We start from the raw sequence: 72089 nt of genomic DNA on the forward strand, positions 1-72089 counted from the left end.
TATAGGCAGTCAGATAGGGCTGGGCCCTCGAGAGAGTCAGGACAAAGGTAAAACACATTACAACTGTGGCTGGAGACGCATCTGTTGGAGACCAGGCCTCAAGATAAAGATGAAATGACCAGGCCTGCGTACTTCCCCAAAGGACAAGGTAAGTTGTAACACTTGGCCTAATGAAGTCTAGATAGACATCATTCACCCCAGTGGGTGACCAAGACCTCCAGACCCATCATTTCCTAGAAGTCTCTGTTCTTTCCATGCTCAGTTATTATGTGACTTGGTCCCTAGTGGATCACTATTACCTAAGCGACCATACTTTGTAATCTTATCGGTGGATCATAGCTGTAATCCATGTTATACCCATGTGGTTTTTGCTCTATAAAAGTTCCCTGAAAACTGGGGTCCTCAGCTACCCATTCAGGACCCCTCCTGCCTCTCAGAAGCTATCCCCTCAATAAACATTTCCTACTCTTAACCTCCGTTGTCCCTGGAATTAATTCTTCAGTTCTAGAGAACACGACCTCAGCATATAAGACATCTACTGGGTTGGGAGTTGTAATATTTCCCTTATATCATTTGGAGGTCCTATTTCATCTCCTATATCATCCCCATATCGCCAGCACTCTAGGAGGCTGTGGCAAGTGCATCTCAAGTTCGAGCCCAGCCTGGGCAACTTAGCGATTTAGAGAGACCTTGTCTCAGAATAAAAAAAAAAATAGTCTGGGAATGTAGCTTAGTGGGAGGGCCCTGAGGGAGGTGTAATGGCTGGTAATGGGGAAAGGGAATGGTGAAAGACTAGTATAAGCACCGCCCCCCCAAAAACCCATCCATGGTACAAGCAGAAAACAATCTTGACAACCTGCTCTGCCAAGTATTTCTGCCTCTCAGTTTAAAAAAAATGCAAGCTTGAGGTATAGGGTGAGGACTAGGGAGATTTCCTGTTCTCATTTGTCTTCAACTAATAGGAAGCTTTCTCTGATCAGTCATTAGTGTCCGTCTCAGGGAAATAATCAAAATGTGAAGCTTTATCCACACGTAGTACAAGAAGAGCTCTTCCTGCTGAGAGGTGCCGTGGGCCTTGAGGCCTGCAGGCGGTGATGCTGTGGCAGCGTGCTCTCGCACCTGCTTGGCCTCCTGCGTTGGTGACCCAGGGGCCAGGAGGCACAAAGAAGGGCTGGGTTTTGGCTCAGTGGTAGAGTGATTGGCTAGCACGTGTGCAACCCTGGGATCCGTCCCTAGATTTGCAGCACAACCTGATGCTTTCGGTTGCCCCAGAATCCAACCCCCCAGGATAAGTGCTGCTGGTCAACACCAGAGGCCTTAGGGTAGCCACTCCAGAGCCCTGGGAAAAGACTGGGGCCTAAAGGGCAATCTCTCTTCCACTGCCATCACGCCTCACCTTTCTGCAGCCAGGAAGCAGCCTGTTTTGGCTTCACCTTCTCATTGTGTCCCTTCTCCTGTCACTCTCCTCTCCACCCCGCAGAGGACTCCCACAGAGTAGGTATCTTGTCTTATAGCCAAGGCAATTTAGAAAGGAACTACAACAATAAAAATCGCAGCAGTTCAGGCTGGTGATGTAGCTCAGTGGTAGAGTGTGGGGCCCTGGATTCTATCCCCAGAGTTTGAAAAATGAAAAAAAAATTGCAACAACTTCAGACTCCCAGCCCCCCTGGCCCCCCACTCACCACCTTCACCCTGCATCCTGACTTCCAGTCCTGCAGGTAAACAGTTGAAATAAAAATTTTTCACCAGCGGTCCCTCAGACAAAGGTCTACTATCTAGAATCTATAAAGAACTTTAAAAAATCAAACCTCTCAAATTTAAAGATCCAATCCAAAAATGGGCATCTGAAATGAACAGACATTTATTTCTCAGACAAAGAAGTAGAAATAGCAAATAAACATGTGAAAAAATGTTCAACATCACTGGTCATTCGAGAGATGCAGATGAAAACAACACTGAAATTACTTTAATAAACCTGGGCATTCAAGGACAGCAGCCCCAGGATGACCTCTGCCAGCACTGAGCTAATCAGTTTACCCCCAAATATGCAAACAAAAACACACTGTTCCAGACTTATAAATCCTGTTGTTGCTTTTGTTCTGACTCAGGCCACAGACTGTCTGCTTCCTTGTGAGCAGACCCATGACGTTCAGTCAGTCACTGGTCACCAGGGAAAGGACCATGACCAGGGACCAGTACTGCTCCTGCTAGAGAGAGTGGGGAATGGGAGAACCCAGTAAATGGAGTCATACAGGGCTCTGAAATACAATTACTCTTTTTAACCATAAAGAGGAATAATTCTTAGTGAATCTTCAGACATACAATTCTTATGGTTCTTTAAAATTTCTAAGCATTTAGGAAAATGAAATTGATTTTGTAGTTAAATCTAATTCATTTCATATAAGAATGTGAGTTCATTTCAAATATACTATGAGATCAATAATATATTCTCTGTTCTTTTCTTTTGTACCGGAAATCATGTTAAGCATGAATTTTAAAATTCCTTTTAAATATCATAATCAGTTACATAAAAATGGATCTGGTATAACAATGACTTGTTCTTGATTCAACATTTTTAGGATTTTGGTTCAAAAAGAGGAATAAAAGGATATTTAAAGCAGGGCATGAGTGTTCATTGTACACATTTTTTGCATTCAAAATTCTTCCCCTCTTTAAGTAAACCAGGTGGTGAACCGAGGTGATTAATGTACCAGTGAATGAGAACAACAGGGGCATTAGATTGAGCTTTTCTGGTCCTCATTGCCTGAGGGGATCTTTCTACAAATTTTTTTTACACTGGGTCATTAACAAGGGGAAGAAAAATATTACCATTGGCATTTTACAGTTTGTACCAGTTTGTATTCTTCAAAGTTCATCTTTCTCCGGAGACTTAACCATTCTTATTCTCAACAAGATTTCTCAAATGTGTTCTTGGTTAAATCCCAAAATAGAAACACATGTAAAAGTCCAAAAGGAAAGCAATAGAGACAAAAATTATTCTTCAGATCAGCTCATAGTTTGTTCAAGAGCAACTCTTTGAAATACATATGAACATAAAATGCTACCTCTAGTATATATATAGACCTTTTCCATAGCAATATAAAAGCTTTAGGATTTAATATATTTTTAAGAAGGCAACTCTAGCTGCTTCCTCATGCCTTGTTCATTTAAACCACATTTCATATTAGCACTGGTTTCTCAGACCTTTAGGATACATCGGATATGCGAATCACAAGTCTTTGTCCATCTTTCAGGGTTACGATGGCTTCTTCTTCCATGGGGACGCTTAGTCTCATGGCACTTTTGGTGACCTTGTCCTCCAACAATACTTGGACGAGCTAAGAGGGAGAAATATTTAAAAGAAAAAGATGAGAGAGGGCTAGGGATTTAGCTCAGTGGTTCTGTCACCTGCCTCTCAAGTGCAAGGTCCCGAAAAATAAAAAAGATGAGAGAAATCTCCAGGAAGTGCCATTTGAACTCATGTACTATGCCCTTGTCCCTGCCTGGGGACATAATACAATGTGTGTGCCTGTGTCCCTGCTAGGGTAGCACCTCCTTTCCTAGGGCAATACTCTATCTAGGTCTGGTGAGGATACCATGGCAGTACCAGCAAACTGAGAAGGGGCAAGAGAGGGAGGAAGAGAGAGGGTGGGCTCCTCCCAAGAAAAGGAACTGGAGCGGGCTGCTTGCTGACAGATGTGGAGAGCTCAGAGCAGCTGTGCACATCTGGGGAGTGCTATAGGGAGATGTCCATGGGTCTCGTGTGGCAGAGGCACCGATCACTGTGGCTGCCTCTCCACAAGGACACCAAGCCCTGCATCCTCCTCAGTCCCTGGAGCTGACATGGGGCTCTCAGGCTGCCACAGAGGCTCTCCCTCCAACCTCCATCAGAGGACACTAGGCATGAGAGGAAACTGATGCCTGCTGAAGGGATGCTCGCTTAGGCCGTAAAAGATTCAAGAAATTCACAGCTTCTGATTTTGCTTCCTGCTGCCTCTCACTTAACCTGCCTGAGGAACAGGGACAATCTGAGATCCTTCCCTAGCTCTGGGAGAACTGAGAAGACTTGCAAATCCTTGCACACAAGTACTTTAAAACCAACAGAAATGCATTATCTTGGTCTGATTTCATCAATAAATCCTCCACAAGCTGATGTATTTTGACAAAGATTTGCAAAACATAACACTGGCATCAAGATTCACCAAGGTACGTTTTTCTTTCTCCAGATTCAACAATAACATCACCATTCAATGAAAAGATATCTTTCTTCTTTTTCAGAAAATTGCTTTCACTTTTCCCCCAGGACTGGAGAGTTGTTTTCTCTGTCACTCTCTTTCTCTGTTTCCCTCTCCCTCTTAATATTTTGCTTTGATTTAATCCTGAGTACCTGACCTAATGTGAAAGCCATGTGGTTTGCTCTTTTAAAAGAATATTCCATACTTAACATCATTAATTTAGTCTGCATTATTCTTAAGCTCGCCTTGGCATCTTCCCATTTTGAATGTTGCTGGAGTGACAGATGGATGTGGCTGTAGAATGCTGACTTTGGTTGTTATCTAGGTGTGGGGCAGTGCTAATTGCTCAAAGGAGGAGCTGTCACAGATGTGCAGTGCATGGGGGCTTTAACTCAGCAGATGAGTGCAGATGGGACAGCCAGGGTGTGCTTTTTATTAATGATGAGTGCAAATGCCAAATAAGGAAGGCAATGAAAATGAGAGGAGCAGAACTTTTGGGTGGTAGCTTAAGTTGTTATAGCTAATTCAGCAGGCATGAAGGAACAGAGTGGGTTTAATTAATCTCTGATGCATATTACCTTGGATTATCTGTCATTCGTCTGCTTGTATTGTTTTATTATGTAGTTCAATTAAATATTTAATATTTTCTCTATTGTTCCCACCAATTAAATATAGGTCAAACCTCACTGTAATGAGCTTCAGAGGAGCTGGGAGGTGCATGGAGAGTAGTGAAGGAAGGCATCAGATGGGGAGAGTATTGGAGCAATAGTAACTATGATGAGTGGCTGTTGGATACTTACTATGTTCTAAGGAATTTTCTAAACATATTATAATGATTAGCTTATTTAAACTCACAATGGTCCTATGGAATTCCATATTATCCCTTTGAATTAAGCAACTTCCCATGGTTCTCAGCTAATACATGGAAGAGGTAGAATTTGACCCTAGGAATTATGTGTGAGAATTGCCCACTTATTCAACTTGAAGCCACTGATTTTGGAATTAAGCACATGGCAAAGTACTCTCTAGGAAGAGAGGATGCCAGGAAGGACAGCCATGCAAGGAGATCTGGGTGGTGGTGGGGGGCTGTGGATTCATGCTCTACCATATTAGTGAGGTGACCTTGGGAAAATTATTCAACTCCTCCATGAACCTCAGTTATTCCATCTGTGAAATGGGGTTGAGGATCACCCCTGCCCCACAGGGACGCAATGCTGCACAGGAAGACCTGGCCCAAGGGAACCTCTGAGTGGGCCCTCCATGCCCTCCATGCCTGACTGAGTAAAAGTCAACTCTGGGTCACCTTGCTGACTAAGGAGCAAGTAAAACTTGACCAAGACTCTGCTTGGTCAAGCACAGCAGGCTCCTCCACCTTCCCCTAGTCCCTCAGTGCCTTTCTTTAAAATCCAGTCTTAGCAATGAGCCCTGCTAAGCCAGTTTAGCAAGCGCCTCCCACCCTTGATATCTGATCCCAGTGATATCTGAGCAGGTTCCTCGTCCTCCGTCCTCCACATCCTCCACAGCCCGGGGTGACACTGGTCATCCTGCCTTGTCTTCCATGAGAACCCATGGTCAGCACAGCCAGACGCTTCCGACCCCTGATGTTTCCCCTCAGTGGTTTCCTACCTATTGGCCCCAGCTGGGTCCTTGGCTATCCATTCCCTTGCCCTGCTGTGCTTGGACTTGGGCCTAGTCTCTTCTATTCAAGAGTCAGTCACTGTGGTTCCTAACCTACCACACTGGTCCTGAATAAACTCCTCCTTCTGTGCTTTACAAGAGTCGCTGATTTATTTTTCTTTGAGAGATTATTATCCTATGCTTATCCTCTTGGCCCAGTGTGAACAGAGAAAACTTGCTACTGGGAGCTGACTGCTGTGGCCCAGCACTAATGCTGGCCCTGTTTAGCTCAAGAGAATGCTCCCGAGTTAACTCGGCTGTGTCACTGCCGGGCAGCACATGAGGGGCTCTGCTGCCAGGCCTGGGCACATCCTGCAGGGTGCAGGGAGCAGGGAGAGCCGTTCTCTCGGCACAGCACGGCCGACACTCCCCTCTCCAGACGGAACCGAGCCTCCTTCCATCGCCCTGAAACACCTGCTCCTGCAGTGGCGCCTAAATTGTCCCCAGCCCAGGAGGCCCAGCCCCCACCTGGACATCAAATTTCCGATTTGGCGCCAGGACTTCACTGTTTCATGACAACATCTGCTTTGCTCACTCACAGAGGAGGAGGACTGCATTTACAGACACACACTCTAAAGGGCCTCTCCTCAGGGGTCATCCTGGGCAGAGCCACTCCCTTTGCCCTTCCACATGGTTGCCCCCCCCCCCATTCCTTTACAGCCTCTCTCTTTTTCCTGGTATTCTACACTCCGTAGAGAAGCCCCACCTAAAGGATTAGGGTGTTAACTATTAAATAATCTTTCTTTAGATTTATACAACCCAGACTATCTGGTGACCTTTTAGTTCAGCCCATCAGCTAACACAAAGCATGTGAATTTCTGTGGGATTTAACTTGCATAAAAGTAATGGATCCAGGCTGGGGATTTAGCTCAGTGGCACTGCGCCTGCCTCGTAAGCACAAGGTCCTCAGTTCGATTCCCGCTACTGCAAAAAAAAAAAAGGAATGCATCCATCCCAGCTGAGTAGAGGAGCTAGCCCCAATCCAGTGCCATATTCTGAAAAGAAAAAAGGAGACCCATGCCCTAGGTGAGAAAGGCCTCACTCAGGGTACAGCCTTTGTACCTTTCTCCCCTTTTCCTGCCCTGTAAAAGACCTTCATACCACTCGGCTCAGAATGGAGCCTCCAAGATGCTGGCCTTGAATAAATCTGATTTATTCCCACCAACTCTCACCTCCTAAATACTGGCTTTTGAATGGCGAGCAGCCAGACTTATTCCAGTAACAATATCTGGGTCAAGTGGACAGAGGGTGCTGAATACAGCTGGATAAGTGAATTTACTGTCCCCAGGTAAACAAGCAAAGATCAAATGCATTCAGACAGAAGGGAATGCAAGCCTGACAGAGGCATTTCCTCAGCTCCTGTGCACAGTGTCTGTCTCACATGCTTTCTCATCTGAGCAGTGCTCAGTAACAGTTTGTATAGGATCTCCTGGGTCTGGGAAGCCCAGAAGGAAGGTTTGTTCAGCAAGGAAAGGACCCTGGAAGGATCTGAGCAGTGCTCAGTAACAGTTTGTATAGGATCTCCTGGCTCTGGGAAGACCAGAAGGAGGGTTTGTCAGCAAGGAAAGGACCCTGGAAGGATCTGATTACTTTGAAGACTGTAGGGTGTGAACAATTTTACACTGTGACTTATTGTCCTGGCCCTGGCTGCTGCTGATCCACATGAAGGGTGAAACACTTGCTTCTAATGGTCTCTAAGTAAGTGCAACTCATCTATTCAAGAGGGAACTTGTAGCCACAAAAGGAAGACTGCAAATAGTGGCTGAACACCAAATACATATAGATGTTTAAGAAATTAATACTAAGACAGTTTCTGGCATCTTTGTTGTTCTTCTTGTTGTTGTTTGAGACGAGGTCTCACTATGTAGTTCAGGCTGACCTTGAACTCATAGTGGTCCTCCTGCCTCAGCCTCCTAAGTGCTGGGATTACAGGTCTGCACCACCATGGCATTTTTTGCTTCCTGCATCAGACTGGCTCTTTTTGCTGACATTTGAGGATTTATCTTCGATCTCTCCAACCTGTTTTCTGCTCTTCTTGGGGCCTGGACTACTCTTCTGATCTGTTGTGCAATAAGTGGGCTTGCGAGCAGGTGGACCAGGGCTCTGACCTCTGTTTCCCTGTCTCCTGTGTTTCCTTGCAAACCCCTTTGCTTCTCTGAGCCCCAGTTTCCTCATCCACCCTTGGCAATGATAAGAACAGATATTCTATATGATTGTACAACTTCAAATGGATATGAAGGGTACAATGTGGGTGTTAGATAAATAGCAATTCTTTTTGTTTTTTTTAGCAATTCTTATTTTTATATCTTTTAAGATGTACCCCAATTGAATCATTTCAAAATGCTTTCTATTCAATGCTGCCTTTCCTGGGATGCTAGCAGCATCTTTAGTGAGTAACTCAGGTTAGCAGTGGTGCTCATGGCTCGGTGAGTCCAGCTGTGGCAGGAGAACCCTGAGAAGGAGAACCCTGCTATCCCTTGACTCTAGATTCTTAACCATGTCACTTGTCACTGCACTGCACACCTGAGCTGTTCCAAGAAGGGCAAGCAAACTATTGTAACCACTCCTGGCAAAATGAGTGCAAGCAAAGAGGGGTTTAGAGTCTGTTATCTGTGTTGGACTCTGTGATCTTTATGAGTTTCTTAACTACCATATAGTTTTTATTTCCCTGGAAATGACTCTGTGGTGTGTGTGTGTGTGTGTGTGTGTGTGTGTGTGTGTGTGTGTTCTGATATCTCTACCTTATTGCTTGTGGCAGTGTCCACCAGCAAGCCCAGGACCCAGAGGACCATGCTGCTCACACCTATGGGACTGAGGTCCTGACTCTTGTGTCCCAGTGTCACCCTTGGTGGCCCAGCACCTGGGCTTGCATACTCCTGAGGTAGTGGAGAATCTAGAGGGTGGAAAAGGGCCTGGATCGGCTGGACGAGAGACCGGTCATCTGGGAGCATGTCCTTGGGGTTCCCCACATCCTCCTCTTCCTCTTCTTCCTCCAGGCATGACTGAAATATGTGAGTCACGTAGTCCAAAAGCAGCAAATGGAACAGATGCCAGAAGCCTACATTTAAATAGCAAGCAGATTCCTGAATACTCTTGATAGATGGCAGACAGAGAGGCAATAAAGACATCACTGCGAAACTGACAGCTTTTCTGAGGCTGAGCGTGGTTCCTACTGCTGACTTGGGTGTGGCGGGAGGTGGTTAGGTGATGGGGCCATCGCTCTTGCAGTGACCCACACTCAGCAGGCACTCTAGCAGAGGATTTAAAGCCCATCTAGTGTGAGAAGGGGGAAACTGGGCTCCGTTCCTAGAGTTGGATGTGCTCCTTGTTCTTCCATAAAGAAGATGATCCTTACTGTTTGCCTGAGAAACAGAGCAGGAGCTCTGGCCTATTCCAATTACTCAAAGGTAATGTTTAAATGAATGTGCAACTGTGGCTCTTATACAATTGTATTTAACCCCTTAATGAATGAGGGCATTCGGAAGAGGTTGCAGTTGATTTGAAGGAGAATTCCTTTCTCAAAACATCACAAAGTGTGCAATTCAAAAGCAAGGGTGGGCTTCCTACGTGTCACCTATGATGGACCAAGAAGGTGTTAAGTGGACTATCACCTTGTCATTAATAAAAAGATGACTGTCATCCTGTATGGTTTTCTGTATTTATGTTACTTGTAGCATAGAAAGATTAATAGGAGATGAATGGATTATAAAAGTCCATCCTTTCCTTCCTCTTCTTTTCCCTCCCTCTTTTCTTTCTTCTTTCCTTCTTTTCTCTCTCCTTTTTACCTTCTTTCCTTTCTTTCTTTCTTTCTTTCTTTCTTTCTTTCTTTCTTTCTTTCTTTCTTTCTTTCTTTCTTTCCTGAGAATCAAGTCCAGGTCCTTGAACACAATGAGCAAACGGTCTACCACTAAGGTACATTCTTAGTCTTTTAATAACATGTGAGATGTGATAGGAATATATGGTGAATGTTTACATTTTTAAAAATTAAAGTAAAAGACGCATTACCATGAATTTCTCTCAAAATTCTCCCCCTTACTTTGACTACACTAATCCCATCATTCTTGCCACTTTCTGATGCAGTTCTGGAAGTCCTCATTCATGAGTGTCTTTAGCTGTGCTGTCATGGCTGCCTGGGCGTCCTGAATAATTCAAAACATTTATCTTTCATGCTCATTTTCACTTTGGGGAAGAGCCAGCAGTCACACCATGCCAGATCTGGTGAATGAGGTGGATGAGGACACACTGTCATGTGTTTCTGGGTGGCACTTAGTGCAGCATTCACTCTATTTTGGATCACACCTCCTAAAGACACTCATATTACAAGACAGAATAGAAAAAGATTTTATATTCTCTGACTTACCAAAACTCTCCCTGTGGCAGAGGGTCATGGCTTTGCTCACAGCAGTGAGAAGGAAATTCCACTTCAGCTGGAAGCTGGCAGCCAGTTTAATAAACTGCTCTTTGCTTTTGCTGGGCTATTACATTTTTTGTATGAAAAATAAATGCTGGTTTTAATGATAAAATCTGCGAGAATAGCATGTTCTCAAACACACACATTTGTCATGTACAGGCATTCTTAAAAGACATCCCAAAGGAAAAAAAAAAAGATAAAATGACGAGCGTAAGAACTGAGCCATCAGACTAACAGGGGGACCATTCCTAGTCTCGTCCCCTCTCCTGTGGAGATGGGTCCTTTCAAGTAAGTGGAGGGAAGATGGGAGGTAGAAAATTGCCCTACCCCCCCCCCCATTCTCAAACAATTTTTTAAAAAAAGAGGTCAGTTTTGTGAGGCTACTGATTTGGATTGAGCTCCTGCTCTGGGCCCCAATAGACCAAAACAAAATGCAGTCACTCATGCTAAAGTTCTGGGTCACCAGATGGAAGCTGAAGTGTTTATCTGACCTTCTGAGAATTCATCAGAGAGAGACACTAGCCAAATCTGCTAACAGACTAGTTTTCCCTAGCAGGATAAGTAAGTCACCTCTGCTTTCAGATTGAAATGATCAGTTCCTATCTAGTTCTGTATTTCTGCTTTCTTCTGTTCTTTCCTATCTATCAACACCAGCCTCGTTGCAGAGTGGAGCCCTCTGGACCTTCTGATTCTGAGGGTAGCCCCATTCATGGGCTGTTTTTTGTCCAGATAAACTCCATTAAATTCATTTTGTCTAGCCGGGGATTTAGCTTAGTGGTTCTGGCACCTGCCTTACAAGCTCAAGGTCCTGAGTTTGATCCTCAGTACCAAAAAAAAAAATTCACTTTGTCTAAGAGTTTTCTATTATTAAGCTCCACAAAGAAAGGCAGTGGAGCAGTCATGCTGAAATCCATTGAAAGTCACCACAGAGAGGTGAGATGGAGTGACTAGGTGAGACTCCTTGTGGAAATGACAGGGGGAGGAGTCGATTAGACTGCGGATTAAGTGAGCAAGTAAAATAAGGTGGGATGCATGGGCAAAGTGGGTGAGGCAGTGCGGGCAAAGATGGGCATAAAGGCCCTGAGCATCACTGCAGCTTCATTGTAATGCATTCCCATGTAAGATCTCCACCCAGGGAAGGGATAGAGCACATTTCTATGCACATTTGGGCCATGTGCAAACTCATGTCCATGCGATAACTAAAATCCTCTGTCCTTTTTGAAAAAAACCCAGTGAATGATTGATGACACTCCTATGAGACACCATAAAAGTAGAGTGTGTCTTTCGGTACTGGCTGCTCTGTCTGTGGAGCAGCCAGCTTCTCTTTCCCTGGGGCTGGGCTGTCCATGTTTCCTCCTATAGTAAACCTTCATTTTATTTCCTCTTTAGAACTAGTTCATGTCTGATTTCCATCCTACACATGGCTGTTGGTGGAAGGTCAGTGGTTATTTTAGACTAACTCTTTGGCATGCTACATCTGATCATAAAGAAGCACAGTATCCCATAAGGATGCAAATAAAGCCGCTTCTCTGGGAAGACAAAGCACTGGCCACTGTGCCCTGTAAGTGATCTCAGGAATGGATAGTCCCTGCCTGTGTCCACTAGAGTGAGGTCCTCTAGCAACCTGTGGGACACTAACCTAGGTATCAACCAGTAAGATGCTGCCACAGCAGACTAAGAAATCCTCTCCCTCGTCTCTAGGTACAGAGAAAGCCTTGGCCAAACTTGAAGTCAACTACAAACCCTGGGGTCCTGTGACTTTCAAATGCATGTGTCCCATGAGTGCTGGAGCCTCTGCTATTTCTCCATTTATGGCCTGTGGACCCCCCCCCACTGGCTGGCACCCTAAGGTCTCCAAAGTAGAGATGGAGAGACTGGTCAGAAAGGAGGGAACACCCTTTTCTTCACTTCTCCCTCATGGAGAGCCCTGGCACCCCACAGGGCTCTCCAGAGCTCTGGGTAGACGTGAACACCCTCCATGTTTCTCACCAGGAACCAGGGCTCTGGGGAGACCTCCCTCCCATTGGTGAAGGGTAAGGGTGAGGGTTAACTTTCCAGACAATGAAACTACAAAAACTCCCACAAGGATCCTTTCAAAAGGTTACCAGGAAAGAAGCCCGGGGCAATTCCACCTCTGGGCAGAAATGGGTGATTCAGACAACCATGGGGCCCAACTGGCCATGACCTGCTACCATGAGGCACTTCCTGTTCCTCCTTTTAGAAAGGATTGCATGGGCCAAGAACAGTGAGATATGTGTGACAAAGCTGGCCGTCCTCTCCCTCGATAGCAGATGGCCAGATGCTAGCAATTGAAGCCATTAGTCATCTCCTGCAAGCCCAAGGCCTCCTGTGGAACAGTCTGAGTGTTTTATGGACAGGAATCTGGCTTGCTTTCTTCTTCTTTTTTAGTTTTTTTTTTTTAAATCAACTAAGCTACTTTACAAAAACAGGTCCTTCAAAGACACACACTTATAAAAACATCATTTTCCTAACATGCCTCATTGGTGTGGGCTGCAGATTTGGGGTGGAGACCTGGGGACACCGTGTCACATGGTTTACAATGCAGCACGGCCTGTCAGGCTGCTTGCAGGCAGGATTGGCACAGTGGTCTCTGGGAGCTCATCCTGGCTAAAGTGAGGGGCTGAGCGAGCATCCAAAACTGGGGGCAAACCATGATAGTTCCTACCGGTGACACGGAAGTTCTTTAGTTATTGAGTGAATAAATGTCTCATCAGTCATGCAATTTCAGACAAGTCACTGCAGCTTGAGCTCAGCCTGAGACCAATAAGGAGGAACAAACACCACACACAATCTGGGGTGATTGTTTTTCAATAATTAAGGAACAGAACCAGACACCCTCTGAGGGGTGGACACAGCTTTCAGCTCCTTCCTGGGGTTTTTGGGTTCTGTAGTCTTCATAGATTTGGCTAATATTTTTGCTCTTTCTCTTTGACCAGGAGGTCAGGGATATGAATAAGGCCAAGCTGGGAGGGGCAGGGAAGTGGCAGCAATGTGGCCAGAGACTAAAGAATACCCAAAGCTGTGTGCTGGTCCCCGGGGCCCTGTTCTTGGTTCTGTGCTCTGGAATTTCCTCCTCCTCCTCCTCTGTATAAAGCTCCATCCCCCATGCTCACTGCTGTCCACAAGGTCTCTCCAGAGCACAGGTGACCCTCTCTCTGCTCATTTCAACACCAGGTGCCCTCCTCAGCCCAGGCCATCCCCATCCTTCTGCACAGCTTCAGAAAGTACTGCTGTAGAGGTGGGATGTGCTGCCTTTTAAGTTCTTCACCCTGACTCCCCCACCCACAGGGCCTGTTCCCAGCTCTTCAAGGTTGACTCTGTGGATGGGGACCCTGTGGAAGTGACCCCTGAGAGGCAGATGGCCACAAAGCCAGAGCCACGCTCTGCCGAGACCAAGTCATCTTTGGGGGTTCTTTTGGGTTTGTTTTTGTAGTGCTGGGGACAGAACCCAGGACCTTGCACAGCTAGGCAAGTGCTCACCACTGAGCCATGCCCAGGGCGCATCTCTGAGGTTTTGAGATCAAGTGACACTTTACTGGAATGTGTCTGCCGAGACAAACCTGCTCCTCCTCAGAGGCCCATGCCATGCACACACACTCACACACCCACACACCCACACCCACACTCATGCTTACCCAAACACACAATCATGCACACACACTCACCCCTACCTGCACTCACCCCCCACCTGCACACTCACCTGCACACACAAGCTCACCCATGCACATGCCTAGACATGCCTGTGTCACAGGCCCTCACCCCTGATTCTCGGCATTGCAAAAGAAGTGGGACACCAATTCCCGCTCCTAACACCCAGGCCAGCCTGGACACTGACTGCCAGAGAGCTGCTTGCTCATAGCCTTGGGGCTTGGGATAGTTCAAAGGGATTCCTGGGCTTCACACACAAAGGATAGGTGCTACAGCTGGGCATGGGACTGTGCAGTCATCTGGTTCAGAGTCCCCTGGGCAGGGAATGGGCACTGTAGACTGTAATTTAGCCAGAATGATCAACACCCAGTTTTCCCCATAAAACATCACAGCTTTGTACCTGGCAGACAAATACTTGGAGATGTGAAGACAGACAATTCAGGAATACATCAATAGATCTGTTGATGTTCCCAGCAAAGAAATTAAACAGCTTAAACCTACAAAAGCAAACAAACAAACAAAAATGAATAAGACTGCTGGCCTCCTTCCTGTGTGGGTGTTGGTGTCCTATGTAACCAAGGAAATAACATCAATTCAAAGGGATTCCCAAAGGCCCTAACTCATCTGGAGCACAAAGGATTTGTCACCTCAGCATCCATTGAGTTCAGCCACACTGTCCCACCCTGCCACCTGCTGCGACAGAGAACCAGGCCTGGAAACAACCACCCAGCCTGGTAACCACACAGCTGGCTTCAGATGAGCTCACTGCAAGGCAGACATGACCTCACTTGTCCTTGACATTTTCATAAAAGGGCTTGATTATTAATGCCATTTCAGGGCTGGGACATCAAAGCCAGAGAGTACCCTACTCAGGGTAATGCACTCCATCAGGGAGCAAGTGTATGACACCAGGTCTGGGTCCTCTACCTGCACAGGTAGCAGGGAGAAAGAAACAGCTCTGATCTACCCACCTTTCTGAGCTCCACTGCACATGTAGCAGAGTTTAGAGACCTGAGGAGGCTGTGGAAACCCTAGCTGAGGCTGGGTTGAGGGTAACCTGACCTCAGAGTCTGAGCCTGCTGGGTACCTACAGGGGCTGTCAGGGTGCTGCGCTCCAGCCAAACTCTGCAGTCTCTTGAAGATGGTCAGAGAGGCCAACAGGAGCTTGGGAGCCCTTAGTAGCCAGCAGGCAGTGTGATAGGCACGGGGGTGGGGGGCTCATGCTGGGGAAAGAACAGCCATCCGAGGCTTCTTGGGGACGGATGCCTGGGCAAGGCACCTTTGGGAGTCTCACTAATCAGGATGCTGGGGGGCCTCTGAAGCTTGTGAGGTTCTGTGCTGACCTTCATGGCGCTGGGCTGGAGGAAGGGGAATGGTCAAGGGGGAGTTCTGGACTAGGGAGAGCTGGGGGGACAGGAACTAGGGACAGGATGGTGGCAGGCCATTTACTAACAAGTATAGATGTAGTTCAGTATTTTAATAAATAGTGCAACCTTACCAAGGTCAGCCCTATATCAACGTAAAGGAGAGGATGGGATAATTTATGGGTGCTGGACCCACATAGTCATCTGGCTAAGGAATACTGAAGGGCTGCTGTGTGCCAGCACCATGCTGGGTGCCCAAGGAGAACAGACACAGGCGACTCCCTGAAGGAGCTCACGGGGACCAGGCAAGCAGTGTTGTATTCTGGTGAGAGAACCAGGAAGGGGCTGTGCCTGTGGAGGGAGAGCCTACTAGATCTCACCAGGGCATCAAACCAGGAGCCTGGAACCCGCAGCCCCCTCCCGGTGCCCATCGTCTGTCGTTGGGGGAGGGGCGTGTCACTCTTTCCCTAGGTCTCAGAAGGTTCTTTTTTCTGCAGATGCTGCTCCTCAAGTGACATCACGTGTCAGCCCACAGGCCAAGCTCTTTACAGGAGGAAGTTTTTTTTCTTCCAAAATTATTACACTTGTCAGATAGCAAATGGCAAGAATATGCAAGAGCTTCATTATCACCTGTCTGCAAAGCAGTAGAAGATGATAACACGCACCACCGCTAAACTGCATGCTGTGAAAAAGAACACTTGATGCTGCTGCAGTGGGAGCACTGGAACCTCGCAAGGCACAGAGCCAGGTCGATCGAGTTCCCACTCGATGGAAGAAACACTTGAATCTGTGTGTTTACAAGGGGGATGTAGAAAACAAGGGCTTTTCCTAAGGGAGACACCCTGGAAAGAAATACTGCCCAGCGAGCGGCAGCACTGAACACTCAATGTCAGACTCCCTTCGTTCATTTACTCAGCAAACACGGAGCCGCAAGATGTTCTCTTGATACTTGGGAAGGTCCTGGAAGCCAGGCTGCATGGCCTCAGGGTCACAGGGTGCTCCCTGGGACACCACTGCCCTGGCAGGAAGACCTGTGTGAGCTTGCACATTAGCCCAGTCCAGAAGAAATGCAGTTTGTCCCATATTGAGAAAGTGGCTGTGATGGCCAAGCTACCACCGAGTAGACACACCCAACACCCCCACCAGAAAAAGTGCAGGAGGAGATTACATTTCATCTCTGGGTGGCTCTCGGGCTCCTCTGCGTGGCTCGGGTCACTTGCCAGGCTCTTCAGAGGGATGTTCAAGGCACACTGGCCGATGATGGCTTGGAGATCTGACTTCAGGAGCCTGACCTTCCTGATGTTTCTCAGCACCGTCCTTGTGGTCTAAAGACAATGGGGGATTGTCAAGACAGTTCAAACCATGGCGTGTGACTGCTCCCCAATCTGCCCCTCCACATTACCAAGATTCTGTCATTGTCATGGAGAAAAAAGAAGCACGGATTTGAATAGGATCCTCTATCATGGGGTCCAACCTATACCGGAATGCTCACCTCTCACCTGTTCCAGACCAGCCTTGCTGCTCCTGGGGGTGTGATCCAGGCTCAGGGGCACCGTGGCTTTTCCCTCCCTTATTCTCTGCCTACCTCTCACCAAGCCCAGGCTTTTTAGAGGGGACAGTAGCAGGTGACTGGTTTTCCACACAGCCCTGACTCTGACACTGAGCAGGGACTGTGGGACTTCAGAAGCCATCTCCATCCTTTCTGTTGGGAACCTTGAATGATGCGTTTAGCCTCCAGGTATTGCTTCCCTTGGTGTGGCCAGCGGACACCCTGAGATTTGGGGACTGCACAAGATGAGCATGATCATCTTCTCACACTCCCACCTCGATTTCACAGAGGAAAAAATGAGCTTGAGGTGTTAAGCAGATGCTGCTGAGGGGGCGCAGGGCATAGAGAAGGCTTGCAGCAGGGTGCAGCCCTGAATGCCACTCTGCCTGAGCTGACATGAGGGACCAGCCAGCCTTGGATGGGACAGTGCTGTGGGACAGCCAGGCCCCAGGGATCCCTGGTGACAGTGTGGACCAGTGCGAGACTCATGTGGGCTTTGTGCTGAGGGTAGGGACATTCCGTGGGGGGCCTGTGCCCCTCTGGGCCTGAGCAGTGACCATCCCCATGCTGCCCTATTTTGCTGGCCATATGATTTCCAAGCTGATTCATGAGTGGCCACAAGCTGGATGCCAGCATCATAGAGCTGTTCCTGCATCTCCACTGGGGACCAGAGCCAGGACCCTGTTTGGAGAGCCAAACCTGTGATGGTTCTGGTCCTTGTATAGATAGTGTGCTGCTCTCCAGCATGCTGTAAATCTATCTACATGGCTTGGATGCTAGCGCTATGCTAGTGCAATGCAAGCACTGCTAGAGTGGCCACACTAGGCAGAGTCTATACAGTTTTTTTTTTTGGTACCAGGGATTGAACTCAGGTCCTTGTGCTTGAGAGGCAAGTGGTCCTGCCTGTGACCTACCTTTACCATGTTGGAAAGGTATGTCTTCCTCCAGAGTCTCTTGAAAATATGGTGACCTCTGTGGAGAACAATGCATGGGGCCATCATTGGTACAGTCCTCAGGTCCCCATGCTGTGCCCTGGGGGAGGAGGAGGCACACAGGGCTGAGCAGGGAAGCAGGTGCCTGAGCTGTTCCCACCCTCCCCAGTGCCTGAGGCTGAAATATTCCCATGTGCCAGAAGTGGTGTCAGCCCAGCATCTGTCAGGGCTCTTTTTGTACCCTGTTTGTTCACAGGGGGAGAGAAAGAACGGGGGGTCTTGAATTGGAGTGGGTGCTGGGGGCCACAGGAAGGCTAGTGTGGCCTCTGTCCCCTCCACAGACCCCTCCTCATCCCAGCAAGCACAGCCGTACTCTCTCCCTCTCTTTCTGCACTGCCCTCCTGCTGTCTGCTGGGCTGTGGCCCCGCCTGGCCGTGCCCCAAGTTTCCAAGTGGCAGAAACTAGGATCAGGGTGCCATCTGGGGGCTGGGTGGTTGGGGAAGACAAGGCCTGCACAGGAGCCGACAGAGGAGGAGGCAGGACTCCGGTGAGAGGGAGCCACTGTGCTGCCAGGGAAGCATGGGGAGGGAGGGACACCAGAGAGGGCTTCCGGGAAGAACCAGGAAGCAGGAGTGGGCAGGACTGTCTGGTGGCACTTAAAGGGCCCCAGAGCCAAAGCAGCACAGAGAGGCCAGGCTGGCCAGCGGGTACAGCTCAGGCTCATGACTGGAAGGCCCATAGGGCCAGAGGGAGCCCGGCAGCCCAGGGCAGCAGCCCAGGGCTCAACATGTTCTCCCAGATGGGTGGCCTACAAGTGTTTCAGATTTCTGATTTTTTTGGATTGTGGAATATTTGCATAGACAGGATGAGCTCTCTGGGGATGGGGCTCAAGTCTAAACATGAAGTTCATTATGTTTCATAAATACCACACACACGTGGCCTGAAGGTTGGCTTGCACAACACGTCTGGAGCACCTGCGTCTCACTGTGACAACATGTCATCTCAGGCCAGGTGTGCAACTTCCTACCTGTGGCATCGAGTTGGTGCTCGAGGAGCGTCAGATTGGGGAGTGTTTCAGATTTGGGGTTTTCTGACTAGGGTGCTCAACCTGTACTCAGAGACCACACCCTGGCAGCCAGACAGAGGGGACAATCGTTCTCAAGAGTCAGTGGGGACTGTGTGATTCAGGCGAGAGAGTTCCTGGAGGTGAGAGGAAGCTAAGGCTACGGGGTGGTTTGTAAGGAGGAAGCGACCCTTCACACAGAGCAGCAAGAGGCTGGAAGGACTTGTGAGTGGCTCACACTGCTCACAAGTGACCAGGGACTGTGCAGAGGCACAGGTCCCCCTCTGGAGTAGCGCAGTTCTCATATTCTCTTCCCCGTGGACTGGCCTTGAGTCCATACGATTGCTCACAGGGGAGCCTCCAGGAAGGCCGTGAAGGTGTCAGCCAAGACCGAGGCCCAGGACTAGGGGAGAGGGAGCCCCAAGCCCTCAGGGGTCCAGGCTGGCTTTGTGTGGGGTGAAATGGCTCCCTGCCCAGCAGGGGACTGGGTCCCCTCAGTGAGAACTTTAACTTGTTCATCTTAATCTTACTGCACTGTTGGTGGGAATGTAAACCACTGCAACCACCATGGAGATCAGTATGGAGATTCCTTAAAAACCGAAAACTAGAAATTCCATTGGACCCAGCTGTTCCCCTTCTAGTTATCTTCCCCAAAGACTCAAAGACATCATATTACAGTGATCCATGCACATCCATGTTCACAGTAGCACAATTCACAATAGTTAAATCTTGGAAGCAGCCTGTGTGTTCATCAAGAGATGAATGGATAAAGAAAATGTGGTATTATGCACAGTAGAATACTACTCTGCCATAAAGAAGAATAAACTTGAAGCATTCATAGGAAAATGGATGCACCTGGAGACTACAATGTTTAGTAAAATAAATCAGACACACAAGCTTACCTATCACATGGTTTCTTTTATATGAGGAGCTCAAAATATAAATAATTTAAAGGGCAAAATAAAAGATAGATAGTAGAAAACAGGGAGATAGATCTTTTGTAAAGAGGAAGAGGAGCAAGACATGAATGGGGATGGGAGGAGGGAAAATGAAAAGATGTGTTGTGTATATGACCAACTCCCCACAATGAAAGTAATCGTTGTGTACTTATAAAAATTAAAAACAAAAAAATTTGTTTTGGGGGTGGTGGGGACTTACCTTTGAGTTTAGAGACCTGTAAGAAGGATGGGAAACCTTCCAATGCGTTAAGAAGCCACCGCTTAAATTTCTTGCTAAATAACCGGACAGATTTCAAGTCTTGGATAGGAACATCATCCAGAAAGTCACACAGGAGAATGTCCTCAAGTCCCTGTGATGGAAGGATCAGGGTGCTGTGACTCAGTGGCTGCTACTTACCAGAGCCACAGCTCTCGAGGGCCACAGGGACAGGACTTGTCACTGAAGGCTGAGGGACTCGAGATAGTGTGGCAGAGTTTGAATTATTTACAAATATTGATGTCTGGTTTTTTGGTTTTGTTTTTGGTACCGGGGATCAAACTCAGGACCTTTCGCTTGTGAGGCAGGTGCAGTGCCACTGAGCTAAATCCCTGGCCCCTGATGTCTGATTTTTTTCTTTGGTGCTAGGAATTGAACTCACATGCTAGGCAGGAGCGCTACCATACAGCCCTAGCCCCTGACTTAAAAATATGCTGCCAAAAGTAGGTGGGTCACACCAAACACATTTAAGGATTGAACAAGCCTCCAGTTTTGCACTTTTCTGTTAAGAATTGAGAAGCACAAGTATTGTTCCCTAATAAATAACAAAAGTTAAGGTTTGTGACTCACAGAAGGAGGGCATATTGTTATGACAAAATGATAAATAACTAACCCACAAATTTACAACCACCACTCGAGTACAGCTCCAAACAAAGCCAAATCAAACTCCTGGCTGTTACTCATACTCCACAGCAACTGTCCTGATGGCTTACTTTTAAATGTTTTCTTTAGTTAAAATGTCCAGGGAAAGAACTTTGGCTCAGTTCCGGGGTCACCGGCACTGGAACCACAGGTCTCCGTGTGCTGTGGTTTTTTCTTTACGTGAGGAAATTAAATCAAGAAAGCCGAGTTTCAGACAGAGATCAAAAGGCTCATGGCCCATCGCCCCAGTAGGTACTCCTCAGAGGACCTAGAGTCCATGAACACTGCAGGGCGAGAGGCGCGCTGGAGTTCTAACTGGGAACTTCCAGGAAGGACACAGGGCAGAGACAGTGTTTCCTACCTTGTACAGCTGTGTATCATAGGACTTCAAGAGCTGGCGCACATCAGGCAGGGCCATGAACATCACTACATCTTGCTGTAGAGACTTCCAGAAAGACATAAGCAAATCTTGCACCTGGTGGAAGGAACAGAACAGACCACTGCGAGCTCATTTTGTGCCTTGGGAGAGTAATCCCCGGTGCAGACTTCATTAGCCCCGAAGGATAATGAGGTGAATCCATTCTGATGAATATAAAGCTTTGTCCGTATGTTTTCCCAGGCTATCTTTTGGGAAAATTGTGTCCATCAGAGTGTACCTGCCTGTTGGACAGGACCTGGAACATAAGTTGCTTGAGGATAGTCTTTAGTTTAAAAGCCACGTCTGACCACCAGGGGGCTCTAGTTGATTATGATAGGATAAGGCCTTGGCCAGAGAAACCAGGTCAAGAGTTGCGAATAAATATTCATTGACTGACTGACCATCTGCCGTAACTATCTTTGAACATGGATTTAGAAGCTTCCCAAGGACTGTGTAAGCACAGAGGGTAACTCTATGTAACTCTACATAGAAGCCATCTCTAAAGGCTTGTGGAGGAACAAAATGGCAGCTTCTTTCCTTTTCTGTTTCCTCCATGTTGCCTTTCCAGAATCTTCTCTGGAGCCAGATGGCCAATCTAGGTTCCCAGCCAGTAAAGACTTCTGACTTGGGGGATTTCCACAGACTAGCTATTCTGAGCCACCGCAAGGACCCACAGTGATGCCAGGCAGGTGCCAGTCCCATGTGTAGGCTATCAAGGAAGTAAGAGTTGGCCTTTGAGTTCATGGTGATAGGTCTATGACTTGGATCCTGTTGTCAGGGGCATCAATTCTAGAGAAGATATCTCCACACAGACTCAGAGATAAATGAAGCACAGGGCACAAGAGCCTCTTTCTCTCAGGTTGGTAACTTTGGGCCCTGGCTCTGTGAGGTCAATGGGTCTAAGCAACGACAGCAACCTCACTATCCACATCCAATGTGGGCAGGTCCTATTGGGCCTACCTTAGAAATATCTCTCTAATCTGCTTCCCTTTCTCCTCTCTGTCACTGCTCCATCCCTTCTCACTTGAATTACAGCAAAACCTCCTGACATGCTGAGACCCATGGCACTGCTTCCCACTGTCTGAATAAATCAGAAGTCCTTGTGGGGTATATGAAACCCTTGCTAGCAGCAGCCTACTTGCCCTCTGTCTCTCTGGCTTCTCACCCTTAAGAGATAGTCAAGGCACATCCTGTCATGTCATTCCCGAGACCATCTAACTGTCTTTGCCCACATCACAGGCTCTACCTGGAAGGCTTTTCCTACCCTATTTCCTATTCATTGAGCCTCTGCCTTTCCTGCTGGGGTTGGCAGCCACAGGACCTGTTTTGGGGGCACTCTCCTGCCTTCTCTGGTGGCCTTCCTGGGCCCCTAAGATGTTCTAATCTACAGCTTGCTGTGGTTTGAACATGGTGTGGCTCCACTGACCTCATACAGAAGTTTAACCCAATTGTGAAGTAGTAAGAGTCAGGCAATGGAATCTGACTGTGGCATTCAGAAGTGGGTCTTTGGGAAGTGTATAGCTTAGATCTTAAATGTCCCCTCAAAGCCTCATGTGTGTGGAAGGTGCCTGGATCATGGGGGTGCTATACTCATCAGTGGATTCATCCATAGATGAGTTCATAGCTGAATGTGCTGTTAGGAGGTAGGAACTTGTTAGAGGGAGTCACTGGGCTGTGACTTAGAAAGGCGAGTTCTTGTCCTTGGCTTCTCTCTTCTCTTTGTTTCCTGACTGCCATGCACACCTATCCCCCATCATGTTCATGCCTTAGAGCTGTCAGACCATGAACCAAAACCTCAGAAACCATGAGTCAAATAAACTTCTCTTCCTTTAAGTTATAGATGTTGGGTAATTTGTTCCAGCAATGAAAAAGTGACTAATCCAGGAAGTGATTAGGATTGGATAAGGTCATCAGGGTAGAGACCCATGATTGAATGCTGATGGCTATATAAGAAAGACACACACACACACACACACACACACACACACACACACACACACAGAGTTCCTTGTCCCTCCCTTGCTGTGTGATGCTTTATGCCACCTTGGGCTGCTAGCAAGAAGGTCTAAACCAGGTGAGGTCCCTAGACCTTGTACCTTCAGAACTGTGAGCCCAAGTAAACCTTTTTTCTTTATAAAACAGTCTGCTTCTGCTATTTTGTTATAGTAACTGCTATAGTTTGGATCTAGACTGTTCTAAAAGCCCATGTGTTTGCAGGCATGTCTGCTCTTTCTTTCTCTTTTTCTTTCTTTCTTTTTTTCTCTCCTCTCTTGTTTAAAATGTTTGAATTAAAATATTTTCAAAGGACATTTTGTTACTCATATACCTTACTATATTACATATCTTATATGTGGCTTAAGACTATGTGGCTTAAGACAATTCCTTGAGGGAGAAAAGGGAGGCTGCAGTTTGGAAATGGTTGTAAGGCTTGGTCCCAGGCCATTGGTGCTACTGGGAGGCACTGGAACTTTTGAGAGGTGTAGCCTGCTGGGAGTTCCTCCTGTCACTGAGGCTGTGCCCTCAAAGGGGATTGTGTGGTCCTGGTGTCTCCTCATTTTTCTTAGCTTCCTGACCACGAGGAGCAGTAGCCTCCACATGCTTCCTGTTGTGAGCTGCAGCCTCTCCACTAAAGTGACAGAAACCTCCAAAACCCTGAGACACAGCAAGCCTTCCCTCATTTTAAATTGGTTGTCCCAGGTATTTTGTTGCAGCAATAGAAGTGGACCAATAAACAGTTATTCTAGCACATCTCGCATTGTCTCATTTTCTTGCTAATATTGCTCCTTTTATTGCCAGAGTGTACATTCCTCAAGTTTGGCAGAGAATACTTTCTTGGTCCCAGAAATTGTGCTGGTCACAAGGTATGATTTCAGTAAATATTTGATTTTTGGGTGAAAGGAGGGAGGGAGGACTGTGTCAGACCCTGAGCATGGGTGGATGGTTATACTCTGATTATGATATTGCACGGATATTGGGAGTCATTCTGAAGGCACCATCGCCTCTCACTCACTAGAGTCCTTTACATCAAGTTGGTACTAAATGTGGTTTTATTTTTTATTTTTTGATACTGGGGCTCGAACTCGGGTCCTTGTAGTTGTGCAGCAGGTGGCCAAACCACTGAGCTAAATCCCCGGCCCTGAATGTGGTTATTGCTGAGTGACTATTCTCATCCAAAGTTCAAGTGCTTAGAATAATAAAGCACTGGAAATACTTTCATTTGGCTGTGCACTTGTTTCCCTAGATTTTCATCTTATGGCTAACAGATTTATTTATGTTTTCCATAGCTAATTCTACCTTTTTGTTTATTTTTTTTGGTGCTAGGGATTGAACCAGGGTTTTGCCAATGTTAAGCACATGCTAAGCACATGCTCCTTCATGAGCCACATTCTAGCGTTCTACAGTCAGTTCTGGAATAAAATCTGTAATTCCCACTTCATCTGCTTCAAAGTCCTGCTTGTCTTTCCACTGGTGAGTATCAACTCTTTGGCATTACTGAAAATTCCAGGATGACTATTATTACCAGTATTTTATTCAAACTCAGCAGGAATTAGGATCTAAAAGTAAAAAGAAGCTGAATTTGTATGTAAAGCAGAAAGCTATCGGCTACTAGCAGCCTGGAGGCTTCCCAAGGATTAAACCCGATGTCAGTGCCACCTCCCAGAACTCCCTGACTGCCTTCTAAGCACTTTGGTGCCATGCACACCCTACCTCTCCCTGGAGAGGTCCTCTGTAGCGGAGTGGTTGACAGCCAGTCACAGATGCGTGCCCTGTAGAAATAAAAGCCTACCCTCTTGAGTTTGTGGTTCTTCACAGTTTGCAAAATGTCTTGACAGTAGTTGCAGTATTCATCAGCAAGGAAGGCCATCTAGAAAGGAGATGGAAAGTGACAGCAGCTTTCAGGCCACTTCAAGAACGGATGGGTCCTCTGAGACCCAGCTGCAGCTCCCAGGGGCTGCACTTGGGTGATTGACAGGACAGCAGCGGGGCCACTGGGTGTTTCTTTTCCCCAAGCAATGTGAACCTTACTGACTTAGGGTTCAGGTTGTTTGCATTTTGATGTTGGAACTCATATATTTCCAGGGGTGCTTCACCACTAGAAAGACCATCTACTTGGTCCTTAAATCCCAGCCCCCCATATTTCCCAGCCCCAGTTTCTAGAAAATCTGTCTCTCTGTCCCCTGCTTTGTCACAGGGAGGGCCTCATTGTAGAAAGGAGGGACCCTGCAGTCCCAGGTGGGCCTTCACACTGAATGTCCTGGCACACCTCGCTGGGGAAGTGGGGCATGTTGGTTGGTGCTCATAGGTCTGTGAGGAGGTAAATATAACTCAGGTGGCACAATCATGACCACAGGCAAATGAGACATTTCCTGCCCTAAGTATCACATGGCATGAAAAAGTAGTTTCCCCCATGAGACAAACCTGCCTCTGTGTGTGTGTGTGTGTGTGTGTGTGTGTGTGTGTGTGTGTGGTATTGGGAATTAAACTCAGGCCCTCCTGCAAACTAGGCAAGCACCCTACCACTGAGCTGTACTCCAGCCCTTTTCAATTTTATTTGGAGACAGATTCTTGCTAAGTAGCCCTGGCTGGCCTCAAACTTGTGATCCTTCTGCCTCAGCCTCCTGAGTAGTTTGGATTGCAGGTGTGTACCACCACATCTGGCAAAACCTACCATTGTATAGGAGTATTTCTTTGCCAGTTCTTGCTCACAAAGTGGACATCTTCTGATTTCAGATAAGGGAGGGCCAACTGGACTTGTCTTTAGTGGTGAATTATTTTCACACTAGAAAAAATTTATACAGTGGAACATTTCTTTAAAATAAAATGCTTTTTCTGGTATATAAACCATGTCATAATCACATTGCTGTTCTAATTTAATGTCTCTATGCATACTCCTAGACTATTATTGATGCTAGCAACTTTTTCCTCCTATTTCATTCCAAATGGCGTTAACCTTTTTCTATAATTTTATGAACTCTGGCCACCAGGGAGAGGCTCGGATATAATGCGTGATCCAAACTGATTACTCTTAGGGTCATCTGCTGGGGTCATTATGAATCACCATATCCAATAAAAACATGATCGATGAGTAATTTGATGTCACAAACACATTCCTACAACCTTTGTGCATATAACTGTTGCTTCTGGAAATAAAACTGCATCCTGGCTGGATCATCAGGCCTGGTTCATAAAAAATGGTCTGTTGTATCAAAAAATCTCAGGGATGGAGCCAACGAGAGATTTCTGTAAAATAGCAAACTACAGACTGCTAAGGAAGAAAAAAGGTGACAGGGCAGAAGGGACATTCCTCATTCATCCTGGTGTCACTGCTGTCCCAGAGCAAGGGGACTCATGACTGCCCCAGTGTGAAGGATTTTGATTTTATTTGAAATGATTTCTTCAGGATTCTCCTGGCCTTCTTTTTTTGTTTGTCTGTTTTTGTGACAGTGTCTCACTGTGTAGTCCCAGGCTGGGTTTGAACTCACTATGTAGCCCAGGCTGGCCTGGAACTCCTAGCAATCCTCCTGCCTCAGCCTCCTGGTTGCTGGGATTATGGGTGTGTGCCACCAGGCTGGCTCTCTCCTGGGTTTCTGAATGACTTCTCTATGACTAAAATAGGATGAAATAATAAATTTCAAATTGGACATTGAGCTGCAACACCTGGTATGGGGACAGGTCATCATCTGCTTTGGAAGGCTGGCTCTGACTCTGCATTTCTTTGGAAGGCTGGCATTTCTCTGGCATCAGGTGGGTGGTGCCGGGGTGGGTCACCAGGAAGGATGGGTTATCTCTAGAGTGCACCGGCCTGGCCTCAGCCCTTCTGATAGAGGAGACCAAAGGAGCCCTCCATTCCAACTCTGTGCTGGCTTCTCATCTCTGCAAACCCCACTGCACCCACTGTGTGCAAACATCCACCCTAGAGAGGACCAAGAATGCAGACTTCACCAGCTTCCCAAGTGGGCACGCTCAAGCAGAGAGCTGCAGCCCCGGGCAGACTGTACTTTGTCCCAGTTTATGGAAATCCCTCCCTTGCAACATGACAAGTACATCCATGTTTCACCTCTTCAGAAGTCTTCTGGCAGAGCAGGATTGGGATGTTCAAGAAATGAGCACAAGGAACATATAAAAGAAAACATCATAAAAAGCCAATTCCCTCTTGTGTCTCTTCTTCCATAGAACTTACAGGCATATGCCTTTCATTACACACTGAAAGGAACTGGTCTTTCAAAAACTAATTCTATGTTAATTTTGACTTTAATTTTAATTTTTTGGTGCTGGGGAATGAACCCAGGCCTTGCACCTGCTAAGATGCACTCTACCACTGAGCTACCTCAAGTCCCAGAAAAGGAAAATTAGATGCCACATATTGAAATATTTTCTTCACAAATCTAAAGTAAAAGGTGGCACAGTGCTGCTAAAGTTTGTGTTTGTGCAGGAGGTTCTTGGCAGCAACTGCAGGGATTCTGGGGCTGTAGAAACAATTTAGCAAAGTGGTAGAGAAGAAAGAGAGAAATTCAATTTAGATTCTCCAGGTATGCATTTACATGCGGTTTGGGATTTTCAACAGACCCAAAGATGTCATTGGAATTTTTATCGTATGCTTATTCAGTCTTCAGTGAGCATGCATGTTAGTGTGGATGTTAAATGGCCCCCAGAGGCCTGTGTGTTAAAAGCTGGGAGCCAACTTGTGGTGCTATTGGGAGGATGCAGAACTCTAAGAGGCGGGGTCTAGTGGGAGGTCTTCAGGTCTTTGGGGGTGTGTCCTCAAAGGGGATTGGTGGACCCTGGTTTCTTTCTCTTCCTTTTGTCATATCCCATCCATGTGGAGAAGAGCTTTGCTCTGCCACACACTGTCTAGCATGATGTGCAAGCCCAAAAGCAATAGGCCAACTGATCATAGACTGAAACTTCCAAACAGTAAACGAATATAATCCCCTTTTCCTCCTCTTCCTCCTCCTCCTTTTTCTTCCTCTTCCTCCTCCTCTCTTTCTTTCTCTACCTCTTTCTCTTCCTCTCCTTCTCCTTCCTCTTCCTCTTCTTCTTATTCCATTTTTCCTTTGTTACTGGAATTTAAACCCAAGGCTTTCTCACTGAGCTACGTCTCCAGTCCTTTTATTAATTTTTTAAAAAATTGAAATAGGGTTCTCACTAAGTTGCCCAGGCTGGGCTCAAACTTGCAATCCTCCTGCCTCAGTCTGAATGTTGGCATTATAGGAATGCACCACCATACTCATCAATCTTCCTCTTGTCTGTGGTATTCTGTTACAATACCAGAAAGCTGACTAGTGCAACACATTATGTAACAGCCCCTAAGGATACAATAGAGGGCACCATCTCTACCTCTCCTGGTTACTCCATCAATTCTCCTGGGTGTATCAGTGCTTCCTGCATCCTTAAACACACTGTTCCCAGAATTATCACCTCCAAAGCCAATGTATTCTGTGTTCTCTTTCTGAATATACCTAGATGGTGTCCTACAGTGTCTTGAGTCAAATCCAAATACCTCCCCCGACCATCAATAACCCCCATCATCTGGACCTCTTACCTCCCTCCCACAAAGTCTGTTGCTCCCCAACATCCTCACACCCTGGAAATCCAGTTAAAAGGCTACACAGCATGTTCCTTGAGGACAGGGACCACACCTGTCCCCAAACAGTGTTTGCTGCCCAGAGAACACCAACAATCAAGGTCAAATGGGTGACTGGTTAAGGGCCACTCAGAATGAGAGCATCACACCCAAAACAATAGTTCCATCTAACTAATTACTGAGCATTGCCGTTCTATTATACCTATTTTATTCAACACTCACAGTTCTTTCTTGTTGGATGATGTTGTTATAATCAATAGATTTTTCAAAGGCAACGTGTCCACTGTGGAGGGACAGGGAACAGAGAAGTAATTTTAGTAAGACACCTGTTTCTGGGCACAGGAATGAAATTTCTTTTGCAGTGAAGTTATTGGTTTGAGGTATCAGTTTTATTGCAAAATCCTCCTTCACATTTCTATCCACAAATGGAGATGATTGCATGTTTGGAGTTTAAAAAAATCCACTTCTGTAACTGGGACAACCCTGTATTTATTTTTAAAGGTTATTCCCTTCAGAAGCATAGATATGATATCATCCGGGGCATAATTTGCTCCTGTGGGAAAAGAAAAATCATCAGGGAAATGAAATCTTATTACTTTCTGATCTCAGCACTTTTAAAATGATCAATCCAGAAGTGATAATGCCCTCTGGGTCAATGGTTGTAGCTGAGCACCTTCTCAGAACAAAGAAATTGGTGATTAATGGTGGGTCTGCAAGTGTCACTTCACAGGCCCTTGGATTTGTGTATTATGAAGGAGACATCTGAACATAATGGGGAACATTCAGTAGGACGTTCAGTCCTATTCATGTGCGTGGCACGATTTCCCTGTAATGCTGGGTATTTGAGAAACAGAGAGCCTTGGAACGTCCCCCTGCACCAGGAATGTGTCTCCTCTGATGCCAAGGCTGTGGGGGATCTCCTACCCAGCTTTCCCAGGGAGCCCCAGAGGTGTGGTTGAGCTGAGGCAGGTGTGACTCTTCTGTCCAAGCCAGGGTGACACATGCCTTCGCGTTTGATGGTGTCAGAAAGGATGGTGTTGCTCAGCTTCCAGAAGCAGGCACCATTGTCAAGGGGAGGGCATGGGAGGGATACGAGAGAGCAGGGCAGGGAGGAAAGCGGCTTTTGTCTGGCATAGGAAGATCTGACACCCCACGCAGCCCCTCCAAAGCCATGCAGCTCTCCTCTGAATGCTTGTGTCCATCTGTCCATCTCTGACCCACGTCATGGAAACCTGGGCAGAATATTTGCTACCCACGTGATCAATGTTTTCACCTGACACTCTATTTCAAAACAAGACACATAGATTCAGAGCCTGTATACAAACACATGAGGGAGACAACCTTCATCTTTTTTTTTTTCCAGTACTGGGGATCGAACTCAGGACCTTGGAGCACTTGCAAGGCAGGCGAGGCACCACTGAGCTAAATCCCCGGCCCTCCTTCATCTTTTATTGAGAGTTGTCATCAAAAGAGATTGGACTTCAGATCCCTGAAACCTGGAAGGATGCATGCATAAACCCTGCCTGAAGGAGGACAGGCAGTGTTAGAAGGTGAAGCATTTGAATAGGTTCCTTCAAGGCCAGGGCAGTGCTTCAGCTGCAGCAGGAGTCGCAGTAGTTGATGGAAGAGCTGTTCAGCAGTGGGTGGAGTCAGAAGGCCTTTTACAAGTTGGGGGCCTGGCTTGGTGGCAGTGGCCAAACTCCTGAGTGAGAAGGACCAGGAGCTGCAGGAGACCTGGTGCTTACTGCACGATGAGAAAGAAGATTTAAGGAAATTTGTGGAGAATGAAATAACTTTCTGTCAAAAAGAATTAACCAAGTTAAAAGTGCTAGATTATCTACTTTTGGGTCCCTCAGAAGAAAGAGATGAAAATGCTTTGATTCTGGAGGTGGCCTTAGACGTGCTTCTGGCAGCACTGGGAGTTCAGGAGCCTAGAAACAGACCGGAGATTTAGCTCAGTGGCACAGTGCCTGCCTCACAGGTGCAAGGACCTGAGTTCTGTCCCTGGTACCAAAAACAAAAAGAAGAAGCCTATAAACAGGGAAATTTGAAGAAGCACCACATAGAGTACAAAGAGCGCCAAAGAAAGAGAAGCAAGACCAATCCACTGTAGCACAGTGACAGTGGCAATGTTACCCCAGCCTGCTGAGATCAATCTGGTGATTAATCTGAAAGATTTGAGAAGTGATATGAAGCGAGCCGGTGGAACTGGGGTCAGCATGAAAATACCACGGACAGTGCCACCAGATCATTCAATCTCCAACAAGAGAGACCTCAGTTTAAAAACAGAGAGGTGGCTGTGGAAAAGTTACATCCAGAGCTGTGCAGTGTGTGTCTGGAGGGAGGAACAGTGGAAGATACAGTGCTAGAAAGATTCAGGTTGGAACTAAAGGGAAGTCAGAGAAAATAAGGACATAGAATTATCCATAGAACTGAATCACAGATCACAGAATAAACAAATCATAGCACAATCCTGAAACTTTTATGCAAGGAGATTAGCTATTGGATGAACTTGTACAGTCATTGAAGGACTACGCTGATTATGAATCCTTAGTAGAAATTATTTCCAAAAGACTTTAAGGTGATTTCTTATTAAAGCCTTTTATTAAAAAAAAAAGACTTTGAGCCAGGGATTTAGCTCAGTGGTGCCGCTGCCTGCCTCAAAAGTGCAAGGTCTTGAATTCGATCCCCGGTCCCCCCCCCCCCCCCCGCCCCCCAAAAAAAGACTTTGAAGAGTTTTAGGAATCCTGATTGTCACATGTTGTGGACTGAATTGTGCTCCCCATCAGCACCAATTTCATATATTGAAGTCTGCATTTTGTTATGAGAGCCCAACCCAACAGATCATGTTTCAATAATATCTTGGGTAGGTGTGACAATATCATGTGTAGGTGTGACATTGAGTTTCTCCAGGTAAAATTTACAAACAGCCCACCACTATAGATCCTGGGACATTATATCAACAAAACAGCAAACAATAAATAAATTAAGAACTAAGCTGAGAATGAAATAAGGCAGAAGAAAATGTCAGAAATGAAAATTAACTGAATAAAAGACTAACAGGAAGGGAACTTATTAGGAAAATATGATCATTAGTCTTAGAGATGTCTTAAAAATCACCTGTGAGGCGTTCTTCAACTAAATTAGAGGGAGGATAATTTCTGTACAATTCCACATTATGTCAACATGCTACTCCTAATATGTTTTCTATGGAAAATGTATGTAAACCACAGTATGAATACTTGTGACCATAGTATGAGTATACTCAGCTCTGTGCATCCATCCATCCTTCCATTCATCCATCCATCATCCAAACATCCATCTATCTATCCATCTATTCAGTTATTCTTCTATCCATTTCTTATTCACTCATCAAGTGTTTATTTGTGGTCTACTATATGTCAGGCAATGTGCTATGCACGAGTGGATATAGCAGGGATTGAAATCCCAGGTCTGCCATCTCTGAGGTTATAGTCTATTGGTAGAGAAGAACACAAACACAGAGACATTGAGTGAGGCATATGACAGTTGAAGCACAAGGTGTGAGGGTCCCTTCCTAATCCTTTTTTAAACTGGCAGCCCACATGTATATCATCTCAGGAGTGCTTCCTTTGCAATGAATGAACCAAATTTGGTTGGTATTCATCACAACAAAATACTTGGATAGCACTTACCAAACTCTGTCGATGATGATGATGATTTTCACGGGGCATGCTTTGAATACTCAGAAACAGCAGTCTAGAGGCTAGAAGGCCTGGTTCAGACTTAAAGGAGTGACGAGGGGAAATCTCCCCCTTGTCCCTCGCCTGCTCTTCCACTGGACTCGACTAGCTTTGGAGTAATAAGTAATGGTCACTGTGACTGAGTGACGCTCTCAAGTGTTCAGAATTTTTAAATGCCACTCCCAGGGTTCTGCCATGTGGCCACTGCTGCATATGGGTTTAATTCAACCGTCATTGAAAGGAGAGGGGCATTGCCTTTCTCATCTTTCTGAGGAAGACTGAGAAGCTGTCTGGCATTTAGGTGCCTGTTCATGGCAGGAGTCCTCACTAGGGAAGCTGTGTTGCTTTTTAATATTAATTGGGGATTTTATGCATCAAAATAACAATAGTGAGAAGGAGAAAATTTTTCACCCCGTGGAGAGATGGGATCATCATAACAAAGTCCTTTTCCCCAACTGGCCAGACGAAGATGGGAATGAGAAGCTGTCCCTACCCACCCCATGAAGCCCTATTTCAATGGACCAGCACATAACATGGGGCAACAAGTACGCTTAGTGAGACCATGTGTAGTTATTTTTCAGTCACCTGGTTTCAGAGGCTTTGTGTAAGCAGTCTCAAAACTATACATGAGTTGGGAGTGGGCAGGAGGCAGCGATGAATCAGGGTCACAAGGCAGGTGAACAGAGAATTGTTGGTGTGCCCAGCCTTGTGGCAAGGGGGAATGGGAGGTGGCCCTGCTCACAGTGGCCAGAGGACCTAGTGGATTGGGCCATGTATACACTGCAGGCTCAGCTGTGCTCCAGTCTGTCCAGTGAGGCTGTGCTGGGCCAGAAAGGAAGGCTGTGGTAGACCAGAACTCCACCTTCCCCACACTGGAGCCGACCACCCAGGAAGCGACATGTTGGTGAGGGGGCCACAGCAGGCCGGGAGGGGAGCTTCCTGCATGCCAGTTGGGCCACCACATGTTTTTGGGCTAACTGCCCCCTGTGTCATTTCCTCAGTGCAGTTCTGAGTCAGACCTTTGGGACATTTATCAGGCTGTGATCAAAACCACAGTCATCGCTAAACCACACACAGCCCCCAGAGCTGGGCTGGCCCCTGGAGGGCTCCCAGCCCAGCTCTGGGGCAGGGTGGGGGGGTGCTTTTTCTGTCTCAATGTCACTCTGGTCTTGAATTGCAATGCAGAGAAAAAGGCTGAAGCCAGTGACACCAGAGAGACCCTGAGCTAGGCGGTTCCATGAGGTCATCTGTGGTCCTAGAGAGCTGCTGCACCCTGAAGTGGGATGTTAGGATTAAGAGCCACTGGGGTAGCCTGGTGTGGTGGTGTACCCCTATAATCCCAGCACTTGGGAGGCTGAGGCAGGAGGATTGCCATGAGTTGGAGACCAACCTGGGCTGCACAGTTCAAGGCCAGGCTGAACTACAAACACTGGAGCGAAGATAGATCTGCTGGGGAAAGAGGGAGGAGAGAGGAGACAGCCGACTAGGGACAGCAGAGGCTGAGAATACCTCCGCTGAGGTAGAACTGGAGCCCTTGTCTAAGTTACAGCTAGCCAGGAAACTTGGCTTTTGGGGAACCTCAATTTTCTACCCCTGTAAAGGGAAAGAATAGTATCTGATGGCTCCAAGACTGTCCCTGTGCCCAGAGCCTGTCTTCTTTGCTGACAGGTGGACTCAGCCCTCTCAGGCTTTTGTCTGGCCAGATTCTTTCTGGGACACCCTCAGGGACAGCAGAGGAAAATACCTCTTTTCTTTGGGGACCAGCAAATGCCCATTTTGCTCAGTGCGGCAAAGACCCAGCACACAAACCACATTACTTTAATTAGTTTTTATGAGCAATTTGGCTACAAAGGGGTCGGGCATACAGAGGGCAGATGTGTGACTTATGGCAACATAATTCATCTTTTGAAGCAAAACTTTCCCCACAAAGTCTTTCAAGTGCAACATTAGCTTAGTATACTTTTCTTTTTTGGCACTTTACTTCTTCAGCCTAACTGTAATTTGCATTCACATTCTCAGGTTTTGACATCATTTGTCCTGAATCCAGACTTTCATTTACATCACTTTGGCCTCGAAATGTGCCCTCACAAATCACTCCAGCAGCAGGGAAACAACTTGAAGCAATTACCAAGGTAAGAGGATAAAAATGTAATAAAACCCAATTCATGTCCTGTACTTGTTCAGCGTCAGGTTTCACAGCAAAGGTGTGCACACCTTCCAACCACGAAAGGGCCCATCTGCAGTGCTTTTTCAAACCCCATGAGGTGATGATTTTGGTTTTGGCTAGAAGATACAGAACTTCATGGATATTTTAAAATACGAAGTTAACAGCAGTGTGAAGAGACAATCCACAACGTGGGAAAAAATCTTCACCTGCTCTTCCTCAGACAAAGGTCTACTATCTCGAATCTATAAAGAACTTAAAAAGATCAGACCTCCCAAATTTAAAGACCCAATCCAAAAATGGGCATCTGAAATGAACAGACATTTCTCCCATGAAGAAGTAGAAATGGCAAATAAACATATGGAAAAATGTTCACCATCACTGGTCATTCGAAAGATGCAAATGAAAACAGCGCTGAGGTTTCATTTCACCCCAGAAAGAATGGGTGCTATCAAGAAATCAACCAATAACAAATGCTGGTGTGGCTGTGGGGAAAGAGGAACCCTGCTCCACTGTTGGTGGGAGTGTAGACTGGTGCAAGCACTGTGGAAATCAGTATGGAGATATCTCAAAGAACTAGGACTGGAAGTCCCATTTGACCCCACTATTCCACTGCTGGGGATCTTCCCCAAAGAATTAAAAGAATCATACCACAGTGATATATGTGCACCCATGTTCATAGCAGGACAGTTTGTAATAGCTAAAACTTGGAAACAGCCCAAATGCCCATCAACTGGAGACTGGATAAAGAAAATGTGTTTTTTTAATAAAATGGAGTGCTACTCAGCCATAAAAAATGAGAAATTAGAGACATTTATAGCTAAGTGGATGCACATTGAGGCAATACTCTTAAGTGAAATAAATAGGACACACATGTGTAAATACCGAATAGTTTCTCTGGTGTGAGAAACTGAAAGTGTAAATAAGGATTAAATGTATAATAGGTAATGTGAAATAGGAAGAAAAGGGGCAAAGGGGAAGGAAGTGGGAGGGCTAAGGGAAAGGATAGAAGGGAATGGGATTAATATGAGAAAATGGAAAAATAGGAACAAAATTTTTGTAAATAGGGAGGGCTGGAGGGATTGAAGGGAGGGCTGGGCAAGGGTGAAAAACAAGAACCAAGAGAGACTATGTAAAGGTGCAAATTTCCAATGATGAATGTCATTATATTGTATACCTAAAATGTACCAATGATTAGAATGAATAATCAATAATGTAAAATAGGAATAAAAGGTCCAAAGGGGTAGGGGTAGTGGGAGGCACAAGGGAAAGGAAAGAAGGGAAAGGAAAAAATGATGAGAAATGGAAAAAATGGAAATAAAGTCTTTGTAAATAGGGAAGGGTGGAGGGGGTGAAGGGAGGGCTAGGAATGGGGAAAAAATAAGAACCAAGATGCATTATGTACAGGTACAATTCCCAATGAGAAATGTAATTGTGTTGTATACCTACAATGTACCAATAAAAGAATTTAATACAAAAAAATATGAAGTTAAAATAGTAAATACATATTCATGTAAGGACTTCTGTCATGATTACAAAAACTTACATAGTTTTGATCATATCAATAATCTGAATCACTAAAATACACCAAGCACTTGCCATGGCTTAAGTGCTGTACTTGGTTGACCCTAACCCTTACAATAACCTGTTAGGAAGATGGATGAGAATGATTATCCCATTTTACAGATGGAGTAAGAGTGAGAATTCATAGAGTTGGAGACTGTGCTCTGACTTTTTTTTTTGGCTTTTTTGAGACAGTCTTACTATATAGTCAGGCTGGCCTTGAACTCACTACTTATGTAGCCCCGAACTTGCAGTGATCCTCCTGCCTCAGCTGCCCAAGTGTTGGGATTACAGGTGTGTTCCACCATGCTGGGCTGACCTCCTCTCTTATAAATTCTAATATTCTTTAGGATTCACAGGAGTCTGATAAAAAATACAGGGGATGGGAATGTAACTTAGTGGCAGAGCATTTACCTAGAATTTGTGAGGTATTAGATTCCATCCCAGTACCACACACACACACACACGCGCACACACACCCACACATTCTGCACACACACCAGATGAAGCATAAGGCAAGACAAAAGTTTTCTGAAACTTAAAATGGACAAGAACAGCATTATTTTAAAAACTGGCTGTGGGGTATTGTGGCTTGGTCATTTTCTGCATGGAGGCTGTTGCTGGTTGAGGTTCTCCCTGTTAAATGTGTCCCGACCCATTAGATTTTATGAACAACTTAATTGCAGAATGAGGACCTGGGGAAAACTTGAAAGTACAAGTCAATCACATTGGCCTTCTCAAGCCCAGCTCAGCCAGTGGGGGCCAACTTTTCCTGGCAGACAGCAGCCACACGTTGCCCACTGTGGGTGTCTGCCCCAGAGAGGGGCAGAGGAAGGTTCTTGGGACCAATGACAGAGTTCTTCACCCTCTGAGGGGCTCAGAGGAGAGCAGTATCTGCCTTGAAGCCTTTGCCAGGCAGGGGCGCCATCTGGGGTGCACTTCCTGGCACAGATGTTCCCTCAGCTGCTAGACAACAACTGGGTAATGCATGCTTTTGAACCTTAGCAAGTCCTAACCAGCCTTGAAAACCATAGGGTGGACAGGGCCAGAGAACGGGTTGCAACTTGGGCACCTCATTAGCACCAAGGGCTGGGCCCGGGGAGCTCTTGCTAGGGGTGCCCAGACTCGGGAAGGCTTAGCTCCCACTCTCAGCCCCACTGGTCGCTTGGTTCATAAACAGAAGGAATGGAAACTCCGGCTGGGGCTGGGGAGACCCCTAGGAGGGGCCACTAGGGCCTGGCACATCAGGCTGTGGTGCCCACCACTGCCAGCCCAGGGCTGCTCCCCTGACCTCACTGTTCCCATGAGCAGGAGGGGCCGGAAGGGGTCCTTGGCCTGCTCTGCACATCATCCAGCTGCGGGCCTGGCTGCGTGCCCCAGGCGCAGGGCCATCGTGCTGCCGGGGCAGCCCCTGAGCTCAGGGCTGGCAGCAGAAGAAAGGCAGGAAGAACAAAGGCATGGGATGAGGAAGGCACAAAGAGAGAGGCTCTTTCCAGCCTTTAATGTGCTAGGTTGGAAAAGAGGAGGGGGGAATGAGGGCCAGGATTAGTTTCCAGAGACAAACCCCAGGCCCTGGACATCAGGTTGTAAAATTAATAGTAAAGAGATAGGAGGTTCATCTATTCGGAAAATAGACAAAAAAATTTTCTTTGAAATATATTATCCAGGGATTTTGCCCAAGAAGTGGAGAAGATAGGCAAGCTGAGCTGAGATAAGCGCGCGCGCGCGCACACACACACACACACACACCAGACAACAGCGAAGCATTCATCCTTTGGCCCTGATCCCGGTGACTTTCCAGGTCAGCCTTGGAGCAGGGAAGGGGTGCTCTGGGCTTCCTGCGGGGTCTTTTTTTGTGCATGGTAAACACTGTGAATTTGCTCATTTCCTTTCTTTTTCAACATTTTTATTTTTATGAGTGCATGTTTGCAGTATATTATGATTACATTTCTCCTGGGAGCCGGTACAGGGACCTAACACATATTCATTCTTTTACATCCCCTGCCCCTTCCCTCCCTTCCCCTCCCTCCCTCCCTTCAAGCTTTTCATCTGTTTTACAAATCAAACCCTGTGTCGGGATGGAAGTCTGCTCTGCAGTTTCCACTGAGACTCCCCAAGGGTCCCTCCCAGTCAGCCCTGCCTGATGCTTGGCCACCTCTGCAGAGGCACTGCAGGGAACTGTCAGTGTTCTGGTCCCCACTCCGGGGCAGGCTCTGGCTGTGTCCTAGGGCTCAGCAAGGGGGGACGGACACAGTGGGTGGCTCCAGGGATCAGAGTGTGCACATTTCTGAATGGATGGGACTTGGGGCACACGAGGTTGTCATGAGACCAAGTGCACGTCAAGCAGATTATATAGGCTTCTTTGGGTGCTCAGTGGGGACCAAACTAAGTCCCCCAAAGCCAGTCTGGGTTTGAGATGCAAATATCTCTGTGCAAATGCTCTTACTGGTGTTTCCATTTCTTTCTCTAAGACAAGGTTCAGAAGGGCAGAAATAAAGCAAAAGAAAAGATGTCCTTGAGCAGCCCAAGGCCAGCTCGGGGACCTGGCAGCTTGCATGGGAAGCTTGGGGGTCCTCTCCACGACTGCAGCAGGACATGCCTGTGTTCGTTTGCTTGTGTGGCACTGGGGCTTGCACCCAGGGCTTTGCACTTTCGGATGAAGCTGTCTACCAGCGAGCTTCACTCCCAGCCCACACCTCTCTCTTTTTAACCCTTTCCCCAATCAAATTCCTATTCTTCCTTTTGGCAGATATAAGTAAGAGTCTGTGTAAGCTACTCTTCAGATCTGCACACAGAATCTCTTTGAGTTTCAGACACATGCAAGATGGCCTCTTAAAGGCTATTTGCAAGCAGAGCCAGCTGCATACCAGGGGCCGATGACTTCCTCCTCCTTGGTGACTCCTCCCCCTACTAACAACCTGCTCTGTGTCTGCTACAGAGGGACAGCAACTGCGCTGCCCTTTCACTTGTCACTGGATGGGAGTGCCAAGAGCCTTTGAAAGGAAAGACTGGAAGTCCAACCACAAGAAGAAGGACCACCAAGGCTTCTGGACCACACTGAAAGAGGGGTGGGACACTGCATGGGCGCCACTATAATGTTTTCCTCTGGATTATAGGGTCATGTGTGATTTATTGTTTTAACTGAAATGTTTCTTGAGGTGACTGCACATGTACAAGGAGTTGTACAAAATAACTGAGACAAGTCCCTTTTATATTCTGCCTAGTTTTCCCCATGGTAACATTTTGCGAAAGCCATAGGACAGTCATTGCTCGGTTTCCCTGGAGCACTTGTTCCAGGTCCCCTCAGGGGTTCCATAGCCCTTTCTTGGACAATATGGCCCCAGGGCACATGGAGAAGCCAGAGGACCTACAGTGGTCCCTTGTCCTTGGGCATCTGCAGTGGGAACCCCTGAAGATGCCAAGATCTAGGGATGTCCAACTCCTTTATAAGGAATAAGTCTGTACATGTTCTGCACAGATGCAATATGTTTCCCCATTTTATTTTTCATTCATGGATGGTTGAATCTGAGGATGTGGGATGTGGGGATACAGAGGGATAACTGCCACTGTGGCAACCTGGATGTTGACATGGACACAAACCACTGATCCTAATCAAATTCCCAAGGTCTTCCTTAAACTCCTTTGTGGGTGTTTCTACACCATTTGATCACCTATGTAGGCCCAGGTACCCACCACCAAGATGCCAAACTTCCATCACCACAAGGGTCTCTCGAGTTGCTCTTTTATAATCACACTTGTCTCTTGCTACTACCACCCCCTCAGTTCTCTAACCTCTGGAAACCACTAATCTGTCCCCCATTTCAAGCATTTTGTCATTTCACAATGTTTTATAAATGCAGCCTCATGATGTATCCCCTTTCGGGACTGGTGCTGTCAGTTTTCACTTACTGGAATCCCTGAACATTCACCCAACTTGTGTGTATCAGTAGTTTTCTCCTTTTCATTGGTGAGTAGTATTCATGGTGTGGCTATATGAGTTTGTTTAGCCAGTTACCTGCTGAAGGACATCTGGGCTGATTTTAGTTCTGGCTGTAACAAATAAAGCTGCTATGAACATGTGCATATGAGTTTTTGTGTGAACATTAGTTTTCATTTCTCTGGGATGAATGCCCAAGAATGCAATTGTTGGTTTGGATGGAAAAGGAATGTTTGGTTTTAGGAGAAACTGTCCAGCTGGGCCACTTTCCATTCCCACCAGCAATGTGTGGGTGATCCAGTTTCTCTGTATCTTCGCCTGCCATTGGTGGCATCAAAACTTTTATTTTCTCTACTCTGATAGGTGGTGGCATAGCTCATGGTGGTTCCAGTTGGGATTTCAGTCATGACTAACAGTGCCGATCACTCTTCCTGCTACCTGCTGCTCCTCTTCTGTGAGATGTCTGGTTACGTCTTTGGTTCGCTTTCTAATGGGATAATTTGCTGTGTTTTAAGCATCTTTTCTATATTCTAAATACCAGTCCTTTGCCAGCTATGTGGTTTGCTAATACTTTTGTGGAGTTTGTAGCTCATATTTTCAACCTCTTCCCATGGGCTTTCCCAGAACAAAAGGATTTATTTTGATGAAGTCTGACTTAATTTTTTAAAATAGATAAGTGGTGTTAAGTTTAGGAGCTGTCTGCTTATCCCTAGCTCCCAATGATTCATTCTTTTTATTTTTAAGGTCAATACTCTTATTTAATTTAATTTTGTTTTGTTTTTTTGAGTTGAGGTCTTGGTATGGTGCTTAGGCTGATCTTCAACTTCTCTGCTCACATGATCCTGCTGCCTCAGCTGAGTAGCTAGAATCAGGGGTGCAGGCCACCATATCTGGCTTTATTCTTATATCTTACATTTAAATTTGTGGCCCATTTTGAGTTTTAAAAAAATGGTATTGGGCATTGAGTCCTGGGCCTTGTGCATTCTTGGTGAATATTCTAATATGGAACTACATCCCCAGCCCTTTTTACTTTACTTTGTGTCAGGGTCTCACAGGGTTGGGCTCAAACTTGCAAGCTTCCTGCTTCAGCCTCATGAGTAGCTGGGATTACAGGTGTGCTCCACCGCTGCACCATCCATTTTGAGTTAATTCTCACATAAGCTGCAAAATTTAGGTTGAGGCTCAATGCAGTTATCTAATATGTAGTGCCCGGCACCATTTGTTGAAAAGCTACCCTCTTTGCACAGAATTATTCTTGTATCTTTGTCGGAAATCCATTGAGTTTATCTGAGTGGGTCTATTTCCAGATACATATGTCACAATACTGTACAGTCTTGATTACTATAGCTACACAATGGACCTTAATATCAGCTGGAGGATTTCTGCCCATTTTATTCTTGTTAGGATTGTTTGAGCGATTTGCCTTTCCATATATAATGGACCTTTGAGTTACGACTGGCGTGACATATGAACAACTTGGGTTTTGACTGGAATTTTAGTTTTAACTTATAACCAACATCTTGAGTTACCACCCGAATGACAGCCACTTGTGCCTCCAGATAGTCTCAGATACAGATTTAACCCTTAAAGAGCTCTGGAAGGAACATTCCAGCATCCTCTCCTGTGTGGGGTTAACTGAGAAATCCTGGGCCAGGGTCTCCCTGAGGACATTGAGCTCTGCCTGTGTACAGGAGGAGCGCCCATGGCTCCTCCTCATGCCCCCTCTTCCTGACAGTGAAGTAGGAAAGATGAGCAGTCGGGTACAATCATATGTGTATGGGTGCCACAGATACCAAAAGTGGAGATGGGCTTGGGGACCCCAGCCCATATGGGTAGTAGCACACGGGTGAGAATTGCTGGATGACCCCAGCTCTTGAATCAAGGCTGCAACATTTTTGAGTGAAAGAGAGCAGCTAGCTCACCAGTGTGCATACATTCAGGATGGTTGCTGATCCTTCCATTGCTGTGTGAGGCCCCTCTCGGTCCCTAGTGGCCTTTTCTGCTCGGAGTCTGCTTTATTCCATATGAACATGGCCGCCCCTTGTTAGAGTAATGTTTTCATACCTTACGTTTTTCATCCTTTTACGGTCAACCTGTCTCTGTCATTGATCTTGAAATGAGTTTCTTGTCAACAGTTATACTTGAGTCAGTTTTTTCTTCTTAAATCTATTCTGCAATCTTATATTTGATTGGCATTTGCTGGCCATTTATCATCAAGGTATGGTATTGGTATAGTATATTGACACTTAATTCTGCCACTGTATTACTTGTTCTCTATGTGGTTTTTTTTTTAGTTTCTCATTTCTCTGTTTCTGTTTTCTTCTGTTTCTGAGAGTTACTCCAAACATGTTTTAGGTGCCACCATAATTTTAGTGTTCTTTTTTTCTGGGGGCTGCTGGGGGCTGAACCCAGGTCACTTGCATGCCAGGCAAGTGCTCTACCCTGAGCTCTATCCCTTAATTATAGTATTTTCGGGGAGACCTTTCTCCACTTTTCATAGTGTTTGTCTGAGTATCAGTGTTCACACGAGACTTACGCAGCCTGTTGTTAGCCCAGTTCTGCCATCGCGAGGTGTGGAAATCTTGTTTCCCTGTGGGGCTCTTTCCCTTCCCTGCTCTGCACTATTATTGTCTCGAGTACTAGATGTTGAGATTTTTTGTTTCAGTCATCAAATATGACTTACAGAACCCATGCAGAAACAGGGCAGACTATCATGTGTTCCTGCATTTGCGCTCTTTGCACTGTTCCCTCTTCCTGGATGTGCCAGGATTCAGTTATCATTTCCTTTCTCTCTGAAGGACTTCCTTTAGCCCATTTTTAAGGTGAGTCAGCTAGAGGCAAATTCTTTATGCCTTCCTTCATTCCTGAGGGATAATTTAGTGGCTAACAGCTCTTCCTTGCTGGCCCTTGAAAATCACAATGCAGCTGGGTGTGGTGGTGCATGCCTATGATCCCAGCACTTGAGAGACTGAGGCAGAAGGATTGCCGTAAGTTTGAGGCCAGGCTGAGCTACATAGGGAGTTCAAGCCCAGCCTGAACTACCTGTCTGAAAGAAAGGGATTTTCTTTTTCTTTCAAAAATCACAGTGCCATTTCCTTCTAGCCCTCAGAGGGGTTTCCATAAGAAATGCCATTGGAATCTCTATTAGAGGTCATGTATCACGTCAAGGGGATTTTTCTTTGTCTTTGGTTTTCAAAAGCTTAATTCTGTGGTTAGCTTATCTGTTCCCTGCTGGTGCTGCCTAAAGGGGGTGAGCAGCTTGGGGACTTGCCGCTCCTGCTGTGGGAGAGGAGGGCAGGCTCGGGCCTCGGGACAGAGGTTTCCTGGATCAGGGGACTTCCAGTGGTGGGGTGTCCCTTGGTATCCTGTCTCTCTTGGTGGGAATGTGGTGTCCAGATGCGTGGAGGAAGGAACTGTTTCTCTAGAAAGGGAGGGGCCGACAGACACCTGCAGGGGGGCTCTGCCCTCCTTCCAAGGGCTGGTGACACAGTCTGTGCACAGCAGCTGCCTCAGTGCCCCAAAGGGCTGGCCACCCCTACACACCCCCAGGGCAGGGACTGGCCCACTGGGGGTTGGACACAGGGGAAAAGCCCTGGGCCGGGTCAACACCCATGCCACATCCTGTGCCATCCTGGGACAAGGTCAGCAGAACCTGGGTCTCTGTTCTGGCTCAGGGGCACAGGGACACTGGGCCCAGCACTCTGGCTGTCCCTGCCTGCCAGCGTGGCCACAGAAGGTTTAGGCCCTGTTTTTGGCACAGGTAGGAACTGATCAGAAGTCCCAGCAGGACCAGAAGGGGGTGCCATGGAGCAGCAGAACAGGGTTTAGAAGGCTGAGCTGCCATTGGTGTGACTGAACACAAGCCTGTGGGCCAATGGCCCTCGTCTAAGACACGGGATTGAATAGCATCAGGAGTCTCCTGGCAGCACAACCCAAATGCCCAGGGTGTGACAGAAACCTGCCCATAATCTCAAGAGCCAGATGAGCCACGATCTGCATCACAGACAACAACCGGTCAGTGGCAATGCAAGTGGAATCAGATGCTGGGATTCTCTGACGAGAACTTTCAAGCAGTCACTCTCAAAACGCTCCAACAAAGAATGTGAATTTTCTCCAAGCAAAGAGAAAAAAGGGAGAACGCCTCATTAAAGAAGTAAAAGTCCTATGAAAGAAACATGGGGAAATTACAGAGCTGAAAAAGGCAGTAACTAGGACAGACTCACACACTAATACCATGAAACATCATCCAGGGATGACATAAAGGCACTGGAGCCCAGAGTGATATGTTCAAGAGATTCTTGAATGCTTGCTCTGTGGCCCTGTTGTTCTAAGCATTTCTCTTGTATTAATTCATTTAATCTTCACAATGGCCCCCTGAACTAGATACTGTAATGATGTTTGTGTAATGGATGAGGAAACAGAGAGGACAGAGTACATAATAGTGCTTGCTGGGGGCATGTCTCATGAACAAATCAATATCATTTATTTTTTGTGCAATGGAACTGGGGATTGAACTCAGGGGTGCTCTACCACAGAGGTTTTTTTATTTCTTATTTTGAGGCAGGTTCTCACTAAGCTCTTCAGGTTAGACTTGCAATCCTTCTGCCTCAGGCTCCCAAATAGCTGGAATTAGAGTTGTGCACCACTGTGCCTGGCTTCAAATTGTAACTTTTAACTGATATTTTTTTTTCAGTTCTGTTGCTCCTCATTTCCAGCTTAGTCATGTTTTGGCCCAGGTGTCTGCCATACGGAATCAATGGAATTGGCTGACAGTAGGGCTCCTTCCCCTCCCCGATGGTTACACCTGAATTTGTTCCCTCTAGGAGACCAGGTCCAGCCCCATCTCTGGGACATCTGAAACCAGGGCAGAGCCCCGGGACACTCATGGCCTCTGCCCTCTGCAGGTGCCTGCCTGTGAATGTGCAGGGCTCCCCAAATTGTTTGTTCTTTGGCTGGCTTCTGGGTGCTCTGGGACAGACAAAGACTGCAGGACATAAGTTGAGCATGCAGGACAGTAGGCCGGGGAGAAGAAGGCCTCCTCCGCACCAAGAAATCAAACCCTAACTGGAAGGGAGATCTCATCGTAGCTGCTCCCTTTCTGAGCTTCTCTGTTTCTGCGGATGTCATTTATCCCCCTGTGACTAAGACATGAATAAGAGATGGAAGAGGAAGAGGTGGTTTGAGGGAACACAATGACTTGATTTGAGGTTGCATCTGAGGTTTTGGGGGGACAGGCATGGGTGAGTCATCTCTGCTCCCTTCTATGGGTGCTGACTTAGTCAGCTCTCCTGTCCTGAGGCCTCCCCAAGCCCCCTCCTTTCTGGTCCAGTGCTCTTCTGGGTGTCAGCAGGAGCCTGGGCCCATGTCCCCTCCCTTCTGATCTGTTCTTAAATCCTGATTCCCAGATCCCAGTTGTTCAGCAGTCACCCCGATGGGAGATTTCCTTCATCTTTCCCTCAGCTATAGCAAAGCACCTTCAAAGAACCAAAAGAAATGCATGTCTCACAGTTCTGGAGGTCAAGAAGTCCAAGATGGCAGCTCTGGCCAATTCAGTGCCTGGTGAAGGCTCTCTCTGCTTCTAGGTGGCATCTTGCTGCTGAGTTTTCCATGGAAGAAGGTGGAAGGGGCAAAAGGACAAGGACTGTGTGCTCACATGGCAGAGGAAACAGAAGGGCCAGGCAGCTCTAGAAGCCTCTTTACCCATGGAATTAACGTCCATGTGGACGAATCACTCAGAGTCTCCACCTCTTACCACTGTTCACCCTTGGACTGGGTTAAATGTGAATTTTGGAGGAAAACAAAACATAGCAGAACAAAAACAAGCAAAGCTCTGTGGTTTCTCTTTGTGGAGGCTTCAATGATGATTCTACCTGCTTATCAAAGGAAACCTCTTTGTTCCTAAGCAGGGCTTAGGAACAACTCTGCCCTGGCCTAGTGGTCCTGGACCTCTCTGAGATTTCCTCCAGGTTCATGCTCTGCCACAGCTCCACACACTCCTATGCAAGAAGAAGTCCAAGCATTCATGCCTCTTCTCTTCTAAGTTCCTGCCTGAGCCTGGATTCCTGTGTTCTCCTGGCTCTCTCTTCTCCTCTACTTAGAACTCTGATCTGTCCTTCAAGGCTAAGCTGAAAGCCCAACTCCCTCATAGGCCCTTCATGGTCCCCTACCCTAATGCCTGCTCTCTCTCCTAGGGGACTTCAGTACATTTCTGACACTTATCATGTTACATTTGGCCTCTGATCAAATATATGTCTTAGCTCCCCCACTAAGCCATCAGAGGGAAGTGTCCATGTGTGGCCACCCTAGAGACTTCTATCTCTCCTCCTCAGCAGCTTCCTCACATATGGGGGACCTCGGACAAAGGTGACCTTAGAGTCTGCTATAATTTATCACCCATCTTGAACACCTTTCAGAGAAAAGGGGGCACTATTAATGATTGCACGGGCAATTAGAGTTATCCTGGGCCAATGTCCTTGTCAATTTGGACATTCAGTCTTCTACTGATGCCAAATGAAGCCCCTGGGAGAGTTGGTGAGTTCAGCAGCAATGCTGGGTGGGGAGACAGGTGGTGAACAGGGAGAGAAAGTAGAGGAAGAAGGCTGGGTTGGAGCTGGTTTTATTGGGATGGTTCCATTGAGAGGGGGCTTGAGGGACATTGGGAGGGGTGAGTGGGCCTCAGGAAGGCCCACAGGGACAGGAGTGACCTGGGAAGAACAGGATGGCAGGACCTGAAGAATAGCTGCAGTGGAAATGTTCTGAAAATAGTGTTTGACTGCAATTCTGGTTTATATTGGTGGGGGATGGGCCATGTGGTTGGGAAACAGAGCACGAAGGAACTGGCCTGGAAGGGTAGAGGAACAGCTGAGTGTATGTGAGGAGGCAGACACAGAGCACAGGCAGAATTTTAGGAAGACCAGTCTGGAGGCCGTGTCAGCGTGGGGAGTAGCTGAGAAGAGGGGGCCATAGTGGATCCATGGAAACACAATCGTCCCTTGGGATCCATAGGGCTGGCTTGAGTATCCGCAGGTACCAAAACCCATGGGCACTCTAGTGCCTTGTATCAAATGGCATAGAATTGGCATAGACACACACACTTCCTCCCTCCACTTGAAATCACCTCTAGATGACTTAGAATACTTGGCACGATGTAAGTGCTCTGTGAATAGTTGTTCTACTGTATTATTCAGGGAATAGTGACCAGAAAAGTATTGCATTTCTAGTACAGATGCCAGCCTTGCAGGACATAGCATATGGTGGGAGGTTGGCTGAACCTGTGGGACTCTCAGATATGCAGGGCCACCTGTAACCTAGGTCAAGGATGGCAAGGGCTTAAAGGAAACATCAGTGATCTAAAATCGTGAGCTAGGGGAACAGGAAAGGAAGAATTAACAGGCTTTTGTGACCCAAGGGAGTCAAGAGTGGCTGTGGGTATGCTGAACAGATTCTCTCTGTTGGTGTCACAGATTGAAATAAGGAAGCCAAGAGGTGAGGCAACTTGGGAGGAGACAAGCTTAGCTGTGCACATACGGAGTGTGAGGCTCCTGTGGAAACATCCAGTCAATAGCCAGCGATGTATTCCTAGGAAGAGGTCAGGCTCAGCGAAAATGATTTAAGAGTCATCCACCCACGGGATGCTATGCATGAAAGAGGAAAGAGCCAAGCAGTAGGGAGAGTAACTGTGATTGTCCAGAGCAGGTCTTGGGAACCCCCTCACCCCCAGCACTCTCAGTACGGGGCGGGAGAGGGTCTGAGCCTGCTAAGCCACTGGGAGAGGGGGAGGGAATGGTACAGAGCAGGGAGGTTTAAAGCAAGCTTCCAAAAAGAGGCAGCCCAATTGTGTCAGCTTGTGCAAAAAGGCAAACAAGAGTAAAGACTCACTCAGTGAAAAATGGCTTTGGCAATTAGGATGACAATCAAATTGAAAAATACCCAAGGAAGTGAACCAGAAATGGGTTTCTCTGGGCAACAGCATTGCCCGAGACTGACAGAGGTGCCCTGCTCAGAGGTGTGTTGATGTGATGTGTGTTTCCATCCTAAGAATGACCAAAGGGGACAGCGGTCCAAAAGTCAGTTGGATACAACTGAAATACGGACGGTTCCAACACTCACTGGCTCTCAACCCACAGCTGAGGAACCCGAGGCTCAAACACTCACCTGGGACTCCTTTTCTCACCCAGGAGGCAGCAATACTGGGAATAGAAGAAAGAAGTCTTGTGACATAGATTCCAACATAATGATACCTGAAAATAAAGGTTGGCTTTAAAATGAGGTCAAACCCCTGACACACACAGAGCAAGTGATAAATAAAGACCTGGAATCCATCTCTGGATGCCACCATCTACTCCATTCATTCAGAAAAGCTAATCAGGCACAGGGCCTGAGCAAACTCTGGTAGGTGGACAAGTAAGTTCCGATTACAGATGATCCTGGACTTGTGATATTTCAGTGTAGGAGTTTTTAGCTGTATAAAGGTGGGAAAGCGATCCTTATTTTTGAATGTGGACCTTTCCCCCTACATTGTAAGAGTGTAAGCATTGCAACACTCTCTCCATGCTGGGTGACAGGAGGAGCCACAGGCTCTTGTCAAAGAGGGGACACATCTTACACTCTGCAGTGTGCTGGTTGCCGAGCTGGGACAGTAGGTGGTTAGGGGCACTAGATGCATTTCCCACTTGCTATGGTTCAGGTCCACACAGCCCATCACAGCAGCCACATTCCTGTCTCACTTGGGTGCCTAAGGTTTGCTTTCCTGGAACCCAAGTTCTTAGCCTGGCTCTCTGCTGAGCCTAGGAGATGCAGAGCAGCAGAACAAGAGGTTTCTGACCTCGCTGCCCAGTGTTAGGTGTGGCAAACTCTATCTCGCTATCTCCTCTTCCTCTGTGGCTGGCAGGGATGGGGAGGGAAAGATTTTTGTAACTTGGCTTGAAACCCTTCTCACTGATTTCCCACCTCCATTTGAAACAATCAACAAATGACTGTAATAACTGTGTGACAATTATGATAACGATGCCCCTGATAATGCTGAAATTTCCTTTCTGTAAACTAGAAGGTTGGGCCTGGCCTCTGGAGTATAATCAGGTGTGCTAGTGGGATGACTACTTAGAAATGTTAGTTCACTTGGTATAAACCCCAAGGAATGAAAGCTGGCATTCCTAGGGAACCTGCACAGCAAAGTTCATTGTGGCACAAGTCACAATAGCCAAGAGAAGTACCAGCCTCAGTGCCATCGACAGATGAAAGGATAAAGAAAATGTGATGCACAGATACACAAGGGAGTATTATCCAGCCATAAAAAGAATGACATTTTTCAGGAAAATGGATAGAAATGGAGATCACTATGTTGAGTGAAACAAGCCAGACTCAGAAAGACAAATACTGCAAGTTTTCCCTAATTTGTGGACCTAAAAAAGATGACATGAAAGTAGAAAGGAGACTATTATTATATGGGAGGAAAGGAAGAAGGGGAGAGGTGGATATGATCAAGATGCATTACACACATCAAAACCTAATATTTTGTGATTCATAGGCACAAATAACAAATGGAAAACATTTTAAAAATTCAGCAAAGAAAAAAAGAAACTTTAGTTCAAAGGATAAATAAGATAATTCATTATTCCATGTGTATAATTACTCATATATTTCAATAGACACTTGTCTAGACATTTAAATTGTGGAAACAAAAAAAAATATGTATCCAGTGACTTTTGTATTTCCTTTTACTGTTATCCGAATGCTTTCAGGATTTAATTTGAGCTACAGGCAGTATATAGCAAGAGCTGTTACTTATGGTTTGTAATTCCTGAAACTCTTGTTTTTAACATTTCAAGGAAAACAAAGTTTGGACACTACCTGGCGTTGCCTCTGGTCTCCAGCCTGTGGGTGTCGAGGTCAGGAAAGGCCAGATGCACAAGCTGTGAAGAGAAGGCACAGTTAGAGCTGCAGGTGCAACTTGGAGAGGCAGATTCCTTCCTCTCTTAGATAGTTCAGTTCACTTTCACTTTTCTGATTATAGAGAAAATAAATATAAGTGAGATTGGAGAAAAAGGTTAGATGAGACAGGTTTGGAAGAGAGAACATACTGCTCTGAGAAAACTGCCATTTAAACCCCAGTTCCGAAAAAAGAACGCTTCTCCTTGTTGGCGGGAATGTAAACTGGTACAACCCCTGTGGAAATCAGTGTGGAGATTGCTTAGAAAACTAAAACCAGAAATTCCGTCTGACCCAGCTCTTCCCCTTCTGAGCATCTTCCCCAAAGCGTTAAGGACATCATAACACAGTGATTCATGCACACCCATGTTTATAGCAGCACAACTCAGAATGGGGAAATCTTGGAAGCAGCCTACAGTAACACCTTAGTTCACGAATGTTTCTGTTTGCAAACAATTTGGGTTGCAAACGAAAGTATTTGGTAAAATTTTGCTTCCGTTTACAAACTCCACATTGGGTGACAAACAGCCATGGTCATCTTTCCACACAAACACAAACACAGCCATCTCCCCCCAAATCATAAAACAAGTTAAGTTTGTAAAATGAGGTGCCACTGTATATGTCCATCAACAGATGAATAGATAAAGAAAATGTGGCATTTATATGCAATGGAGTTCTAGTCTGCTAGAAAGAAGGAAAAGATTGAGGCATTCATAGGCAAACAGATGCACCTTGAGATCATAATGTTAAGTGAAATAAATCAGACATGAAGCTTAAATATTGCATGATTTCTCTAAATGAGAAATCTAAAGTATAATTAAATTAAAGAGCAAAATAAAGGGTAGTTAACAGTAACAAAGAGATAGATGTTTTGCAAAAGGGAAGGGACCCAAGAGATGGAGGTAGGGGAAGGGAGGGAGGAGAAAGAGACGCAAAAGGAATGAAGATGAGTTATGCACATGCACTGACCCCCCATGAGGAATGTAATTGTGTATTGCAAGCACAGACCAATAAAAATAAAAATTAAAAAAAACCAGTACCAGGACTGGGCTGTGGCTTGGTGGCAGAGCACATGCTCAGCAAGCAGGAGGCCTTGGCTTTTGTCCCTGGCATCAAAATGAAACATAGACACTTTGGTATCATTGTCTCAGTCTTTTTTCAAAGCCTCAGTATGCGCCTGTATTAGATCATGGGGCCCACAATTAGCGTATCTGATGTTTTGCATTCTACTTCCCCCCTCAGCATCTTACCATTTTCTCTGGTTATTAAAAATTCTTTGGAAATGAGATGTTGTTAATACCAGCCCCATAGCACATCCTGTGAGGTGCTTCCATTATATTGCTTTCCCCTTTTTGTAATGTGAATCATTTTCACTTTTTGTTTTCATTTCTTTACCTAACTTTCTGTTTCGAGGTTTCCTTAGTGAATGCTTGGAAATGCTTAAGCACTGTGGCTACTTCTGGTTCACTTATCTCCAGTTACGGGCACTGTTATTCTGCCTGTGGTCCCCGGAAATCTGTTATAGTTTCCTTATCAGAAGGAGCCAGTGGTGTGCGTGACAGTCCAGGCTGGGCCTGTGAGCACAGAGCACCACCGGTGGTGAAACTACAAGATGACCGGGGAAGCTTTCATGGCTGGAGGTCTCCTGAAATCATCTCTCTCCTGTCCTGTGTAGCCACTCAGCCCACCTCTGCCTGCCTTCCTGCTGTAGCCCTCCTTCTGTTTGCATTAGCTCCAAAGAGAAGGGTTTAATGGAAACGTGGTGAAACCTTTCGTCTGATTCTTCCCACAGGAAGACGACACAAACCAAGGTGAGGAAGGCATAACTGCCACAATTGAACACTGTGCTCATGAGTATAAACTGAGGGGTCTTCAGGCAGGGGTGGGGGGCAGATGGTAGGAGGAGGTGTACAGAAGAAAAATAAATGACAGGTCAAAGCCAAAGTCTGCCAAGAGTAAATATAGAAAGAAAAGCCACAGACTTCTATCTCCAACAAGACATAGTAAGAAAATCACTGAAAATCTTCCTATATGTCTAATTGTAAAGTAAAACCAAGATGTAAATAGTAGGTACCTAAAGAAATGATTAGAAAGTCTGCAGTGGGCTCAGATGTGGCACCTTGGGAAATGATGTGGTATTTCAAAAGGAGAGGCAGAAGTAAACTTCCTGGTTGCCTGGCAACATAATAATCTGCCCATTATATATTACTGAGTGACTCCAGCCTCAGATTATCCTGTAATTTCATTTATGAGCAGGTATGTTGCAGTTAAAATGAAAAAAATACTCTGAGATAATTATTTGTAAAAAATACAATGAAGTTAAAAAAAAGTCATATCATAAAGAGAGCTTCTATAAATCAATAAGAAAAACACAAGTTCAGGTTGAGCATATCTAACCTGAAAATTTGGACTCCAAAATGCTTCAGATCTGAAACATTTTAAGCACTGATAAGATGCCACAAGTAGAAAATTCCCCTCTGTGAAACCTTATTTCAAGTACAAAATTAACTATTGTGTAAAATTACCTTCGGGCTATGTGCATAAGGTGTATATGAAACAGAAGTGAATTTTGAGTTTAGCCTTGGGTCTCACCTTCTCCCCAAGATATCTCATTATATCCTTGCAAGTATTCCAAAATCTAAAACACTTCTAGTTCCAAGCATTTTGGATAAGGGATATTCACCCTGTACTCTAGCAGAAAACAGTCTGGTGATAATATGTACACACAGGAGATATCCACGGCCAATGCTCGTACAAAAGTACTTAACTTCTTTAGTAATCCAATAAATGCAGTCAGAAACAGCTGAATATTGTTTTTACCTAATACATTTTTCTCAAATAGGAATACTTGGGTTTGAGTAAGAATATCATGAGTGTGGTGAGCTGATTAGAATTGTTTACAGTTTGATGTGGGGAGCAATATGGCAGGTGTCTTAGTTACTTTCTTGTTGCTGTGACACAGTACTCAAAATGCATGGTTTAAAGGAGGAAAGCTTTATTTTAAAGCTCACAGTTTGTAAAGATTTCAGTCCATAGTCAGCTGGCTCCAAGGCAGGGTGGCATGGCTGAGTCGCCTGGCAGAGGAGACCTGCTCATGGCATGCCAGGCAGGAAGCAGAGAGGAATCCAGGGAAGAGGAGGGAGATAGACCCTCCACAAAGCCCCACCTAGGAGCACATAAGCCTTTAGGGTGATCTCCGGATATAAACCATAACAGCAGGCCATGGCTGAGAATCCATCCTAGAGAAATGGCCAAGTACAGATAGAGGTTTATATTGCTTAGAACAGAGAAAACTTACAAACAACCCACATCCCCAGTGAGGAATATGGTTAAATAAATTATGGTACAGTCCAAAAAACTTTTCTAGCTATTATACAACATGCATTTGAAAATGTTTTAATGTGAAAATATTTATGATACTTTGAGCAAAAATAAGCATGATGACAATAAAAGTTAATATTTCTGCCAGGATAGTTTCATTCTCTTTTTATGTATTTTCTCATTCATTCCTTATAAGAACATCATGAAGAAGCCATTATTATTATTAACATTACTACTACTAATATCCTCACAGATGACGGTAGAGGTACAATACGGTTAAATAACTCACTCAGGGTTATAACCTAAAAAGTGAGTCTGACCTTGGTGCTGTTAAAAGTTATGTTGTCTATCTGTCTTTCCAGCCCTATATCTATCTCTGTCTACCTCCATCTCTATGTGTCTCTGTAACTGTCTCTGTATATGTCTTTCTATCTCCATATCTATCTTTATCTCTATAACTATCTGTACATGTATCTTTATATCGATCTACTTCTATATGTGTTTATCTTCCCATCTATCTCTACATCTATTTATCTCTATATCTCTATCTCTATACCTATCATCCATCTCTATATCGATCTAGATATTCATCTCTCTCTCTGTCCTGACAAGAAAACAGCACCATCAAATGCAAATAATTGAAGAAGGGTTTAACCATGGGTGTCTCTATGACTGGTGTAACAGTAGACAAGGAAGCAATAAGAGCTCTTCCGGTACCCAAGGCCCACAGAGGAGACAGGTACCCAAGGCCCACAGAGGAGACAACAATCAAATCGGGAAAGAGAAAGTCCTCAGGGAGGGTTCTTCTATCTCTGCTATCTGTCTGTTCATCCATCTGTCCATCATCCTCCCCCACACCCATCTATCCATCCACCCATTCCTCCATTCAGGTCTATTTGTCCATTCACTTAGGCTGAGGCACAAGGGTCACACACAGTGGTGTCCTGGAGCAGTTGACCAAAATTTGGTTCTAAATCGTAAAGGGCCTCAAGGCTAGGCACCCAGGGTGAGTCAAAGAAGAAGCAGAGTAAGGCACTTTCTGCTGTGAGGGCAGCCTTTCCCTGTGCAGTGCTGCACCAGGGGTGAGGTCCCAACACCTCCGCCTAGCTGGGGGTTCCCTGTCACTTGAGAGTTCTCTGTGAGCCTGGTGGTCGAATCTGGCCATGACCTGGATTCCTAGTAGACAGTGAGGGGAGGGAGGGCTGGCTGAGCAGAGGGAGCCTGCTGCTCTGGGCTCAGACCCACTGTCTATGAAGGCCAGGAATGGCTGGATCCCATCTGGGCCTGAAGTAGGCCACATGCAAGAAAGAGCTGGTGAGTGGGAGCCTGGACTCTGCATGGTCTGGAGCCAGGATGGGCAGACAGCAAGTCACCGCCACCAGCAAGCTCAGGGACACACACCAGAACACCAAGGTGGACACCCAGGGACAAGGTCCAGCTGTTCCCAAAGCTCCAGCAGAGAACAACAATTTTCCAGCCACTCTTCTCTGCTTCCCACCACACTGAGGTCAGACAGCGCAGGGGAGCAGGGGCAGAGGCAGCAAAGCAGCCACACCAGGTCCTCCAAGGCCAGACACCAAGCTGGTGGAGATGGAAATGGCTCCACTTTCAAGGCGTCCAGACTTCGATGTTATCTGGGATGGGATCCTAAGCACCAGGTGGCTGCTGTTGAGTCCTAGAGTGTGACAGAGGGACTTGTGAATATGACAAAGGGACTTGGTATCCTCTGGGGCTCTCATGCTCATTCAGGAAGGAGATGGGGCAGGGGACAGCCGTCCAAAGGGACATGGGAAATAAAGATGACGATGAAGCCTGTGATCCCTGCCTGGCTCCTGCTGCTCACACATGTGTGCATGAGTATACATGTGAGCAACATGCGGCTGTATCACTGCACACTGAGGTTATAGACAGTATTTATTTTATCCTTTTCAATTCTCTTTTCTTTAATTTCCACATTTCCTACCAAGAGGATGTATTCCTTCCTAATCAGAAAAACATTAGTAAATGTTATTTCAACAGAGGAAGTCTACCTTCCGAAAGCATGCTGTCCATGGGAGGCATAGCTTGTCCCAGGAGTGAGTGTCACCACGTCACTCATCACCATCCACAGCTGCCAGAAAGCGCCAGCCATTTCCACATCTGCAGGGAACTCGGCGCCCAACCAACTCTGTTCCCGGGGGAGGAGGCAGGAAGTGAGGACTGGGTATTTTGTTGTCTCTCTTATAAACATGCTTGGGATCATATCCTCTTCCCCTTCCTCTCTCCACTTAGTCACAGATCTCCACACACAGTATCTGCTCCATGAGCCAGGCCCAGCGCCCAAGGGACTCTTGGAGCGGAGCTCACTGCTAGAGCCTTGGGGAGCAGGGAGCGGGGTCTAAGGGAGAAATGGAGTGAAAAATGCAAAATATTAAGCATCCTATGGTTTGTCTTATAAGAGAAATCCAAAGTATAAATACATATAAAGCAAAATAAAAGACATATGACAGAAAGCAGGGAGCTAGATCTTCTGCAAAAGGAAAAGGAACCAAGAAATGGAGAGAGTGGGGAGGGAAGACGGGGAAGGGGATATAAAAAGAATTAAGCTGTGTGATGTCCATGTCCCAACTCTCCACGATGAATGTGATCATTATGCACCACAAATGTATGCTCACAGAGATAAACATTAAAAAATAATCCAAATACATCAATTCTTTGAAGTTAAAAAAGAGAAAATCCAAAATAAATGCAGGAGTTCTAGTCTCTTCGCACCAGTCTCCTTGTTTTTTTCCTTTGGGATATTCTAGTTTGAGATGGCCTTAGGTAAGGCCCACTTTTGTTGTCTTGCAGGGGAAGAGGGACTGTGCATGCCAAGCACACACCCTGCTGTAACTCAGCTAAACCCCTGGCTCCAAGATCTTAAAACAATATGGAGAAGGGGTTTTGGAGTCTTATAAAAGGGAGCAGGGATCATACAGAGCGCTAACACACCCAGCTGAAGTCACTCCCTTCCCTGAAGGTTGGGCAGGTGGGAGACAGGGAAAGGTTGTCGTGCCAGGATGCCTGGAGCCCAGCCAGGCCTTGGGTGAAGTTGCCTCATATTCAGAGAGGTGAAGAAAACGGTGGGGTACTCCCAGCAGCAGGAAAACCTCCTGAGGGTCACCTAGTAAAATGAAGTGACCAGGAGACCTGCTCACAAACATGGGAGCTGTAAGGGTGACCTGGTAGGGATTCCAGGAGATGGTGACAAGTGCTGTGGGTCAAGCACAAGCGTGAGCTACAAAGGACAAAGGGACAGCTTCTCCTGTGTTCAGACAGCCACACAGCCCTGACAGTCCAATGACAACAGTAATGTTCTTTTGGAGTATGTCGCAGTTTACAAAGCAGTTTTGGGGAGGCCTAGCTTCCTTTAACTTTATGTGAAAAAAATACTCGAGTTATTTTGTGGACCACAAGCTTACAGTGAAACCAACAAAATGCTATGTTATAGAAGAATAAAAGCCAATAGAAGCCACCAAAAAGAAGAAGTAGAGGAGGAGGAGGGAGAGAAGGAGGAGGAGGGAGAGGAGGAGGAGGAGGAGGAACAAGTACAGAAAAAAAGGGAAGTCCTCCTGCTCCCTGATCACCCCGAGGTCCTGGGTGGCACCTTGGGTCACCTTTCAGGCCACCTCAACATACCAGAATCATAATGAAGTGGTCAGGTAGGAAGGGGAAGGGCAAGTAAGTGCTCATGTGGGGCGGGGAGGACAGGGAGACAGGAAGCGTTTCAAATATTTGAGTCTCAGCCTCTTGGGAAGATCCCACCACACAGTCTGATTATCATAAGCCTGGAGCTCCCACTAAGGACACGAGTTTCAGAGGTGTGGACTTCGTTTGGAAGACTGGATGAAGGCTTATCAACATTCATTTAACGCTGTGATGTTAAAAATGGTGTCCATGCGGTTGCTATAGGAGTGACCTGGAGAGACCACCATGGGGACAGTTGGCCTGGATGTTGCTGGCCACACACACTCTGTTCTGCAGGTTCCCTCGAGGACATTCATGGCCAGGAGAAGATCTTCACAACAGACACACACACACACACAGACACACACACAGACAGAAGACACAGGTGCGTTAGCACTCACAGCAGCAATGCCAGAACACAACCCTAACCCGCACCCATGGACAGTGCACGCTTAAACTGAAACAGTACACAGCAGTCACAGGAACCCAGACAGCTCTTAATACAATGCTAAGTGGAAAAAGTTCGATGATTGCAGCAACGCAAGACTCCTTTCAATAAAATTAAACAACAAAAATTAGAAATAGGCTTTTTGCCAACACACATAAATGCTCTAAACCTTTTATTTCTATATTTTGGTGCTGGAGAGTGAACCCAGAACCTCATGTGTGCTAAGCACGAGCTCTACCCCTCTCACTCTGGCAAGAGAAACCCTTGCCCAGGATGATGGTTCCCACCAGTGGGGGGAGGGAGACAGGATCGGGGACAGGCAACTTGCTGCATTTAGGGCGGAGGGCAGACAAATGTTATTACGTTGCTAAAATGAATTTCTCTAGTTCTTTTCTGTTCTTATCTAGTTAAGTTCTTTTAACAACCAGGCCATGAATCATCAGTAATGAAAGTGTGTCATTAAGCAATTGGATTCTGGCCACCTGGGGACCACTGGGAAAGGAAGGAAGGGAGGGAAAAAGGGAGGAAACCAAACAGGCACAGTGGGCAAGTCCCTTATCACCCAAATCATTTAGGCCCCAGCCAGGGACCACCCAAAGCAATAAAGATGGACAGCTGTGAACTGCACCAAGGCTCCGGATGATACAGATTCTCACCAGCCTGCATTCTGCCTGCCAGGCCCCAGGCCCTGGCATTGGCACTGTCCCCTGGCTCAGCTTTGTGTCCCTGCAGCCGCCTTTGTTTTCATAAAACATTTGCAGCCATGGTGTTATAGACGAGTTCTCACACTGGGTGTGCAGTAATCTCTGTCTCTGAACCCAGGGGCATTTTGGGGAGCTTTACACAGGAACAGACTGAACCTTACCTAGCAGGCTGGATTGGCTGTGCCCACACTGTGATTAGCGGTGACCCTTGCCTTGAGTCCTGTCCCTCTATGCTTCTTTTCCCTACCACAAAACAACACTGACACTGCCTGCCTGCACCGGTGGGCTTGAGAACTGGAATCTAAGTTCACTAAGGGCAGGGTTGCTCACCTATCTTGTTCCCTGTGGTATCCCCAGCATTATCTGCTGGATGCAGAGCTTCTCAGACTCTGTGCTGTGCTTCTGTTTGGTGCATATTCCATGCTCTTAAACAAACTACCTAGAATGGGTCACAATCTCCAGAGGAAATCTTTAAGAGTCCATGAGTTCTTGAAATACAGCCAAATTGTGGGAAGCTTCTGTTGCTGGCTACCAGGGTGCCTGGGAGTTTGCGTGGTGCTGAGCTTTGGGATTTCTAGACAGGAGCAAGAGTCCAGCAAACCTGGCTTTCTAAGAAGTGTTTGGAGTTGCCATAGTAATAACCCTTCGGATGCCATCCATCCACTCCTCATCCTTCCTGGTCCCTCACTATGGAGTATGGGAAGATGGAGGTGCAGAGGAAAGAACTTGACCGTCTGGTTGGCTTCCCAGAATGAAGCCCAGCATGCCCATTGGGAACCATTAGACCCAAATACATTTCAGAAAGTTCCTAATTATAGTCACGCACCACATGATGACATTTTAGTTGACGACAGAATGGTGGCCTGCAAGTTTATAGCACTCAGTGACACTGTAGCTGCCTTACTTCGAGTAGGTAGACTCTATGATGTTTGAACAATGATGAAATTGCCTAAAAGTGCATTTCTCTGAATGTGTCTCCACCACCAGGTGACACAGGACTGTAATAGACACAGCACTGTGATATTGCCACAGTTTACCTTCCCAAACGTTGCTGGGTTGACTTGGTTCTGAGCATTCTGTCTGCAGGTCTCCACATAAATCTCATACATGAGACAGCAAGGCAAGCTGTACCCTTCACAAATGCAGAAATTGTCGACCAACCTGGGGGAGAGGACAAGGAAGAGGACAATGGCATCTTTTTCTGGAGTAGAACATTTTTTTTCTTCCGGTACCGGGGATCGAACTCAGGACCATGCACTTATGAGGCAGGCACAGTGCCACTGAGCTAAATCCCTGGCCTCAGGGAATAGAACATTATGATAGAACTAATGACTAGATATGTGTGGGATCCAACCAAGTAAAATACATCTACACTACTGAGTGGACCCCTGAAAAGCTCACAATCAGTAACAATAATGTCCTTGAGCCAGTGTTAAGAATATTGATTATGGACTTTTAGCTATTGACCCATTAGGTTTTCAGATAGAAAAATATTCAGAACAAAGTCACTCGTACCAAACCCGTACAGATCTTTTGTCTTGTCACCATTCCCTAAGCAACACAGTGCAGCAACTATTTACACAGCACCTACACTGTGTGAGGCACCATGTTGCCCTGACACAATGAAAAGCTTGCAGGAGGATGTACTTAGGTTTTATGCAAATAATACATCGTTTTAAACAAGGAACATGGCCGTCTGTGGATTTTAGTATCCTTGGGGGTCCCAGAGCATTCCCAATGGACACCAGGGGATTCCTATAGGAAACCAAGTCTGCACAGTTTTTAAACACAGAGGAGTCTTTAAAGCAGGAAATTTATAGACACTGATGACACATGGCTCACTCCCCGGGATGAGGCCCAGGTGTACTTTCCCAAAGAACTGAGGGCACCGTCACACTTGTGCTGTCCTGGCTCCAGAAGCCACAAGTGACAGCTGGAGTACTTGTGTTCTTGGCTTGTAAGTGTGTCACACCGATCTCCCTGCATCCTCCTGTGACTGTCTGTGGCTGGGTCTCTGGATTTCCTTATAAAGCTACCAGTGGTTGGGTTTGGGGCCCAGCCTCACCCAGTGTGACCTTAACTAATTACATCTGCAAAGACCTTGTTTCGAAATTAGGCCATGCCTTGAGGTTCTGGGTGGACATGAATTTTGGGGGTGATGTCATCCAACCCAGTACAGATCCCAAGGAGTGGCTTTTCTGAGAGAGTCCAGTGTCACTGCTGTGGGACCCTGACCTTTCAGATGGCTCGCAGAGGTTTATTTATTTATTTTTCCCATTGTTTATTGGTACATTTTAGGTATAATACAGTTACATTCATCATTAGGATCTTATACCTTTGCATGATGTATCTTGGTTCTTATTTTTTCCCCATTCCCCTGCCCTCCCTTCACCCCCTCCACCCTTCCCTATTTACAGAGACTTTGTTTCCATGTTTTTCCGTTTTTCATATTTTTTCTTTTCCTTTCTTTCCTTTCCCATACCCCTCCTACTTCCCCTACTCCTTTAGATGTTTTCTTCCTATTTCACAAGAGCAGTTATACATTTTGATCCTTATTTACACTTTTAGTTTTTCACACCAGAGAAACTATTTGGTATTTACACATGTGTGTACTATTTATTTCACTTAAGAGCATGACCTCAATGTGAATCCACTTAGCTATAAATGTCTCTAGTTTCTTGTTCTTTATGGATGAGTAGTACTCTATTTTATAAAAAAAAAACAACCCACATCTTCTTTATCCAGTCTCCAGTTGATGGGCAATTGGGCTGTTTCCAAGTTTTAGCTATTACAAACTGTGCTGCTAAAAACATGGGTGGGTATATATCACTGTGGTATGATTCTTTTAATTCTTTTGGGAAGATTCCCAGCAGAGGGATAGGTGTGTCAAATGGGACCTCTAGTCCTAGTTCTCTGAGGTATCTCTACACTGATTTCCACAGTGGTTGGACCAGTCTGCACTTCCACCAACAATGGAGAAGGGTTCCTTTCTTCCCACACCCCCGCCAGCATTTGTTATTGGTTGACTTCTTGATGGTAGCCATTCTTTCTGGGGGTGAGGTGGAATCTCAGTGTCTGAGGAACAGCTGGTAAAATATTTTTCCCACGTTGTAGGTTGTCTCTTAGCTCTGTTGGTGTTTCTCTTGCAGTGCAGAAGCTTTTTAATAAGATGAGATCCCACTTGTTGATTCTTTGTGCTAGTTCCCATGCTACTGAGGATTTGTTCATAAAGTCTTTTCCTATGCCAGTGTCTTCGAGAGTTCTACCTAACTTATCTTCCAGCAAGTTTAGTGTTTCTGTTTTAATATTTAGATCTTTAATCCACTTTGATTTTAGTTTAGTGCATGGTGAGAGATATAAGTCTAGTTTTAATCTTTGGCAAGGTGAAACCCAATTTTTCCAGCACCATTTATTAAAGAGGCTATCTTTCCTCCAGGGAGGATGGTTGGCTCCTTTGTCAAAGATGAGGTGGCTGAGTATGTCTGGAGTTGTTTCTGCATCTTCTAATCTTTTCCACTGATCCTCAGGTCTGTTTCTTTGCCAGTACCATGCTGTTTTTATCACAGTAGCTTTGTAGTATAGTTTCAAGTTGGGGATTGTGATACCCCCTGCCAGGTCTGTGTTGCCTAGAATTGCTTTTGCTATTCTAGGTCTCTTCTGGTTCCAAATGAAATTTTGGATTCTTTTCTCTAGTTCTGTGAAATATACTATTGGGATTTCAATTGGGATTGCATTGAATCTGTACAGAAGTTTTGGCAGTATGGCCATTTTTACTATACTGGTTCTTCCTTCCCAGAAACAGGGGATGTCTTTCCATTTCCTTATATCCTCTTCGATCTCTTTTTTCAGAGTACTGTAGTTCTTGTTGTAGAGGTCTTTTTCTTCCTTCATTAGATTCCTAGATATTTCATTTTTTGGATGCTATTGTGAAAGTGATTGTTTCCCTAATTTCTCTCTCAGTGAGTCTGTTATTTGTGTACAAGAAGGCTATTGATTTTTGAGTGTGGACTTTGTATCCAGCTACCCTACTGAATCTGTCAATTAAGTCTAGAAGTCTTTTGGCAGAGTTTTTTGGGTCTTCTAAGTAGAGTATCATATTGCCAGCAAATAATGACAGTTTAACTTCTTCCTTTCCTATCTTTATTCCTTTTATTTCTTTCTCTTTTCTAATTGCTGTGGCTAATGCTTCCAAAACTATATTGAACAGGAGTGGTGATAGTGGACATCCTTGTCTTGTTCCTGATTTTAGCATGAAGGTTTTCAGTTTTTGACCATTTAGTGTGATGTTGGCTGTTGGTTTTTCATAGATAGCCTTTATCAAGTTGAGATAAAGACCATCTATTCCAATTTTCTGTGGGTTTTTTTTTTTATCATGAATGGGTGTTGAATTTTGTCGAATGCTTTTTCTGCATCTATTGAGATGATCATATGGTTTTTGTCCTTGACTGTTAATACAGTGTATTTCATTTATTGATTTACATATGTTGAACCATCTTTGCATCCCTGGGATAAATCTGACTTGGTCAGGGTGTATGATCTTCTTGATGACCCTCTGTATTCTGTTTGCCAGTATATTATTGAGGATTTTTGCATCCATGTTCATTAGGGAGACTTGCCTGTAATTCTCCTTTTTGGTTGGGTCTTTCTCTGGTTTTGGAATCAAAGTAACACTTGCTTCCAGGAATGGATTTGAAAGTATTGCTTCCCTTTCAATTTCACTGAAAAGTTTAGAGTAGTGACAATAGTTCTTCTCTAAATGTCTTGTAGAATTCAACAGTGAAGCCATCAGGACCTGGGCTTTTCTTTGTTGATAAATTTTTAATTATGTTTTCAATTTCACTGATTGTAACTGGGGTGTTTAGAATTTTTATATCTTCTTTGTTCAACTTAGGTAATACATATGTATCTAGGAATCTGCCCATTTCTTCTGTGTTTTCTATTTTATTAGAGTACAGGTTCTCGAAGTAGGTATTGATGATCCTCTGGATTTCTGGTGGATCTGTTGTGACTTCACCTTTTTTGTTCCTAATTGCATGGATTTGAGCCTTTTCTTTCCTTGCTTTGATAAGGTTGGCTAAGGGTTTATCAATTTTATTTATTATTTTAAAAAAACAACTCTTTGATTTGTTGATTTTTTGTATCATTCTTAGTCTCCATTGCATTGATTTCTGCTCTGATCCTTATAATTTCCTCCCTTGTATGAGCTTTGGGTTTGTCCTGCTCTTCTTTTTCTAGGAGCTTAAGATTCAGCATTAGGTTGTTTATTTGAGCTCACTCTGTTTTCCTAGTGTGGGCATTCACTACTATAAATTTCCCTCTTAGAACTGCTTTCATTGTATTCCATAGATTCCTGTATGTTGTATGGCTCACAGAGGTTTAGATGCAGCAGCTACTGCAGCATTTATTTGGCCTGGATCTTTAACATAGAGTGATGTCTGTGGGTGGGGAAGGGTAGTGGCAAATCCATACATGTAGTTGACAAGGATATTTTTCTTTTCTTTCTCTTTTGTCTTAAGAGACAGGATCTCACTAGGTTCTCCATGCTGGCCTCAAACTCCTGGGCTCAAGCAGTCTTCCTGCCTCAGCCTCCTGAGTAGTTGGGACTACAGGAGCATGTCATGGTACCTGGTGCTAAGATACCACTTGTAGATGTATGAAAAACCCTGTTTCACAAAAAAATGTTGGCAAACTGAGGATAACTGTGGCAAAATGTGACATGCATCAAATTCAAACTCCTTTCTGTTTACTCAGAGCTACTGCAGATTAGTCAGGAAACAGATTCCTGAAAGTGCAGCACAAAACACTAACTCCTTAAAATGAATTCTCACGTACATTTATGCTCATTGTTCTTCCTTGTCATAGACACTCACTTACTCTAGGCTTGTATAAATTGTCCTCCTGTTTCAAAATGACATGACTGAATCTCACTACTTGCTGGGGCAACAGATGGTACCACAACTTGAGCACCTCAAACCTGAAAACCCCAAATCCCCAGTTCCACCAAATCCAAAGCTTTTTTGCTGACATGATGCCACAAGAGGAAAATTCCATACTATAAAACCTTGTTTCATGCACAAAACTACACAAATGCTGTATAACATTACCTTCAGAACACACATATGAGGGAGTATGAAGTGCAGATGAATTCGAGTTTAGACATCCCTCAGACATCTCATTAAATTTGTGCAAAAACTTCAAAATCTGAAAAAACCCCAAATCCAAACACTCCCAGCCCCAGGCACTTTGAGTAAGGGAGACTTGGCCATGAGGAGAATAACAGCAGGGGCTGAGGACATAGCTCAGCAGAGCGCTGCCTAGCGCACATGCAGCCCTTGGTTTGGTCTCTAGCACCACAAAATAACAACAATGATGATTATAAAAGGGCTGTGACCGACATCCTTTTCTATGCACCCACATAAGGAAAGGGCTGCCCTGGGCTTGAGCCCTGAGTTGGTCTTTGATCCTGGCTGTTCCAGGAGATTCACCCCATTTGTGACCACACACCTTTGGTCACTGCCCCAAAGATTCCCAAACCCCAAAGCCTAGCTGTGGGCAACAGTAACACAAATTGTCTAGACACACAGAGGGCCAAAAGCTTAACGTTAGTCCAAAATTAGTCCCCATGCATAGGAGAAATCACAGCGAGGACTCAGACCCAGCCCTTTGCAATGCTGAGGCGCAGGTTTACATTTTGACTGGGTGACACTTGTGATAGACAACAAGCACACCACATTTGTGGCACACTGGCTGGCATGCAGACGCTCTCACTCATCATTTTTATGTCTCGCACCAGATGAAAAATGTGAGTCAGAATGAGGTGGATACTGGCAGCACAGAGTGCCTGCTGTAGGTGACCCTGACCTCCACTCCATGGGGCTCCAAGAGAGGCTGAGTCAGGAGGGTGCAAGCAGTACTGTAGGGGACATCAGTGCTACATGATGCTACCACCACCCAGGGTGACACAAGATCTTTAAGCCTGCACAAGCTTTAGGTGCATCAGATCATTAATGTCCTTATTTAGTCACCTTGTCTCATTATTTCCCAGGTCTCCCAGGCAGACTCGGTGGATGAACTCTGGGAAGGCTGAGATGTTGGACAAGGATCACCAACTTCAGAGCACACAGACCTGGTAGGCCAGTGGTTTCCCATCTTCCGAGTCCCTCTGTTCCCCATAAAGGCAAATATGGGAGCCTCTATATACTAGGAACTGGAGTACCTTTTGCTTAGACCTGAATTCTGCACCTTGCATAATAAATTTGCATTCTATTAATTTTAGCAGACTGAGGAAATGTGAAAAGATCCCCTTTACAAGCAGGACACAGTTCTTTAGTCTCCAGCCAGGGCTAAGTGTGCCCAGGACTGGGGGAATCTTTGGGTTCTGCCTGAGGCCACAAGCCAGGGTCCTCCCACCGCCCCATCACACTGCTGGTTCTGCACCCACTTTTCCACTTCTGTGCACTGCCTGAGACCTGAGCTCACCTTCCTGATCCTTCGCCCCTTCCTTCCCCGGGAGACAGAGCTTCATTACTTTCGTTCCAGGATGACCTTTCCAGGCTCCTCCACCTTTCCCTGGGGAGAGCATATCCTGTGCAGGTGACAATGGCCCTGATGTCTCTGAGATAGAGGGGACCTAACTAGCGAACAGCTGGATGACAGAAAGATGGGATGATGCTCAAGGTCTCCCTGGCCCCCCACGTGGGAGCCCGACTCCCCTGAGGTCTCCAAGGCCCTGGGGCTCTGCACCCAGGCCACTGCGGTCCCTCTGGTGGCCTGGTCTCTCGGAGGCCTTGCATTACTCTGGGAGCCAAGGTCTGCACCGTATCACAAGCCTCGGGCTGGGTTTTGGTGCCAGTGTCTCATTACCCTGTGTCCTGTAACTTTCTGCCCAGGCACCTTCTCAACAAACCTGAGCTCCTCCCACTTCCACCACCTTCTGGGGATCCCAAGAACTGAGCTTGTGAGGGAGAACTGAGCTCGGAGACTGAGAGGGCTAGGAATGGGGACACTGATCTTGCATTTGTTGGGCTGGCTGCTAAAGTGCTCCTCACCCTCCTAATGGCCTAGTTTACCCATGAGGGATGGAGGGACCACCTCATCGGCTCATAAACACCTAAGGTGGATATTCAGCTATGTTTCCATCTCTTGTTATTCTTTCAAATCTCTGGAGCATAATTCAAACCTCACAAACTCTACTTTACTAAATGGTGGCCTGGCAGCATTGATGAAGGCACCTTCTAAGTCCTCTCTGCTAAGAAAGCCTGACTGTGAGAGCTCTGGTAGCCACCTGTATAATTCCAAAAATGGGTGCTTCACTGTTCCTTCCTCGGAGTTTTATTTTTTGTTTCCTCTCATACAAACTAAGACACACCAAAAAATTTCCTTTGGAGGAAGTAGAGACCATTTAGGTCTTTTGAGGTTATAATCATAAACACACCCTTCGTTTCTTTGTTTCACACTCACAATTTTTTCAGAAAGTCTTCCTGAGAAGTATTCTCCTGAGACTTCTGAGAACAGTGCAGTCTGATCTGCGGGGGTTGTTCACCTTAAAGCCACGGTCCTAGGCCTGGTCTCAGTGACTTCTCTACTTAGGAAGAACTGCAAATAGAGGAGTTCCTGCCTCCCAAGGGCCAAGGATATTTTTCATCCCAGATTTTTTTTTCTGCCTCTTTAAACAGCCAGAAGTGAATGTCACAAAGTGGAGCACACTGTAAAAACTAAAAATTGCTGTGCATTATGTTAGAAACCATCACATTAAGTGAAAACATTTTCTGCTGGGGCCCACACCCACAGACTCTGAGCTCCCAGGAAGCCCAGATAGGAAACCTGGTTCCTTGCTGGCTCCGACCCAGAGACTTTTACAGGAGTGTGTGCGTGTGTGTGTGTGTGTGTGTGTGTGTGTGTGGTCTACACCTGCTGCATCTGTACTCTTGGGCTTTAAAGATGCTTTGGGAGGCTGAGGCAGGAGGATCTCACAAAATAACTTGAATGGGCTGGGGATGTAGTTCAGTACCAAGGCCACGCCCTTTGAGACCTCGTCTGGGGCCCTGCTGCTCCTGCCCTCAGCTTTGGTCCCAGGACCTGGGCAGCAGCTGGGGGAGATGCTCCTGGTCCCCCTGCCCGGCCCTGTTTCAGGGTCCGCTGCTCACCACTGTAGGATCCAGCTGTGAAGGACCCGGGGTTCCGCTGGCCCCTCCGCCATGGCTCAGCGCAGGGAGAGCAGTCGGGTCGGGGCTGCACCGGTCCGTCACCCGCAGTGTTTACTTTAGAGCTGGGCTCCCGGCTGGGCCTGGGAAGAGGATCCGAGCACGCTGGCCCCGCGCTCCACCCCGAGCTCCACACCCCTCCCTGCGGGCCAGGGTCTCACGCGGTGCCCCGCTCACTTTTGCACCAAACAGCTCTAAGCCACAAACAAAATAAATTGGGTCAGGCCGAGCATGTTTGGCCGGTGGTGGTGATACACACACTCTGGAGGCTGAGGAAGGAGGATCCCTGAGAGTTGGAGGTCTGCCTGGGCTACACAGAGTTTGAGGCTAACCTGGACTACATAGGGCGATCCCGTATTGAAAAAAACAAAAAACAAAAAATTGGATCACGTTGTCTGATTTTGGACACTTTTAAAAAATACTGGTGCCTAGCACTACCCCTCCCTCCTTCCGCTGTAGGGTCCACTTGGTCGTTGCAGGGTGGTGGGATGAGGAGTGGAGGGCCTTGGCCCCACCCCGCCAGGTGAGGGTAGTGTGCGCCCCGTTGCTGTTGAGGAACGCCAATCCCGGGCCAAGGCTGTCTTGGGTGGGAGGGACACCCAGGAGCCCAGTGTGCGGCTGCCTGGAAATGGCTGCATGCTCCAGAGCAAGGCCTAAACCCACGGCCAGGCCTTGGCTGTTCTTGGCCTCCTGACCATTTCTGTCAGCCCTGCTGCTGTGCGACACTGAACTGGGTACTCTCTCAGACCTGCATGGCCTTCCCGGGGAACTGTGGCCTTGTGGCATTAAGTGACACTCCTATATAGCACACGGCATTGTTAGGGGGTCAGTCACATAGCTGTGACAGCGAGGATGTCTCAATTTAGACTAAAAACACAGTTGACAACTCAGCTCCAAGAAACAAACAGCCCAGTGTAAAAAATGGACAAAGGACATGAACAGGCATTTCTCCAAAGGAGATACACAAATGCCTCCAAAGCACAGGCAAAGATTCTCAACATCATTAAATGTTAGGGAAATGCAAATCAAAACCATACCCATTGGAATGGCTGTTATTTTTTTTTAATTTAAAATTTTTTAAAAAAATTTACAAATTAATTGGTACATTTTAGGTATACATTTACATTTATCATTGGGTGTTTGTACCTGAACATGATGTATCTTAGTTCTTATTTTTTTCCCCATTACCTACGTGCCCTTCACCCCCACCACCCTTCCCTATTTACATAGACTTTGTTTCCATTTTTTTTTCTTTCTCATACTTTTTCCTTTCCTTTCTTCCCTTTCCCCTTCCTCTCCTGCCATCCCAGGGAATGGGTGTTATTAAAAAAAAAAAAAGAAATAAGTGTTGGTGAGGATATGGAGAAATTGGAGCCCTTGTTCACTGCTGGTGGAAATACAAAATGGTGCAACTGCTATGGGAAACAGCTTGGCCATTCCTCAAAAATTAAACATGGAATTAATGAATAATCCAGCAAATTCTGCTCCTGGGTGGACGCACAAAACAATGTGGCTCAAGGACTGAAACAAATATGTCCAACAATGTTCACAGCTTTATTATTCAGCATTTTTCACAATAGCCAACAGAAGCAACTTGATGACCATGTCCAAGGACAGATGAGTCCATCAACAACACATGGTACATACACACCATGGAATAGTATTCAGCCTTTAAAAAAATGAAATTGTGACACATCACCACATGGATGAATTTTGGAAACACTGCAAACTGAAACAAGTGAGACCCAAAGTATAATCTTGCTTATCTGAAACTTAGGATAGTTAAACCCATAGATACTGAAACTAGATGGTGGTTACCAGGACCTGGTGGGAGGGGAGATGGGGAAGTCGTGCTCATGAGTACAGAGTTTCAGACTGGGACAGGTAGCTGCTAAGCAAGGCAGGTGCCATCAGGAGCAAACTTCTATACTTACAGGTGAGAAAGCCGTTGACCTTTTAAAAGACTGTTAACACACCTTCAAGTCGTTCTTCATTTTTATTTTGGCTAAAACTTTTTCCAGAAACTTAGGAGGCATCAGCCAAGGTCACCTGAGCCACTCGGACTCTTTCTTTTAGGTGATGTAAAGTAAACTTTGTCCAATTTAATACTGAACTGAGCAAGCCCAGATGTGTTCATGATAGCCATCTTCCCTTGTTTCCATGGGTTCTATGACCTTGAACTGAGGATGCTCAGAAGTGTACATCTTAAATGGAGCATGCTCAGAAGTGCCCCTACACTTACATATGCTTTCCTATATGAATATGTAGTGATTCCTTGAATAAAATCCCTATGCTTTTTCAAGGAGAAACACTGTTTTGTAAATAACCTCAGTGTGCTCCTTTGCTGCTGTAGGGAACAAATCTTTCCCCACTCTTTTTGTCTCCTGGTTGTACTCTTTGCCTTTGCACTCACTAAGGGGCAAAACTATTTCCTTAGTTTACAGGATAATGAAAATTTGTAGAGATGGTAGTAGTGACAGTTGCACACTAATGTGAATGAACTTAATGTCACTGAATTACACTTAAAAATGGTTAAAACGATTTTTTTTGTCATGTATATTTTACCTTTTTTTTTTTTAAAAAAAGCGCCCCCCCCAACATACACATATTTGGGAACTAATTCTGGAAGTAGGGCAGAGATTCGTTCAGCCAATGAAAAAAGTGGGAGCACTGCACAGTTGTGCGGAGACACCAGGGATCTCTAGGGCCAGTGCCCTCCCTTCAGAGAAGACACAGTCACCAAGGGTAAGGCTCTGAGGACAGCTCCAGTGAAGCTGGTAGAAGATACTTGAGGAGGACCCTGGGTCCTTAAGTTTGACAAGGTCCCTGGAGCTGACCCAGGATGGCCTTTGGGTGTCCCTTGGGAAATATGTCCCCTGGTCCTGGTGCTTGGGGAATTTTCAAGGTCAGAGTAGTGGGAATAAGTCACTACCACCCAGCAATTGGGTTGCTGCTGCATGTTTATCTCAGCCCAAGTTTCTGCTGCTTTGAAAAACCATCTATTAGGGGACAATTGACTTCACATTATCCTCTGGCACCAGAAGCTGGGTTTCTCATTTTGTACCTCTTGGGAGATTCCTTTGTGACCCCTTAGGATAGGGGAGGCTATCTGGGGGAGTGTTAAGCAGCTTGGAGCAGCTGTTCTCCTACAGCACCAGGAGACTGCTGGGCAGGGAAAGATAAATGGTGGCTGCAACCAAGATGTCGAAGAAGGGAGAAGAAAGTGGGTGGAGTACTGTGAAGAGTCTCCCAAGGCAGCTCTTGTGCTCAGCTCTCCTGCTTTTCTCTAGAAGAGGTGATGGGTCCCTTCCAACTTCGAGGGAAGCTCTAGTAGGCTCTTTCCTCTATGTGCTAGGCCAGTATAGCTCAAATCCCAAGCTTCCTGCAGTGGGCAGGTGGGTCCTACTCAGGGGTCCAGGGAAGTTGAAGGCAGGGTTTCTCCCATTCCTCTTGCTGTTCTACCAGGTCCTTTCCAACAGGTAACGTGCCAAGATGCCCACTCATGTCTCCAGAGACTGGGAATAACCAAAGCAAGAGCCTGTGTGATGTCACTCTTTTTATGTCACTACTGGCCATATATAGCATTTGTCTATGTACTGAGCACCAACCAGTACAGGCACTGGGTGACACCTTGGAAATGCAACAGCGATGCCACAAACCCCTGGTTGACCAGTAGTCTCTTTGCAAGTTATTGCATTGAACATCTGATGCTACAAAATGCAAACATTACCTCATCTTGGCCCAGAGCTGTGGAGGCCTGATGGTCTGAGGACTCTAGAAATGAGGCCAAAGGTTGATTCACCCCTCCACCCCCAGGGCCTGTTAATTTCATCTACTGCAGATACCAGCTGGTGTCAGTCATCATATACAATCAGGCAGTTAGCAGCAGCTGCGTGTTAATACAATGACATCCTCAGAAGATGTAGCCAGAGCTTTTGGCTTCTCAATGCGATAAATGTGCAAGGGATATTTGCCCCTGTGTGGGTCTCTTTAATAGCAGCATAATCGTGGCTTTTAATGGAATGTTGAATTGCACCTGACATAACAAAAATTATTCTGATGCATTCACTATGGGAAGCCTGACCCGTGCACATGACTCTCATTCCTTAGAAAGCCTGGTCTCCATCTAATTCTGGGTTCAGTATCTTTACTCTAATATCTAATACCATTGCAAGGAAAATAAATCTCAAAGTTTAGACAATGTAATTCCACCTCTTTAAGCTGCACCTTATGCACACAAAGCTTTTTCTTCCTCTGCTGGAGAGAGCATCTCTTTTAGCTAAACAGGACTCCTTTTGCCAACTTCAGTCTCATTGGTTTCTGGATTATCCAATTAGTCTCAATTCACCTTCTGAGAGGGCACCAGCTGTGCTTTGTCTGCACACAAAACCATCTCTAAGGATCCTGGGGCCTTGATTTCATCCAGTTCTGGCAATTAGTCACTCTGTGGATGTGCCCAGGTGTTTTCAGGAAATAGATGTATTTTTAAATGAAGTTAATGAATGACTGTAATGCATGAGGCCAGAAATGTGCAATGTGTAGCTGGCGTTGGCACAGACCCAACACTGCAGGGAACAGACAACTGTACAGGCTGTCATAGACAGGCAGAGATGGAGATGCTGGACTCTAATCCAG

The 72089-nt window shown here is 46.0% G+C and overlaps 1 protein-coding gene and 1 pseudogene across 1 annotated transcript; one reads left to right on the forward strand and one right to left on the reverse strand.

The window, feature by feature from the left end:
* Nucleotides 1-1843: 1843 nt before the first annotated feature.
* Rfx8 (regulatory factor X8) lies at nt 1844-59859 on the reverse strand. Its single transcript, XM_087201805.1, is given in 18 exon segments — nt 1844-3338; nt 8654-8970; nt 10273-10387; nt 14393-14440; nt 14443-14489; nt 16525-16681; nt 17820-17863; nt 17866-17877; nt 20059-20209; nt 21119-21232; nt 24963-25040; nt 25845-25955; nt 28983-29043; nt 48301-48361; nt 48364-48386; nt 49996-50057; nt 59289-59412; nt 59843-59859. Coding segments are annotated over 18 exon segments (1674 nt in total). The 3' UTR covers nt 1844-3206.
* Nucleotides 29532-31340, forward strand: LOC106009352 (peptide chain release factor 1-like, mitochondrial pseudogene; annotated as a pseudogene).
* Nucleotides 59860-72089: the final 12230 nt, after the last annotated feature.

The sequence above is a fragment of the Heterocephalus glaber genome, unplaced genomic scaffold (assembly GCF_053883595.1).
Source record: "Heterocephalus glaber isolate CG9 unplaced genomic scaffold, H.glaber_assembly_v1.0 deba00000470, whole genome shotgun sequence".
Lineage (NCBI taxonomy): Eukaryota > Metazoa > Chordata > Mammalia > Rodentia > Bathyergidae > Heterocephalus > Heterocephalus glaber.